Genomic DNA, 54,902 nt, shown 5'->3' on the forward strand with positions numbered 1-54,902 from the left:
TGGAGACGAACAAGGAGACGATTTAGGAACAACATAAATAAAGCAAGAGTATATTTATTAGATAATGTTAGGATTAAAACAAGAGAATATAACACACTAAAAACAAAAAATAATATATTTAAAGATTAATATTAATACATTTTTTTTATATAAAAATCAATACCGTCAAAACACGGTCTTAGTGTGTATGCTAATATGATCAATTTTAAAGGTTTTTGCACCGGGGTGGCACCGGGTAGTACCGTTCTGCCAGTTTTGCACTACCCACGACCACTGTTGCTCGCTCGTGCGGTGAATGCCCCGAAGGGAACAGAAACGTCTAGAGAGCGCTGGATTATCCGGGATCATCTTTATATGTGAAAAAACTCGCGCTCGGTGGTCTCTCTTTCGATTGCTTCAGGAAGCAACGCAATCGCTACTATTATCCTGTAAATCGTATAAGCACCCTTGGAGAAAAAGAGATCACAGAGGAGAAGATGAGGTAACTTTTCTCTTAACACTCTTCTCTTTTAGTTCCTCCCCCCTTATGCATCTCTAATCTGATAAAAAAACTTGCTGCTCTTGTCTTCCACTGCCCTTTATACATCGCGTTGGTTGTCATAATTTTTTGTTTTCAAGTCTCAGTAATAGTATTCGATTCTGGGTGTTCTCTGCTCTTCTTTTTTGTTTTTTGTTTTTTGCTGTTGAGAACTGTAGGAGTAAAGCAAGCAGCTGGTTGAAGGATGATTTGTATTTCCTTCCTTTTCCTTTGTGGAGAACTGTTTGAGTGTGTATATTTTGCAAAATTAATCTTGTTTTTTTTGGGGGGGGGGGGGCGGTTGGGTTTACCTTGGTCGATATAAGATTGCTGTGGTGCGGTATTGGCTTGGGATTTTCCTTCTGGGTTTCCCGTTCTGTTATGTCCGAGCTTGCCGCTTCAGAATCGCATTTGTCAATTACTGGGTTGGCCTGTGTACACAACCAATCAAGTGGCATGTTGCATTTGTGTAACGATCTGTTTGAAGAAGAAAGCAGTCAGTCGATGGTTTACCTTTTTCTGGTATCGAACTTCCTCGAAGTTGGAAGAGTTGGGAATTCGGCTGAACTATGTTTGTATGTGTTTTTCGTTGCAGCCGTCACCCTCTAGTGAAGTGGGCACAGAGGACTGACAAGGTCTTCATCACCATCGAATTACCGGATGCCAAGGATGTAAAGCTCAAACTAGAACCAGAGGGGAAATTCTTCTTCTCTGCCACGGCTGGGTCTGATAACACCCCTTACGAAATCGACCTTGATTTGTATGATACAGTTAATGTAGAGGTAAGAAATCTTTCCAATGATGCCGCTTCATCTGCCTATCTGAAACTCAATCAAAATCTTTATTAACGAGAACATTTGCAGGAGAGCAAGAGTAGCGTCGGGCTGAGGAGTATACGTTATATAGTTAAAAAAGCAGAAGAGAAGTGGTGGAGCAGGTTGATGAAGCAACAAGGGAAGCCCCCCGTGTTTGTGAAGGTTGATTGGGATAAGTGGGTTGATGAAGATGAAGAGGAACAGAAATGTGAGTGAGTTTGCAACTCGAATTTATTCTATGGTTTGCTTCTTGTATTCCGCTTTTTTTTTTTTAATTTACTGGTTTGCTTGTGTTCTGCATTTGCTTGTACAGTTGGAGGAGACATGGACTTTGGTGATATGGATTTCTCGGTATGTAGCTGATGTTTCCGATCTAATAAGAGCAGTCGAATTGATATGTTCTGATATTTTCCATGTTTTGGACTTGCAGAAGTTGAACATGGGTGGGATGGACGATTTTGATGCTGGTGCAGCTGGTGACAAGGACGAAGGTTAGTTTTCTGTTCCAGGTGCTGTAAATTTGTCACTGCAATGTAGTAAGTTAGATCTATTTGGCTGGTTAGGAATGGCAACGAAGTGTGTTTAGTTGCAACCTCCTCTCCTCTACTGCTCTGTGACCACCTTATTCCTGCAATCAACTCGTGGGGTTCGCAGGGATGAGGCAGGGATGAAACCTGACCTGATCCTCCCTACTAATGGAGTTGAATTTCCCACCCATCTTTGCGAACCCTACCTTTATTTGGGAAAAACTGAAATGACTTGTTCCTATACCTATTACAGTTTGGAGAGTAAGGTGAGGATGGACTTAGAAATTCAATTCCAGCAGGGTGGAGTAGGTTTCTACCATCCCAATTCCTGGTTGTAATTGAAACCAACGAGGTTTTACTGTTTGGCAGATGAGAGTGACACGGAGGAAGATGGAGGAGCACAACGCCAGTCAGGAGAAGGCACTTCTGACACTTCTGGAGGAAAACCAGAGTCTGAATCGCACTAAGAATTACCATTCACAAACAAATGTTCATTTCGGATCTGCATTCCTTCTCACTGTCATCTTCATTAACCATATAAAAACAGAATATGACCGATCTTTCGGTTGGAAATTGATGTAACAGAACCCTTTAATTTCTAAGTTTTGCTTCCCTGTAAGAACTGACAATGAAAGCCTAGTGTTTTGCTCGTCTATTAATGCCTTACTAACAAGTAACATACTAGCTTGACAAATTGATCAAGTACCTATGTTAACTCATTCATCACAAGTAAACTTCAAACACAGGGTTTTAGCAGTCGGGCAGTTTCATTTGGACTCCCTCAGGCGGTGGTCTTAAAGTGAAAACCATTTCCCTCGTTTTCCCAAAGTATACCTGTTGCACAGAAGTTCAGTAAGGCAAAAAGCTCGTCCAGAGATGAGAAAGATTGACATAGATAAACCGTTAAAGTCGTATCACCTGGTCTAGCGAGTTCCGGAGTTTACTCTCCATCTCTTCGATCATTCTTCCCATGTTACAGAGGTGACCCTCGTCGGTCGACAGATGCATGCTCAGCTGCAGCACAATATTCAACTTACATGGTGGCCAGATGAACCAAAACTCTAAAAAGCTTGATAATTATTGCGTCATGGTTTGTACTTCAAATGGTAATTTGCTGAGATTATTTCATATAGCAGACTCTTAACGTGTTAAAATCTGTAACTGCTCAATTCAAACAAGACAAATTGATTCATTTGCCAAGATCTAATTCCAAGAATTCATGCTTCAAAAACCACAAGAATTAAGTCCCAGTTATACTAGGGTGTTTCTGAAGCACCTTGTGAGTAATCTTAGTCTTTCTTAATTTCACCATTTTGTAGTAAACCCATTGTAAAACTTGGCTGTCATCGTAAAATCTGATGACCAACATGTTAGAGGCATTCGTAAGTCTACAAGCAGTCCCAGAACTTGGTATGGAGCATGGGGATGGTGGTAGGAGGGGCAGGGAGCAAAAGAGGGCTGGAGGGACTGGTAAGAAGTGGAATAGGAAGAATAAATATTGCCAATATCATCAGCTAAGATCCTAAACTACTGTAAGTCACAGAAGTACAGGAATGTGTGACATGCGAACAGCTCTCATCTTGAAAAGAAGAATAAATTCATAAAGCATTGACAAAAGGTATGGCAGGCTGCAATTCATTATAAGTCTACTGTTTAGCTCAAATCGGGATATCAATATTGTAATGAAAGATAAGAAATTGAAGCTTACTTGTCTTCTTATTGAGCCTGATAAGTTGAAAGTGTCAGATGACTTCCCATTAGCTGTTAATGATAACATAATTGTGCTGGTTAAACAGTAATTTGCCATTCCCTCTTCTTCTACCCCCACCTGTTTAAAGAACAGAGTAGTTCAAATTTCTGTAGGTTACATCATAAAGAAATGCTAGAGAGTACTCCTAGAAAGTAGTTGACTACCTCAATAATATGAATAGCATCCCATACGCCTTCCTCCAAATATCCTCTTCTACCATGTGCTGTCTTTGACCCATCTTCATCCACAAACCAAAGCACACTAAAGTAATTAGTATGAAGCATCTTCTGACAGTATTTTTCTGCTTATAGTGGAATTTTTTACCTTTCTTTATCAGAAAACAGGCTATAAAACCTCCATTTTCATCCTCCCACATGTATACAGACGAAATCCCACCCTCATAATACCTATCAAGTCAGATCAAAATTGCTATCACTCCCTCCGTTTCATCAATTGTTAAAAGCTAATTTCTGTAAGCACACATAATCTGCATCAAGGAAAGAGAAAGACCAAGGAATAGGACCTTACTGGTCACGATATACAGCAAAGACTTCATTTGCTTCAATTTCGAGTTTCCTCAGAGCAGCAGATGGAAGGGACCCATCTTCCAAAGGAGGAGAATATTTATTTGACCAAGGCGACCTACAAAAGCAGTTTTCCTATTAGAGTTTCACTTTTTCCTGTTGAACAAAATAATGAATATAACAATTAACATGAATCGATTCTTTGGAATTAGAATAGAGATTTTCAACATCTTAGCATCTAAGGCACTACTCTCCTTAAGGAACATCATCTTTGCAGTGTTTTATTTGTCGACTGTTTACCTGTATGAATCAGCATCCCTGTTGTAATCACACAACAAAAACTCCTTTCCAGACTCAACATCACGCAAAACCTGCTCACATATTTAAAATTCAACTTGAATAAATTTTTAATCATAGTCATAAATTTTCTCTATCAAAAGCCTGGCAAGAAGTGACAAACATAAATAGATTATGAAGAATATCACTGAACCACAAAATGTCAAATTAATCCTGCCAATTCAGCTTCAGTACACCAAATAGCAGTTCATTATAGGTACAATATTGAATGTATAAATCAAGAGGACTCAAAGCTAGCCCCACATAAGTTGCTTATGATGTGCCAGTTATGAGGTTAAAGTTCATATCAAGCGTCGTCGTTCAAAAGATCTCACATTTTCCTAGGGCACTCTGCAGTGGCTCTAAAGATACAATGTCATCGGAGCTCCGTTGGTTCATTATGTATAAAGTCCAGGTGACAAATCTCAGCTGGGATTACATATTAACTCGTCAAACGTATTTCTAGATACATTTTTAAATTGAGGCCCTGTTTTGGAATTATATTTCACAGCATGTTATACAAACGAGATGCATCCAAGGCAGTGGCGAAATTATTATGGAGAGGAGAAAAGGTAGAAGATTTGAACCGCCATAGCCTAACCCACCTCGGCATATAGCAGAAGTAACAACGACTACAGTGAAACGATGTAAAATTTCCATACCCGATATTTAAAAATGTCTTTTACAATTCAAGAATCAACAACCCATAATTTGCATATTTAAGAAAAACTAGTCTCAAATCAAAGAAAGAAAAAAGCTAACAAACCCAAATATTCCAGACACAACTTACAATTACACAATCAAATCGTGTTGCTATAAGACCAAACTAAACAACAAGACCCTGGCAGCAACGAGATTGACCGAATAACAAGCATGAGAAGAGAGGCACCAGAATACAATTAAGCAATGCCGCGAACCTCGTTAGCACCAGATAATCAGCAATAAAAAGCAAGAAATCAGCGAACCTGGAGGGGCTGATCAACTTGAGAGAGTAGATCGGCTGAATGGTGGGGGAGGAGGGAAAGGAGAGCGGACAGCGCAGACTCGGAGTCGTTGGGTGAGATTCGTCTCATAAGATCCATCGCTGCCTCCATTTCTCGCACGGGACACGCGTAAACAGAGTACGAGAGAAAGAGAGAGGAGACCTCTGTGAAGTGCGATCAGAGAGCAAAAGTGACAGGGGAGCGTAGGATAAGGGTGCTTCTTCCTTACTGGTTTTTTCTTGATTAATTTTTTGAGGGGGAAATCTGTGGAGCGGTTTGCAGGGCGCCTCGTTTGATCCGAGTTCCTCTCGCGGGAAGGATTTGGATTTAGCCATCTGTGTTTTTCTTGGAGGTGGAGTGGCGGGAGGAGAACATCTTGATCGGTAGTTCCACGAGTTACGGTAAACCAGTCAGAACTAAAGAGACATCCGGCTGGTTTGAGGGGTATAATTGTCATATTGGTGTCGCTCTCTGACATCCAAGTACAAGATGAATAACAGAAAGTCAGGAGAATTGGTCGTGTTTTTCCAATTCTAAGTTAGGACCTTGTGGGTATTTCCTTTTTGCTAAGAGAGAAAATCGACAAAGCACAAAAGAGGGACGATCAATTTTTGGGGACATTTGAACAGTCGATGGAGCACAATTAAGCACAAACGGATAATTATAATAATAAAATAATATTAGAAATAAGGAGATGCGAGTAATTTAAAACTTTTCAGGGTTTATGAGTAATAAAGAAAGAGATGATTTTCCACTTTTGCCCACATACCTTGCAAAGTGATGTTGAACTTTTCAAAAAGCGAATTGTGCTTTGAATGCAGTTCCTGGACGCTCATTGAACGAGGAGTTCGCATGTGCAGAAATGACTGAGAAAGGAGAATAAACTTCGCCTCAGAGACAGATCAGACGAAACTGCTCTACACGAGTAACCAATCTCAACGGCACACCTGTCAGGTTGATATAAACTGACAGCCATATAATATTTGATTATTATAGCAGTGGGCCCACACATTAATCATTGGATATCATTGCCTTATGCTGGGAACAAAGTAGTGGGCGTCTGATCAAGAGAGAGAACTACCACCGACGAGAAGGTGAGAAGGGCCTTGTGTGGGCCGAATCAGCTAGTGGGCTGCATCACAAATCTCAAATAAAATTTAAAATTAGATTTTATTATTATTTTAAATTTATTCTTTACATCGTACATTCATGATTGGTTTATATTGATTTAAAATTTTTTATTTTTTAACGATAAAATAAAGATAATAAAACATTGTTAGAAATATAATAAAATAAATATTTTTATAAATAATATGATTTCTCTAAGGATCAAAAAAATTGAGTACAAATAAAACTAAAGCTGTGTTTGGAACACAAAGAGTGGAGAGAAAAGAAAATGAAGATAATAGAGAGAAAGATTGGATGCCCATGGAAAATGAGAAAAAAAAATAGAAGAAAATTTATAATTTTTAAAAATTTTAATGAATAAATTTTTCTTTCAAGTTTCTATTTCTTTTCTTTTCTCCCCAGATTCCATAATTTTGTGAGAGAATTTATTAACTTTTCTTTCAATGATTCTTTGTTACCAAATAACAGAAAATATTTCTCTCCCCTTTTAATAATAAAAAATACTCAAGTTGGTCACTTGCCCTCAGCAATGTATCTTCTACAGATTTTATCGGTTCACCATAAGCATAACAACAATTACTTTAAAAACAATGTGATAGTTATTTGTAACCTAGGATTCAAGTACATACATTTGTAGATTCTGTTAGAAATTAGATGCCCTAATTCTAAACTAACGAGAGCAATAATAAATAATCACGGGAGAAAGGAAAAACAAATACGAAAAAATACAAGTTTTATACAGGTTCGCCTCAAGGTGAGAGTACGTCCTGTCTTCCGCTGTTGCAATAATATAATATGAAGATGAAATAGTATACAAGAGAAATCACACACGCTTACATGTGTTTTTCTTTAACCTCTCTCGAACCGCAATAAATGATTCCCCACGATGATGATAAAACCCTAATAGCGACGCCCACCACCCCTCCCAATTATAAAGAGAAAATTAAGACAACCGCAATATAAGAGTGAAATCCCCAAACTGTGCATAATGAAACAACAATCAATACATCGTAAACCTTTCGGGGGCTCCTGGCCCCTCTTCCAACGCAAAGGTTGATCTATACACCAACTCAGCGTAAGGCGTTGATTTGGCTCTACAACTTAACAGATTCAAGACCCTAAGCAATCATAATAGCACTGCAACCATGCAATTGACAAAGAAAAGCACCACCTTTGATAGTCATGGTCCCTACTTCATTGCTAGAATAATTGCACCTAGATTCAAATACATAACTTCAATACCATGAGATAAAGGACCGGAAGAAGTTGTCCCTATTAGTTTTTTTTTTTTTTTTTTGTACTACTTACCACTCAAACATACACAATTTTTTTTTATAGGAACAAAGAACTCTGCCAAATGTTGTCAGAATCAGACCAGCCACTGACCAGGAAACATGGACGGCTCAAGTTGAACCGCTTGACATTATAGTTAGAAAAAAAATGGATATCAAAACAGCAGGCCTCCACCGATTTTTTTGCATGTTAGGGACAAAGGAAAGAGTCCTCTCCATGATAGCAGGAGGCTAGGATCCCTCTCCCATGACAAAAAGTAAGGGGGAGAGGGGCCAGTCACACCATTCAGCAGTCAAGCCACACAAACTAGCAATTTTTTGCTCTTGCCCAAGGTCTTGGAATTTTAGAACAATAGAAGTAACCAAGCCTAGTTCAATTCAGTTCAACCAGCCAGGACCGACTACAGTGTTTCTGCTCATATCAGTTAGATTCACCCTCAAGGTTTGTAAGCACTTAGATAGTTTGCCTTTCATTACACAATGAGATTTTTCTCTTGTAATTGTGCATGTTAGCTACATCCATCTTACAAAAGTTCCTGAAGTCATGTTCACCAACAAACTTCTGAGCAGCCAAATCCATTTTATGCTATAGTAGTTAAATTGCATCCAAGAACATTTCATCAATGACACTTCAAGCTTAAGATTGAGCAAATGATGGATTTTGACATCTTGATTCAACTGTTAATACCAATACATGTGTTGTGTGAGGAAGACAATGAAGAACGAAGAAATAAAGAAATTTACGGTGGTTCGACAGTGTGCCCACGTCCATCGGAGCAACGATCGAAAAGTCCACTAATAATAATCAGGGTTACGTAATCCATATTTATATTAAACCCTAGAGGTATTTGTGTAGGAAAGACACAAGTACCCTTGTACAATAATACCCCCCAACCTTATGTATGAGCCATATACTCAACAATCTCCACCTTGGCGAATATTCACTCTTTAAGAAAAAGAAAGCATAACTTAGGACTTCGCCTGGGACAATAAGTTAGGGTCGTCTTTCATCTAGCAACTGGAGACATTTATCAAGTCCAAGGAATGCTTGAACTTATCTGTAGTAACAGGCTTTGTCAACATGTCTGCTATTTCTCAAAAGTGTGAATTTTTTCAAGCAATAGTTCACTTGATGAAACCAATTCCCAGATTCTGTGAAACCTCACATCGATATGTTTGGTCCTCGTATGATACACCAGGTCTTGCCAAATAATTGGCCCTCTGATTGTCACAATGCAACTGCACTCCACTTTACTGGACACCCAGCTCCTTGACTAACCCTGTAAGCCACAAAGCCTCCTTGGCAGGCTCAGCTACTGCCATATACTCTGACTCAGTAGTAGATAGTGCAACTATAGATTTTACCATGGACTTCAAACAAATAGGTCCTCCCACAAGAGTAAATACATAACCTGTGGTAGACCTCTTGTAATCTAAGTCCCCTGCATAGTTTACATCCACATGTCCAATGAAGGAACACTTTGCTGTCTGATGAACATGATGCCATAGTCTGTAGTACCCCTCAAGTATCTAAAAATCCACTTCACTGCATCCCATGCTGGCGACCCGGATTTGAAAGAAACTTGCTAACCATGCTGACAACTTGTGCCAAATCTGGTCTAGTACAAACCATACCATACATCAAACACCCCATTACACTGTCATATGGGACCTTTGACATGTCATTAACTTCATCATTTGTGTTTGGACACTTAGCTTTAGACAATCTAAAATTATTCGCAAAAGGTGTACTTATTAGTTTTGCATTACCCATGTTGAACTTGTCCAACACCTTCTCAACATAGTTATGCTGAGATTGCCATAATCTCCTGGAAACTCTGTCCCTACGAATCTCCATCCCAAGAATCTTCTTGGCCGCACCCAAATCCTTCATGTCAAATTCTCTGTTCAACAAAGTCTTCAACTTGTTGACATCACTCATACTCTTTGTAGCAATTAACATATCATCCACATAAAGTAGTAGAAAAATAAAAGAATCACCATCAAGGCTTTTCACATAAACACAACAATCATACTCACATCTTTTGTTGCCAATCTGGATCATGTAAGAATCAAATCGCTTGTACCACTGATTTGGAGACTGCTTTAGCCCATAAAGTGATTTCTTCAAATTACAGACAAAATATTCCTGTCCAGGGTGACTAAACCCTTTTGGTTGTACCCTGTAAATTTGCTCATCCAAGTCACCATGAAGGAAAGTTGTCTTTACATCCATCTGCTCCAACTGTCCGAATGTGCTACTAACGCCAACACTGCCCTGATGGAGGTGTGTCTGACCATAGGGGAGAAGACCTCATCATAGTCAACCCCTTTCCTTTGTGAGTAACTCTTTGCTACTAGACGAGCAATGAATTTCCCACCCCCCTCTTTTTCTGATACTGCTTCTTTTATTCTTATACACCCACTTGCACCCTATCGCTCTCTTCCCCTTGGGAAGCTCCACCAACTCCCATGTTTGGTTTTTATGCAGAGACTCCATCTCCTCCACCATAGCACTCATCCATCTACTTTTCTCTTAGCTTTGTACAGCCTCCTGAAAAGTAGTAGGATCTCAGCTACTAGTCATAAGCGCATAAGAAACCAAATCTTCAAAACCATACCTAGTAAGTGGCTTGATAGTGCGTTTGGGTCTATCTGTGGCTATATGGTGATGCGACTGATCACCTGAGCTAAAAATTTTTTTGCATGCTGAGTATTCTTTTCTCTACCATGGTTCTCTAGCTCCACTTGCATCACATGCTCATTGGTGTTGTAATTTTTTTTCACTTGTTTCTCTTCTTCCTGAGTATGCTACAACATAGCTTTTTCATCAAAAATCACATCTCTACTAATCATCATCTTGTTTGCCTTCAGATCCTAGAGGTTGAAGCCTTTCACCCCTTTCTGATATCTCAGAAAGATAATTGTCTAGACTTCGCATCAAGCTTCGACTTCTCCTCACTAAAAACATGTACATAGGCTGGACAACCAAACACTCTCAAGCCGGAGTAATTTACCTCATTGTCTGTCCACATCTCCTCTGATATTTTCCCATCTAGTGTTGCTTTTGGTAATTTCTTAATCAAGAAACATGCCATATTCACTGCTTCTGCCCAGAAGTTTTTTGCAGGCCCTGCATTCAACCTAAGAAATTTAGCTCTTTCGGCTATTGTTTTGTTCATCCTTTCCACCACATTGTTCTGTTGTGGTGTCTTGTGTGTTGTGAATTGTCTCACACAAATCCTTGAACTTTGAATCTATGTACTCAATATTATTGTCTGACCTGAGGCATTTTATCTTCCTCCCTGTCAGGTTTTCTACTTCATCATTCCACAACTTGAACTTGGCAAGCGTTTCTGACTTGTGTTGCATGAAGTACACCCAAAATTTTCGTGAGTAGTCATCACTAAATGTCATGAAATACTTGTATCCTCCTTGGGATGTTACTCTTACTGGCGCCCACACATCTGAGTGAACATAGTCAAGAATCCCCTTCGTCTTGTGTGTGGTTGCCTTGAACTACACCTTATTCTGTTTCCCAAGGACACAAAACTTGCGGAAATTAAGCTTGCATGTTTTGACACCCTTCAATAGATTTCTTTTATGAAGCTTCATCATCCCACACACTCCCATATGACCTAACCGTATATGTCATAAGACTGTACAGTCTGACTTAGATTCTATAACTGTAACTCCACCTACAATCGTGGTACCTTGCAGTGTATAGATATTGCCAAATATTTTTTACCCCTTCATCGTTGTTAAGACACCTTTACTAACTTTCATTATTCCATTTGCAGACTTGTAACTATATCCATTACAATCTAAAGTGCCCAATGAAATCAGATTCTTTCTTAAATCAGGTATGTGTTTAACATCACACAACGTTCTAACCAATCCATCAAACATTTTAATTTATATATTCCCTATTCCAACAACTTTGCATGAAGCATCATTTTCCATCAGAACAGAACCAGAGTTTACTAACCTGTAGGTGTAAAACTAATCTTTATTTTGTGTCATGTGATAAGAGCATACCAAATCCAGAATCCAAGAATCTCTGAGATGATCTAAATTGGATGAGACTGAAAGCATATCCTCGTCACCGCTCTCTGAGTCTTCTTCTTCCCCTACATTTGCAAACTTTGATGGACCATCTTTGTTCTCTGCATTCCCTTTCTTTTCTCTTGACAATCCCGTTTTATGTGCCCCTTTTTCTCGCACTTAAAACACATGATGTCCTTCCTCTTCTTGGATTTAGACCAAGATTTCTTGTTACGCAATCTACTCTGATACTTGTTTCTTCCACGTTCCTGGTTACCCTTCACCTCAAGTCCTTCACCTTGTGAAGTCTCATCACTGGCTTTCTTCCTCTGATGGAAGCCTAATAAAGCACTTGTGGTTTCCTCCAATTCGAGAGTTTCTTTTCCCCATATCAGAGTCGTAACCAAATTTTCGTACGTAGGAGATCTCAGTAGGGAATTTAGTAACATTAACATCTTGTCTTCGTCTTCATACTTCACATCAACCCGCCTTAAATCACTAATGAACTGATTGAAAATGTATATATGCTAGCTCAGATCCGAGCCCTCTATCATCTTAAGACCATACAATTTCTACTTAAGATAGAGTTTGTTCGGCAACAACTTTATACCGACTTTTAAGTTTCAATCAAACTTCCGTTGGTGATTCCTCATCCATGACATGATACATCACATCATCAGCCAGACAAAGCTTAATAGTTGCACGTCATCAGCCAGACAAAGCTTAATAGTCGCACAACCTTTGCTTACATTTCTTTCCAATCTATGTCGTCCATTCCGATCGGTTGTTTTCCGTATAGAACCTTCAACATGCCCTGCTGCACTAATAGGTTTTTCACCCTCATCTGCCCTAATCCGAAATTCTTTGTTTGGTTGAATTTTATTTGGCAAATCCCTCCGTCATCGTAGCCTAAGTTGGGTTTTTCGTAGGAAAAATCTGGATTTCGAAAATCCTCGGCGTTGTGCAGAAAAAAACCTCCTCGGATGTGCACCTGCAGCCCTCTGCACCAGTAGAAAATTAGACACGTCAGTCGTCTCCCTCGCAACGCAAGTTTCGAAAAAAAATAATCTTCTTCGTCCTGGCAACGTTCTCTTTTCCGGTTTCGTTGTCCTCCTGCATGGCTTCAGATGAAAACTCATGGTGGCCCCGCGATTTTCGTCGCCTCCCGTGGTCTCCGCCGTCGTCCCCGATAGCGGCGGCATAGGGTTATCATCGCCGAACTCAAAAATCCGGGTTTCCTATGTCTCGGGTTTTTCTTCTCGGGACCTCGACGGCTTCGTCTTCGGTAAAACGTCGCCGACCCTGCGACGTTGCCGAACGCCGAAAACCTTCTCTCTGTTTCTGGAGTTCCAGAAGCAGAAACCTTTGTTCGAAAAATCCTCCTCTTGCAACTCTGATACCACTTGTTATGTGAGGAAGATAATGAAAAATGAAGAAACAAAGAAATTTATGGTGGTTTGGCAGTGTGCATACAACCACCGGAGGGGCGGCCGAAAAGTTAACTAATTATAATCAGGGTTACATAATCCATATTTATACTAAACCCTAGAAGTATTTGGGTAAGAAAGACATAAATACCCCTATACAATAATACCCCAAACTTATGTATGAGCCATATACTCAACAACATTTAAAACCTTCCATCTAGAAAAAGGTATTTGTACTCCCTCCTAACACAACTAAAACTGAAATTTCAAGAAAGTAAATACTAAAATTGTTAGAAAGATATAAGACAATGTCTCATTCTTCTCAAGTTCAAAATTACCTACCTGTTATCTGTCCTACCACACCTTGAGTAGCATAAATTGTCTTTATCACATACGAAAAGCTTTGTTCTCCCGTGCCTCAAAACAATTCAGACTAGAGAAAAATATAGAACAAGATGCACCATAATACTCAGTTACCAACATGGTTGCAATAATACCACACAGACCCTCACATTGTCTTGAACAAAAGGATATTCATTATTTCCCTAAAATATAATTATCAAAAATTATATGGAAAATCATTAAACCTGAATTTAATCTTCTTTTTTCTTACTGGTTTGGCAAAATACTCATTTCCAGCAGAAATATTTTCAGAGTATGGAAATTACTTTGCAACAAAATCAATGTTATGCTCTTGGTTTCAGTGGTTTCTTATGATAAATTGGTAGCAAAATCATTTCAGCAGAATAGAATTTGGTAGATAGAATGGAATATAGGGTTGAAACTCAAAGCTGGTATTTCAGCCCTTCTCAGAACGTAGAGACTTTCTCTTACTCTTGAACCAACAGAGAGAACATAAATTTCAAAATTTTAAACGAGTGTCCTCTTGGATTTTATATTTGTATTAGGCTTATTAGACAAGCATTCAACTGTCAACCATCATCAAACAATGGAAGAACAGAACCGGCACCTCTATTCTTTTATGGAGAGATTGGAGCTGAGCTGCAGCTGGAGGAGGGAATTTGCACCATCAATTGCGGGCTTCATTCAAAAAACTATTTTTTTTGTGACAAAAAGAATCTTACATGACTCTCACACGTAAAGGTGTTTTAGGTGTAATTGGAGTATACTACTCTTAATAATATTGATTTCTAATCGAATTCTTCGTCAAGGAATGATGTCGAAGGAAAAAAGAAAAAAATCTCTACAGTAATTTCTTATTTCCACAAAACACGTACTCTTAATCTCAATTAATCAACAAAGTAAACCTAAACAGAGGCAAATCCAGTGCCTTCTTCTTCCTAAAAGGAGAACTTGTAATGCATGTAGTGACTGTAAACTTGCCCGGGTCGGACAATCTGCGCAGGGAAATTGGGGTGATTTACAGAATCCGGGTATCCTTGAGTCTCCAAGCACACTCCGTCATACTCCCCGTAGACGAACCCACCTTTGCCGCTGACGTCCTTAAGCTTGTTGCTGGTGTAGAACTGCAAGCCGGGCATGTTCGTCCACAGCTCCATCTGCCTCCCGCTCTTGTTGTCCTTCAACACGGAGACCTTCCTGACTGCGAGGGTGTCGGTCGTAGAAGAATCGAGGAGGTAGTTGACGTCGTACCCGGGTTTAATCTGGTTAATCCGGCTGCCGATGGTGTTGGGTTCCAGGAAGTCGTAGGCAGTGCCCTTGACGGGGACGATTTCGCCGGTGGGTATGAGGGATTCGTCGACGGGAGTGGTTTGGGAACCGAAGATCTGGATGGTGTTCGACAAGATGTCTCCGCTGTCGTGGCCAGCCAGGTTCCAGTATGAGTGCGAGGCGAGGTTGATGGGTGTTGGCTTGTTCAGAGGCTTTGCGAGCATGGAGATGCTCAGCTCGTAGTTGCCGGTGATGGTGTAGGTGACGGAGACGTCGACGTCGCCGGGAAATCCTGTATCAGAGAGAAATCAGTTGGGTCTTGAAATTCCTCGAGTAAAGCCAATCGATCCTCTTCGGAAGGTTACCTTGTTCGCCATCGAAGCTGTTGTAGGTGAAAGTGATGGATGGAATATCGCCACCCTTATGATTCGATGCAGTCCAGATGACCTTGCTGAAACCTCTGTGTCCGCCTGCAAGAGATAAAAAAGACGGTTCTAGTTGAAGAAAGAGCGATTGGAAGAAAATTAAAATTCGATAAGAAGAGCAGAGGAAAAAATACCATGAAGAGTGTTTTCGCCTTCGTTTTGGAAAATTTGGTACGCTTTGCCATCAATGCTGAATTTACCACCTCCAATTCTATTAGCCACGCGCCCAACAATGGCCCCGAAGTAGGTAGTATCGTTCTGTATCGAAACGAAAACTGGTTAGAAGATTAGAAAGCTTTAATGGCGCGCAATAACTTCAACAATTTGGACTTGGGTCTCCTGAAATAAATCTAAAGAAACCGATTTGGTACGGTAGATGCTAGAATAAACGAAACAAGATTTTACAAGAAAACATCACGTCGACGAAGCGGAAGCTTTCTTCATCAGCTGATTATTTTAATAACTCAATTGAAAAGAATCAATACTTCCTTCCCCAATTATTGAACGTGACGAAGAGGGGGCGACATCAACGATGACCAAAAAAGAATAAGAAAAACGAACGAATGAACTACCAGAACAGAGATGAGCTTCAGAGATGAGATCAGACAAGCCGGACTTACATAGTAAGGAGAAAGTGAATCAAATCCAAGAACAACATCAGCCAACTTTCCTGCAAAATCACGAAACGTCACACTCCAAATCGACAGAAAAACAAAGGAACCAAATCCTCAAACCACATTCACATTCCAAACCAATCTCCCACAACCCAGAAACGATCCAACACAAACCTTTCGAATCAGGCAAAACGACTGATACAACAGTGGCTCCCCAGTTAGTAATCTTCACCGAAAAATCGCCCTTCTTAATCTCGTACAATTTTATGGGCTTCCTGGTAGCGGCAGAAACATCGAACAGAGCGAATGTAGAGAGATACAGGACGAGAAGAAAAAAGGTCTTCGCCATCGGTGACGGAGGTATCAAAAAGCAGGCTTCTGAACGGATGTGATCGCATCCAAGTGAGTATTTATAGCGAAATTTTGAGGAGAGGGCTGAGTAAATTTCCAAAATTGAGATTTTTCGGGATAAAGATTGCATTTTCAATTAGAAAGAGGATAAGGCTGACTCGGTAAATAACCGACTGCTGTGGAAATCTGGAAATGATTCCAGTCACGGATGCGCTTGTCGTGTTTACAGTGGAAGCATCTGAACGGCTGCTCACGTAAAAAAAAAAATCTTTATAAAAATTATTTGTATTTATATTTATGTTATATATTCATTATTATTTTAGTTCAAGATCGTTATTAATGAAATGCATTTAGTATATATTGCAGCCCAACAAGCTCCAAAGGAAAATCGAACCGCCAAGAGCACGAAAACATAAAGAGGAGGCCTTGATGGTCAGGCAATGTCTAATTGATAGGAGAGAGAAAAGGCAATGGAAACATCCATTTTGTAAACCATCCAAATCGAAAGAAGTTGAATGTTCATCAGAAGAAAAAGAAGCATCTAATTAGACTCAGTCAAGATAGGTGGCTTGAATTGTGTTTCATTTTATATGACATGTACCTTCATTAATATTTACCCACTTCTCTCTCATGGAACTTGTTGACACTTAAAAGCTTAATTTTATACAGCCAAACAAGAAATCTGTGCCTGCTCTCTTCCCTGAACATCTCAACTAAAACTCCAGAAAGTAAAGGATTACCTGAAGAAGCATTCTCTTACTTGTATCTGATGAAACTGGGTTGGTTCCCGGGTGATTTCATGAACTTCCTCATCTTATGGTACTATGTCTGTATAGTGTCTCCCCACTGATGCAGTTGTAATTCTTTTCTCCCGAGTCAGACTAGTACAGGCAGAACAAGTTAGTGTTGGAAGGTTGCTAGTTCAACAAAACTATAAGCAGAATCCGTTTTTGCAACTCTGGCACTTGACATTTCTTCTCTTATTCTCTTGACTTCGTCCCATTCACCTGTGGCTGCAAACAGATTTGATGCAAGCACATAATTTCCACTATACTGAGGCTCCAAGTCTAGTAAACGGATGATCAACTTCCTTGCCACAACAAAATCACCTTTCTCCTTACATGCTCTGAGCAAAGCTCGCCATATTCTTTCATCAGGCTCGGAGTTCATACGCTCTACAAACTGGAAGGCTTTGTCTACTTGCTGAGCTCTACATAGAAGATCCACCAAGGATCCGTAGTGATCCATCCATGGCACTATACTGTAATCTTCTGTCATGGATCTGAAACAATTTATCCCTTCATCCACCAACCCTGCATGACTACAAGCACATAATGTGCAAAGAAACAAAACTGCATCTGGTTTAAATCCCTCTCTCTGCATCTGAGAGAATCGAACAAGTGCCTCAATCCCGTGTCCATGAACTCCTAGTCCTTGTATCATAGTTGTCCATGTTACCAGTGTTCTATTCACTGTTCTGTCGAAAATTCGACATGCCTTTTCAATGTTGCCACATTTTGCATGCATGTCAATGAGAGCATTTGTGATATGTATCGTCGGCTCACATCCCCTTTTTTGTATGTATTCATCAGCCCATTGTGCTTTCTCAAAGCTTCCCAGCTTGGAACAGATTGAAACCAAGCCTAACAAGGTCACTTCATCAGGTTCCACTAGTTTAGACTCCATTTCCTTGAATACAGACAATGCCTCAAATGGACTGTCATTGTAATTATACCCATCAATTAAAGAAGTCCAAGAGATCACATTTTTACTCGGCATTGTCTCAAAAACCTGGCGAGCATGATACACACTCCTGCAGCTCATGTACATGTCAATTAAAGCATTAGAAACGAACATGTCAAAATCTGTGCAGCACTTGATTAAATAGCCATGGACAAGTTTTCCTACCTGAAGAAGACCAAGGGAAGAACAAGCAGATAAAGTACCAACAGCAGTCATCCCGTTGGGTCTCACCTGCTCTCTTATCATCGTACATGATATCTGAAGAACCTGAAAAGGGCGGTTCCATCGGGCATATGTACTGATAATAGCGTTCCACTGTGCCAAATCTCTTTCAGGAGTTTCATCAAACACTCTCTGCGCATGCTCAAGGCTGCCTAACAGACCATACATTTGCTGAACCGCTGTCTGAAGGACAACCTGTGAACGATAACCCATTTTGAATATCTGCCCATGTACTTGTTTCCCAGCAAAAGCGCTTGATATAAGCCCAGATGCTTTGAGAAGAAAGAGAAATGTATGACTGTCTACTCCCACTCCTTTCCTTCTTATTTCGTTATAAACCATATATGCTTGCTCTGGTTTCTTTCCCTCCAGAAAGCCTCTCATGATGGTATTCCATTTGTATGCATCTGGCCAGATTCGACAGGGAGAAGCCAACACGCCCAACCTCATCACTGGCATCGACCTTTCTTCAGTGCTCACCTCTTGAGTAAGAAATAATATTACGTCAAGCTCAGGAGGGCAGGACGGAAGATCACGAATTCCAGATTATTTATTAGGAGATTCTACATTTTTAATACGTAAAGCTTGGGATTGTGCTTGAAGGATTCCTGAAAAATTACTCAATTCTGTTCCGCCATCGTGAAGCTCGTCTAAAACTAATATCACTCAACCGGCAATATGAAACGACAAGCTTACAAGTATTTCAAAAGCAAGCAACTTAAATCCAATTTTATGAGTAAATAGCACCAAAAGTACTACAGAAAAGTTCACTATCGAGTCAGCTATTGGCTACAAGATGAGATTCGCCAATGTGAAAACCGCCAAAATTGAACACAATTCGCAAAAACCAAATTAAAACGTGATATTTTTTTCACTTCTCCTTCCTAGTACTTAATTGGTTCAAGAATTTGAAGTTGGGAGCCTAGTCGCTCTTCAGCAGCTGCCTCTGCCTTCTTCCTGAGCTTGGCAAGCTGCTTCTTCCTTTCGTAAGTAACCTGAGACCTCTGTTTCCTCTTTTCCTCCAACTCCTGATATTAAAAAAAACAATACTTCCATTAGACTCTGAAAAACATTCTCTACCTAAACAATATCATTCAAAATATAGAAAACAGAGAAGGAACAAAAAACAGAGAATATGGGTAATAATAACAACAGCAAGTATGCTCTAGAAAATGAGAAACTGATGGCGTCACAAGCAACTGAACTTTGGGGGAAACTACACCGGTTACCAAAGAAGCTTAGAGCTAACATGTACACTAGTAAACATAAGTCATCAATGGTATCCCAAGAACTCACAAAGAAACGAACAGATGTCAAGCAACTCTGATAATAACACATAAGAAAAACATGGAATAACATAGTAATCACAAGGGATATAAATCTATGAAGTATCAAAGAAGAAATCATCAATTCGTTGAAGGCAAAAGGACAACATAACAAATTCACACTAACTTTAGAATGTCTATAAACATGGATAACCATAGATAATTAAGATAAGATAACAAAAAGAGGAGAGAGAAACTGATAAAACAGGACTACACAATACAAAGGTGACTGCATTTGCTTGAAAAGCTAGCTAGATTCCAGCATCAACTGATGCTGTGTACATGTCTTAACTCCATTCTGTATTTTCTATTAGAGAGCTACACTGGAGTGAGGGGCAAAGAGAGGTTTTAGGTTCCCACAAGGCAACGAGCCACTCCACAACTAACCACAGTTGTACCAAAAATGTTGAGCATGATTTGTTTCATTCAGAAGGTTAGCTTGGGTATTATCTACAAGCCTACAGCCCAAGTAAGATGAAGTTCGTTTTCTTACAGAAAAACATGCGTAGTATTTTAATCGATGCATACTCCATGAATCAATTTGTTTGTCGATTCAAGCAATAACATTTCTTTTAAATGAATTAAAACAATAAAAAATTGATAATGAATTAAAAAAAACATGAATACAGTTATTTAAGTAATAGCCTAATTGGAGTCGCACAACTAAACTCAGGACAAATAACGAGCAGCTTAATTTGACCATAAAACCACCCACTAAGTAACCTCAAAGTGCTGCATTAATCGAACTAAAATTATAACATGTACGGGAAGGAATGAGCATTTAGTAAATGAACGAAAAATCACCCAGAACGGTTAAGGAGAACATAACATTTGAATAGTGCAAACAGAGTGGTAAATGAAGCTAACCTTGATCGTATCGTAGTGATTCCATCCAACTTCAGAGGAGAGCCTACCCAACAAACAATACTTGTGACCGGCTTGAAGCCTCAAAACCCTGTTAATAACATCACACATCCATCAGCAATCATAAGCAGAAGGCAAAAAGATTAGCAAGCATAAAAAAAAATTACTCACTTCAGCGCGTCGGGAATAACCATCCTCTTCATCTTATCGTACGGAGGAGGAACACCCTCGTAAGCCTTGAAACGAGCAAGCGCAGCAGCACCACGCTTTGTCTTGTGCGGAATCATACTAGAGGACAAATAAAACAAAATTGTTCAGAGAATGGAAAATCCATGACAAGCCACATGTATAGACGATGAGAAACGCTACCCTCTAATAGTCCTCCAGAGAATCTTTGACGGAGCACGGAAGTGAATGGGACCGTGGGATGGCTTGGTGTTCATGCGCTTGCGGAGGAAACGATGGTACTTCATCTTCTGCCGGACAAGACCGCCGGAAAGGCAGATCTCCTCGCAGCGGACCACAACAACTCTCTGGCCGTTGAGAAGCTCTTTGGCCAGGATCGAAGCCAGACGGCCGAGCATGTGGTGGCGAGCGTCCACCACCACTCGGTGGGTGCAGATTCCGGAGCCGGACACCATTTTTCTCCTGTCTCGGTCTCTCCTCCGGTGACGGCCTTGCAGAAGCACTTAGCAGAGGTAGGGGAGCGGCTTTTAGGGTTTCTCTTCGCTGAAGTATAGGGTTTTTATATAAGATAGATGTTACTCATTTTTTAGTTTTTTCACCAGATTCCGGGCTTTCAGGTCGAGGCTCATCCACATGGCCCAGATCGATTTATAAGCGGAAGGCCCATGAGTGTGTGACATCAACTCACCATAAACAGAGGCCAGCGTTGGCCATCCCACACCAGTTAAATGCGGGTAGGGTGGCATTGAACTGAGCCGGTTCTCGAGCGGCTTAATTCGATTCAATTTATTTGGAGTTTGAGATCCAGATAAAACTCGTTTGTATTAACGAGCCGAGCTCGACCGAACCATGGTTTGGTTCGAAAACTCACGAGCTGGCTCATTAATTGGCTCGAGAGTCAGGACTCAGGAGAGCGGGGGGGGGGGGGGGGGGGGGGGCTCCCCTCGTCACCACCGAGCTCCTCCGTCCTTTGTTGTCGCCGTCTACAGTTGCTCGCTGGCCGCCTTCGCCATTGCTTGGTTCCATTTTTTCCCTTCGATTTCTTCCTCCCCTCGTCTGCCTTCGCCTCTGTTTTCGTCGCCGCCGTCATCCTTAATGACATATCCTCTCCGGCATCGCTAGACCCCTTCCTCATGGCTCTTGAAGAAATTGAAAAAACATTTTAGTAGAAATACGTTTCTAGGGATTATTAGTGTGTCATGTTTTTTTAAAACATGTTTCTAATTGAAAATTCTTATTAAAAAATCATATAATTTTCTGAGTAAGATTTTCCTGCCAAGATGGGCTAGAAAACCGTATAGAAATTTTTTGAATAAGTATTTGACAATTGATATTGTAATACTTTTAGCATGAGGCAATTTTCATAGCAATTTTGTGTTTGACATTTTATTTGATTAAAAATTTATCAATAAGTATAGTAATATATTAGATTGATTATTAATTTTTATTTATTTTACTAGAAGAGGCAATAAGAGGTCCATTTAATTTTCTTAAAAAAATTAAAATATTTCTTGTAATTTTCTAGTAAGTCATTAATAGTAATAGGATTTTATTTAAATGACTTTTTGGAAATATGTATTATAAAGAAAACATGACGGAGTAGGGACAAAGTTGAAAATCCGACCTTTTTCATGAGGAAAGACGAGGGTAAAACCATGTTAAAATCTTTGAGACATCTCAAATGAATCGACTATGACATTGCCAATGTAGTGTTATATAATGCGATTAATCTTGGGATCTAAGGATCGATATGGATTATGGAGCATTTTAAGATAAATTTTAATTAATTAGAATATATACCTTTTGGTGTTTAAAGAGGGCAATCTGGTTCAAATTCGGATGATACATACTTGACTCAGGGTTCAAACTCGTTTTTTTTCCCAACTCACCTATAAGTTTCTTCAGAACTTCTAGGGCACCTGTGAATTACACATATTGACTTATCCTTTGGAGTTTAGGAGTCTCGATCAGATATCCAATTCCTAGACAGTAAACGGGTTGCAGGTCTGAACCCAGAGACAGGACTCTAGCAACCTCTGTAATTTCTTCCCACAATGTGCTGAAAGCTACCACCCACCAGAGCCTTACTCATGGAATCATGACTCAAACGCGGCCACAATAAAATCTGAGTCGAGTAGGTTTTCCTGGGTCAAGAAACTCGATTTGGGGAAGGATGGCGGATGTCTTCCACTGAAACCAGTTGGCTCAAATGCACAAAGCAAAGACTGAATGAGATCAGAAACATAGGATGATACCTGCCCTTCACAATAAACTAGACAAAGAAAACCATAATCTGTAATCATACAAAGCCATATTGAACGGAAGTGATAGTCTACTAATGCAAGCAGCTATAATAACTCGACAAACATATGAAGTAAAGCCCCCCCACCTCCTACCACTAAACAAAGAGGGCCAAAAAAATATGATGCAAAATGCATAGCCAAGTATAATGTGGAAAAGATTTGAACTTCATGTGGCAATGTTTGTTTTGTAGCTTAATGCACTCGCGGCGATTGCCTGTAGGTCGGTAACGGAGACCGTAGTGGGGATGCAACCGGTGTGATGTGCAATGGTGAAGGGAGGGGTCTTGCTGGGAACTTCCGGACTGGATTAGAAGCCGGTTGATGTCGCACTTGGGAAGCTTTTGAGGAAGTTTTTGCAGTTTGAAGCTGCTCTAATGTGGCTAAGACTTCGGCCATCCGTGGTCTCATTTTGGCTTCTGAGTAAAGGCACTGCACTGCAAGAGTGGCGACTTGGTGTGCCGCTTTTTGAGGGTACTGACCTTCCAACTTGGAGTCCATTACACGGAATAGCTTTCGCTTGTCACTCAGAAATGGTTTTGCCCAGTCAACCAACTTTTGTTCTATTCCTAATTTGCCTTTATCAAGGGCCCTACGCCCAGTCAATAGCTCCAATAACACAACACCAAAGCTGTAAACATCACTCTTAGAAGATAAACGACCTGTTAATCAGTCACTGAAATGTTAGCATCATTTTTTAGCTTTCTTCATGTTAGTTAAAAACTAAATGATTGACTGTAGGAAGCATCTAATACAATCAATATTAACTTAAAGACTTTAATTCCTATTTGAAGCAGCAAATATAGAAACAAACCTGTGGCAATGTATTCGGGTGCTGCATAGCCTTGAGTTCCCATTACTTGTGTGGAGACATGGGTATTATCTCCAGTTGGCCCAGCCTTCGCCAATCCAAAATCGGAAAGCTTAGCATTAAAATCCTGCATCGGCAAATAGAACCAAGTAAATTCTTGAGACTCCGATGGTTCAATCATGATTTACTTGTATTATTGTATCTGCAGATTCAGAGCAACTGATCTGTCCATGGCAAAGAAGAGCTTAATGTCAAGTCAGGGAGATTCCATCCTCCCATCAACTCAAACGAGACCATCCTAATGGTCTTTCTACTAAAAGCTCTTATTCAATCATCAAATAAAAATAAAGGTAGAGCGATGGACAAGTCCATTTGTTAGTAGATAGAGGGATAGACTAGAGCATACTGCATCGAGAAGGATATTTGAGGCTTTAAAGTCTCTATATATAACTTGAGATTCAGCATCATGCAAAAATAAAAGTCCCCGTGCAGCATCAATTGCAACTTTGATCCTTATTGCCCAAGAAAGAGGCCGAGCCCCTCCTGCAAAAAGACAAAACAGTGTGAGAGAGACCAAGATGCAAAAGAGTAAAAGTATCCGCTCCATGTTCTTAAAGATATATTCCATACTACAGGCGAGACTATCAGAGCTAAACCATAAAGCATTAAAAACATTAGAATTTTGTCCAGCCCATCATAAAACCTCAAGTGGACAAAGCCAACAGATACATAAAACTAGAAATTTTTTATCATAGTAATTAAAAACTAATGATGAATAGATAAGCAGATTACTTCTAAACAGGTGATTCTCCAAACTGCCCTTAGCCATGTACTCATAGACCAATAGATGATTTTCGCCCTCTGAACAGTATCCAATGAGTCTAACAAGATTTGGATGGTGAAGTTGGCCAAGATAATTAACCTCTGTCTGCACAAACCAATGCAACCTAATTAATATATTAAAATAAATAACAAAAAAAAAAGAAGGCAAATTCACTTACCAACCACTCCTTGTGACCTTGGAAACTCTCTGGTTTAAGCTTTTTGACAGCAACAACCATTCCAGCCCCAGGCCTTGAAGCAGCATATGTTTGCTCATCAATCCATCCTTTAAATACATACCCAAAGCCTCCTTCTCCAAGAAGACTATCTGACCGGAAATTTTTAGTTGCATTTCTTAGCTCGTTGAAGGAGAAGTTTTTCAAGTTTGAGGATGATAAAATCTGGCCTTCAGTTCGTGGAGTAGGTAGACCATTAGGGCTTCTACTACTATAGGATGGGGCAGTCAAGCTTGAGCCATTTGAAGACAAACCTGTTCTGCTGGTGGATTTTGACGCATCTGAATTTAAGGAGAAACAAGATAGTCACAAAATCTTTAGATACATTCCCAGATTCAAAGGAAAAGTATAACTTCAAAAGAAATGTAAACATCCACATGTATAAATAGTAGGAGACTATTAATTCCAAACAAATGATATCAGTACAGTAGACTCTAGACTTGCATTAGTTCAAGCCAGCAATGGCTAGCTTGTGTGTTGGGGATACAACATGGATAGCCATGTCATGGAATCTGTGAATGACCTTATAGTTTGAAACAAGTATATATGCATGGCAACTACATTGGCTGTTTCTATTAGTAATACAAACATACCTGAAGTAAACAAACCTAGACTATTGGTTTTTTCAAGAATGGACTTTCAAGTTCCATGAGTTATGAAAGCATGGAGGGAGGATTGCTAAAATTCCAACAAAATTTTCAGGGATTGTTAGTTTCAGCTATCTTGGCAAATGCATCTAAAGTTAACTGGTTATTGAAAAATCACCTTCCGAAAGTATGAATGTAAGAAATAAATAGAGAATCTTGAATTTGAAGAAGTGTCTTTAAGTTCTAAAGCAGCCGTCAAACAGCTCTTTTGCTGAAACTTCTCAAACAAAACCACAGACTGAGCTGGATAAAACATTCAAGACTACAGAAATTTTAATACTTGGACAGCTAACTGGGGGAAAAGAGCCTGTTCGTCACATCCATATCCTAACAAACAACTTCCACACTTGAAATAGTCAATAGTCATCCATCAAAGACCCAAGAGCATCCCATTTTCACAGTGAATTTGGACAGAAAGAAAGGTTGTTATACACATAAAAAAACAAACCCCAGGTGGAAATTAAACCAGGAAATGTAAAAAAAAGGTAGCAAGAAGGCTTTTTTTCTTTCTTCTCTTGATAGGGAAATGGAAAATAACAGGTAAAGTTAGCAACAACAATACAAGGGATATCCATGATAGAAGTATAGAAACATTTTAAGCATAACTGAAGCTACCGAAACAAAAAAAAGCTTAGTGAACTTATTCCATTCTGGAATAGTCAGTGACCCACATTCATAAAGTTAATTAAAATGAGAAACAACTTCGCAACAAAAATCGGCATTAAAAGCCTCAGCGAAGAAAAGAAAACAGAGAAAACTTCCGGTCCAAACCTGAAGAAGGACCTGATAGAGGAGAAACAAACTTAGAAGCAAAACTAAAGTCCTGCACTTCCAAAAATACCAGACCATGAGAGTGCACAGCTCAATTCGCATATCGAACACCAATACAACGATATGCCCCAGATTTCAAAGATGTAAAAGCCAATTCAAAATCCCAACACCGAATCAAATAGCAAAAGCCAGCTAAACTCTTCCATCTCCAACCTTAAACCCAGCCCACAAACTAGGATTTTTCCCAAATTCCACCGAATGAGCAGAGAACTATAAAATCACCCACCCCAACATAAAATTCCCATCACCATAACATGATAAACTCGGGAAAAACATGAATTCTCCCCTCCCCCCCAAAAGAAGACATATATCAACAATTCAAAGTAAACACGAAGAAACGAAGCGTGTCAGCTGTACCGGAAGTATTTTGAGAGCTCTGGGAGCTTTGAATTCCTGCTGAAGCATCCAAACAGTTGCCCATGGAACTCCAAAAAATGGGTCTTCCCCGTCAAGCTCCAACCATAGAAAACTTTTAACTGAAATTAGGCAGAAGAAACAAAACAGATAAGAACTTCCCCCTCTTACCCGTTTCCCTCTTCTCGAAACGGCGTACTCTAAAAAAGCTGAAAAACAAAAACAGTTGCTCCACGAATGGACTGCAGGAGTGAATAGAAGACGTAATTTGTCAAAAAAGTCATGGAAGCGACTCGCACGCGTTCTTCCCGGAAGGCGATAAACGAGTACATTCAAACTGGTCAATGACGAAAACATCCCACTTTCCCGGAAAAAAATTTAAATTATTTTTTCTTATAACAGCTTCAAAAAAATTTACTGGACCCACATGATCTCAACTCTTCAATGCTCTAAATCAAAAGGCTAATGTTGCTCGATTAAAGTGATCTTTAACTTTATGGATAGCTTAAAATGGGTCCCATCGAATGAAAGACGTGGATTATAAATAAACCATACGAATTAAACAATTTATTTTAATCACCTCTCCCATATTTAAAATTGAGAAAAGAGAAAATTAAAATCAGATAATTTTTAATTAGAAAAGTAGCAAGGACTAAGGCGGTGAGAGTGACTCAGCCGCGTTACATCACGTACACGGTGGGTGCTTGCGTGTAATAACGTGGGCCCCCCAAACTGAAATGCCATATTTACCATAAACTAGTAAAAAAATTAATATTTTAAACTATGTTATCCAATAATTAAGCGAGGGCGGCATTTGGTGATACATTATTAAGATTTCTCCTTAGGGATATGCCCGATACGGTATGGGTTTATGGACGGATACAAGGCGTGTATCGGCTCTTATATAACGGGTTTCGGTTGTCAATATATATATAAAAAAAAATCTATATACCTACTAGCAGAAGAGAGGGTGGCCCTCCCCCATGAGAATTCTATCGAATATATCCAACATCTTCACTAAAAAAAGAAAGTATATACGAAAAGAAAATAATAGGGGTATTTTGGTAAAGAAGGAAGCGGTTTCCACGTGGGAAACACAACGGCGGAAGAGTGTGTTGACTTTTTTACACACGTTCTGATCAGGAAGAGAGGTATTCACACGAAAAAATAAACAACCTGGCAACCACACGAGAATAATAAAAATAATATTCAATAAAATTTTAATACATTTTTATTTTAATAATATATTCTTCTTCAAATAAAAATGCTCCTAATCGTGGCATGGGGGACCTTACTTCCTAATTTTATCTGAATTTTTATCCAATTAGAATTATTTTTTTAATACTTAGATGAGACACGACTTAAACCCATATATTCATTATAGAAGTTGACAAGGGTGTATAAGTAATTAAAATTTTCCTAGTTAAATAAAAATTAATTAATTTTTTTAATTTGTATGAATGACATTGGTATGATGTCACGAGTATGTAATGCTGATGGTCATGCTTAATAAATAGGGATTTTTAGAATTTTCATATTTCAGAGAGTATAATCTCCTCTATTAGTCAAACTTTGTATCAATGTGCCTAAAGCGAAATCTGATACATATCGATAATATGCCCATTAGTCTTTGTTTTTTCCCCTCTTCTTAACTGACACTAAAAATATTATTAAGATTAAATATTTTATTAAAATAAAAATACGAGAACTACAAAAAGAAAGACAAACCTAAATTTCGATTTGTTGGTATGTTAGAATTGACAAACTTTCTTTCCCATTAAGTAAGTTGATAATATAAACGTGTTTACTTTACAAAAGTCGTTGTTAACATGAACAAGACTCATTCACGACGCATATTATAACGAGGCTCGACAAAGTCAAAGGTGAAACCTATGATTCAAACTTCAACTATTTTATATAATTACAAATTGGAACTCCTAACACGAAGGGGGCCTAGGTTCCTTCGCGAAATTTACCATAGTCTAGCATAGAACTCTTAAGTAAAAAAAACCATTTTTGGGGTTGGTTTTAAGAATTGACTCTAATCTATATAATAATTTCAATTGACAATTCCTAGTGCTAAGGAATTTTTTCAAGGTGTTCTTGGCCTATTAATAACAAGACCAAAGACATGTCAAGGGTAGAATATTCAGTGAAGCTACTAAAATCACAAACCGTCGGTGGAGTGAAGACCGGTGAAAAGATGCTGGACTAAGAAAAGTTGGGTAAGTTTGTGTGGGGCCTTTGATTAGATGTGTCAACTTTTTGAAGGCCTTTTGGAACGGATTAAACATAATGTCAAAGAGTCCAAAGAAGTTGTTCAGGATTTTACTCAAACGCGTTGAAGGGTCCTTAACAATGAAATGATTCCTTGACTCCTTGACTCCACTCTTTGAAAGAGTCGATGAAAGAGAATGACTCGATAGTTTTTGTTTACGCTTTTTAGGGCATAGCCGGTCCTCACCATGATTCCTCTTCCTTTTCAATACGTGTCGGCTGTTAGGCTTCCCTGCAGGGACCGATAGAAATGTATTAGTCAAGCTGAAATTTGATCCGTCTCAACCGATACACGATACATATCTGTAATACGTTATCTGCTTCGCGTTAACTCGAGTTGAGGTGGGAAACCGTTTCGAATCGAGATCTTTTGCAAACGGCTCATGCAACCTTTATTTCGTTTCGCCTTCCCTCGCTCTCTCTTCCGAACTACAAATAGCGCTTTCCACCGAAAAGTGAAGCTCGTCATAATTACGATGTCTTCCTCTCCCACTTTCTCCTCTCAAGTCTCCACCATATTTTACTGCCTTCCCTTCTCTTTCGCGCACAGTGTCACCTAGTGGCCAGAGAGCGAAGCCTCTCGCTTCCCGACAAGTGAAAGAAATAGGCAGGCAACAGACCAATTCAACTCTTATAATCTTGGTAAGTAAACTGCTTTCCTCACTTCTCTGACTTTCAGAATCACTGCTTCCTCTCCATCGTTCTTTCTCCTATACAAACTAGTTTTCTTTTTCTTCTCGTCTTCTTCTTCTTCTTCTTGGATCCTCATTTTTAATGTGGGGAAAGAAACAAGCAGAAATTAACTGAGAAACGTTCGTTCACACAAAACCAAAACCAGATTCTCACTTCCATTAGATTCCATGTTTAATACAACAACCCAATTACATTCACAAGGTTGAAAAAAACAAAAAACAAAACAAAAACCTCTTATTCTATGTAGTATGTACTCTTTCACACCAAAATACTTCATATTAGGATCTATTTCTAACTGGTTGATCCGTTTCTCCTTTCTACTGTATCTCTGTTTTTCCTTTTATTTTTTTCTTTTTTTTTCTCATATTTGCTTAGGTTTTACCTGAACAATAAATGACGCCGACAACACATACTTACACTCTGGGAAGACAAGACAAGATCTTATGTTGTTTTATGTACAACTGGTAAGTAATGACAGAAACCTGACGAATGGAGGGAAAGCAGATGAAAGAATAAATTGGTTTAGCAAACAAATACCCGAGTAAAAAACAGGTTCTGTGAAGCTACTCAAAGCATGGTATATAGAAGGACGCAGCATAGGCAAGCTCAGACTGGACACAAACAAGAATTACTAGGTTTTTGGGGCAAAAACTGCTGAAAATCAAGAAGATCTTCAACCAAAGAACAGAATAAATTTGTGTTGGAAAGACCTTCAAGCATGGGAAAATTTCTGGGAAGAAAGGATTAGGAAACAAGGCACACCTTACTAACATCAGTTACCGGTAGGATGTTCTATCAGCTTCTTAAACTGTCTTGAATATCGAGTTCAAGACAAATATGGGGCTTGTTGGTAGATCAGAGACTGTGGAGTAGTGCTCTTCGGCAAGATGGTGGTTGGCAGGGGCTGTTTGTAGTCGCAGATGGAGATGCCAATCCCAGTGTTCTTAGCAAGTACTGTCGCTCCTGAAATATGCCACAGCAATCCAATTGTTAGTTATAAACGGAAATTTTTGTAAATAGTGCTTACTTTTCTAAAATGGATTTCAATTACTTCTAGGAGAGATGTTGCATTTTAAGGCTTACAACTTGCACCAAGTACAATCATGTGTCTTATTAGCTGCAAGATAATATTCCGTGTTGATCTGAGAAAGGCCAAAACAACTTAGGTTTTTCCAGGTTCCAAGTGCATCATGCCATTCAATGGCCTGGCTGATCATTATGTTCCATAGTTTAAAATGGTTCTCAAAAAGCTTGCCATTTTTTTGGAACCGGACATTCAATTTCTGCTCCTTCGGCAAATCATGGTTTTCCAGTTTGGCTGCTTCCATGGAAACTGAGGTCGGAACAGGATCTCTTACAGAAAGATGTCACTTAACAGAATTTGACAAACAACCACATCCTCCATTTTTTCCATGTCAGGTTTGTTTGCAGCAGGGGAATTTTTTTTTTCAGTATCTGGTTACATTATCCGCTCCTTTCATGGTTGTAGGACCATGAACGGAGCACGTAGAAAGTGTTAGCTATATGGAATTTAAGTACATGTATCTGTTTGCTCAAGGAAACTATGAAATTCCTTCTTATTTCTGTACTACTCATGAAATTTAAGTACGTGTGTCTGTTTACTTCCTAGAAGTTAATGTGTAGAAGCAAACCTACTACCAGGCATATTATCAGGACTGTAGAATGAGGAGGAACTTACACTCTCTGAAAACTTAGGGCTTGGAATGCCCTCTTTGAAGGATTGGAATGGTGGAATCATTTGAACAGGGGAGCTGTACTCTCTTGTTGGCAGTACAGGAGCAATTCCATGACTATCTATGGCTTCTCCGCTTGGTTGCCCAGTTGCTAAAATCCAAAAAAATTGAAAGAAAGAACATTAAGGAAAACTGCTTATGCGAAGTTTTGATTAGGGTGCAGGAGGAAATAAACAAGCGATGGCTAGCCACATTTTTTACCTTCTGTAACACATGTCTTGGTACTAAACTGCTCTTTGTCACCTCCACCATCCTGTACTCCACTTTTCTCCATTCCATTGTCCATACTGTAATCTAATGAACATTCATCAGCTTGATTTGTTTCTATTTGATCATCTCCAGCATGTGATTGATTAGTTGAATAGGTGCTGTGTTCTGAACTTCCCTGAGATTCCTCTTGTAAATCAAGTTGCCTACAAATGTAGAATCCAATCTTAGGACAGCAGTCCAGTGCTGGAAAAGTGCTTAAAAAGTTTATGACATCCAATTACCTCCATGAAAGACGAGATGCTGGGCTTCCACTTTTAAAGTCTTCTATCAAGTCCTTGAAGTCATCAAGTAGAATGTCCATTTCTGCTATCTTGTTTCTCCACAGTTCACTTTCTTCGGTTTGAATCAAGAAATCTTGGAGTTCCTGTTTTTTATTCCACATGATTACTTAAGTTTCAGGTTTCAGGTTACTGATTCTGCCTCATGCAATGGGTAAAAGTCTCTTTTACTTTGAAAGAAAATAAGTTTGGTTAAGGCTATTATCACCTTCCAAGCAATCTCCAGACTCTGGTTGGAGTTGTCCGTGTTGACTCTTAGTGCAAGTGAGCTGAGGAGTTCTTCTTGCTGCATTAAGGCCATAATCTTTGGGTCATCCTTTCTGAGAAAGGTTCCTTGCAGCTTATTGCTCGCAACTGTTTTCAAAAGATGGAAAGGTTACATCAGTAAAATTAAGGTTTCTTATTTGCTTTTTGGTTTATCCTGTTTCAGCTAGGTTTCACTAAGATACAAAAGCTTACCTTCTCTCTGGGCTGCATCGATGTCCTTGGTGATGTGAGGATGAGATTGCAAGTTTTCTGTATTGCTGAAGTTCTGTTCAAGTACAGCAAGAGGAGGCCTCAAGAGCTGTGTTCCTGTTCCACATTCCCCTTGCAGTCTTTCTTTTGTGCTGCATTTTTCTGTTTCTTCAACAATATGGACCCTACATATGAAGAAATTGTCCTTAGATGCATTGAGACATACTATTTGTAAAATTGAAATGTTATTGGCTTGTTGTGAAGAGTTAAATCTCTTCTTCACCTGATCTTCTTAAGTGGGTTTGTTGATCCAGATATCCCATCTTGCAATATGACCCTTTTATTGTTATGGTTGATGTATAAATTGCTGTTCTCCTTTGATAATGCTTCAAGTTTTGCTCGTTTCTTGCAAAGAGTAGTGAACCGGTTCTTCACAGCATTGTCCGTTCTGCACTCAAATAGGAAAAGAAAGAGTTGGCAATCTATGGTTTTCAAGTAGCTATTTTTCCTATCAAATAGATTGGCAAGTTCTCGTGCAACAGATCCTTCTAGCTGTGATTTGAGTGCCTGTTTTTTTGTTAATTATCTAATATGATGAAGATTTATTCAAATAAGAAAAGTAGGCTGTATAAACTCTTACCTGCCTGAAACCACCTTTGCAATTTCAGTCCATCTATTACCAAACATCTTTTGAGCCTGCACATAATCCTTGCAAAGTCAGATTAGAGCTATAAATTTTTGTTCTCATATAGAAGCACCAAGTGACGTCTAAGTCAGCTTCCTTGTTACACAATGACATAGAAACAACAGCCTGAAATGTCAAATGAGCATAAGCCTTGGAAAAATTGTAAGATGCTGCAATGGGGAGCATCATTAGCCATATAAAAGAGAATAGCTTTTCCCTTTCTAGGGTATTTCTGGATTTATGGAGCAGAATAAACCATAGAACAATAAGTATCTTTTGGTTTTCTTGGGCTTTCCTGCATTTATGGAGCAGAACAAGCCATAAAACAATGAGTATCTTTTGGTTTTCTCTGCACTTGTGGAGCAGCGTAAGCCATAGAAAACTGTCAATCATTTGGCTAGGGTTAACGCATAAACAGAAACTGATACTAGCAGACACTGCCAATGTCACAAGTAGCAGTTTTATATACTCAGAACAACACGACCATGTTTAAGTGAAAATAAATGACAAAATATCAAAAACCTTCAGACAGAAAGTGATTCCTATAAGCTCATGTAACAACCAGAAGTCAAATTACACTTTAACACTGATACCTTCCAATACCGAGTGGCTGAAAACCATATAATGGGGAAAAAAAATGCAACTGTGGACAAGCACTCGAAGCAGTGAGAGCATCGATGACCACATAGAGTACCTCTAATAGTCAAAATGAAGTGAACCCACCTAGGCACTTATGCAGAAAGACGCTCAACATTGGTTGTGTGTAGAACATCCAACAGCGTCTCTTATGCAACTATGCTGCCTATCTAATTTTCAGGTCAAATTCATCTTAACCAAGCAAGCTATTGGCTGTTACCTCACATAAGAGCATGTCTTCCTCCGGTGACCAACCTCCCTTCTTGCACTCTGTACTCAAATATGTGTACCATCTGAAACAGTGTTGCACCTTCTTCATCATCATAAACAGAAAAAGAGATTTTTTTTATAAATTCCTTAATCTATAAATAAATAAAATAAACAACCCACCTTCTCCTGCACTGCCTGCTAGTTTTATCTTTGAATTTTGATGCAATAGCCGTCCAACTAGACAGATGAGCAAAGAGAAACTGTCACTTTTAGCAAATCTCCAATGAAGAGTCATCTCCTTGTTAAAAAAATGCACAAAAAAGACTCCGTACCTTTCAGTTCCAAGGATGCCTATCTGCTCTCGGAGAATGTCATCCTCCTGCAGTTCAAATTTCTTCATTAGAAGAGGGAGAGAGCGTCAGAAGCGTGAGAGTTGGTAAGAGAAAAAGGAACTCGACTATACCTGAGACGTCCACGTAACAATGTGCCGATCCTTCTGCTTGGGAGCTTCATTAAGCTTCATGGTCTTGGATTCTCTGTTTTCCTCCTCACGTTCCTCGTTGTCTACTTCTCTTATCAACTTCACTAGGCATATTAAAGCAGACACTTTCTACTCGATGATGAAGCGCTCCGAACCTTTTTCTAGTATAAGAAAAAGTAAAAAGCAGTACATACTTTTTTTCATAGAGAAATACTGTTTTCTCATGATCTCAATTTCTTCGAACTGAATTACCTAGGATTCGGGGCTCTTATCGACCTCTGAGCTGAAAACTATAGCAACAATACGAATCCGGCACCTCCAAACTAAGACCAGACAGATATTACTCTAAACAAAGCAATCAACCAGAAGACTAAATCCGATCCCCAAAAGACTCTCGTAATGATTTCCCGAACCTCCTGCCCAAACTCAAACCACAATCACCGGCACCGATTTATTTCTCTCTTTTGCTATATAAAAGTTTCAAATACCACAAACTAGTCCGATTCAAACTCCGTAGATCTATCCTCCTATCCTGGAACGCTACAGACTAAACGACCTACGAGTCCACCGGAAGCAGCCTAGATCTCTACCCAAACCGAACCAGTGCAATCAAATCACTCCAAATGCGCATCCAATTTCCAGATCAACAAAAGCAGAGACAAAAAACACATTCCAATCATGAACAAGCATCAACCACAAGTCTACAGATCACCAAATCCCTCTTTACAGTCGCGGATACGTAGACAGTACACGAGCGGCGGTGCTTTCGAGAGCAGAGAGCATGATCCGAAACCTTTGCGGCGAAAAATCTGTAAAAATTTAGGTTTTTATGCAATTTCTTTCCGGCAGTGGCTTTTGCGCGCGTTGGTTATGGTTTGAAAAAACGCTGAAATCCACGAGAGGATATTAATAGCGGAGCGACACCGCAGGGCCGCAAAGGTCTCTTTCTGGAGGGAAAAAAAATAATAACAGAAAAGAAATCTGAACTGTTTTTGTTTTGGTTTTAACTGGAGATTGGGCAATCTTCGTGAATCACTTTTACTGTGGCGAATGAATGAAATGAAGACGAAAGACTGCCTTTTCAGCTTTCTCTCGCGGAGGAGCGCCCCCTGGCCGGGCCGTTCACGAGGTGTCTCCAGATGCTACTCGATGATGGTAGTAATCGATTTTCTTACACGCTCCCTCTTATCGGGGCTTTGTTTTTATATCGTGTTTGAGTTTCTGCAAGATGACACCGTGGGGATCCGTAACTACGGGATTGCCACTGTCGGTCTGGTCTTGGTTTTTGAACGACTACCAACGGCCTAACGGAAATGCCGACTTTTTCCGACGGTTGTTTGCGCTAACGGAGTAAGGTTAACGGCTTTTAAATTGTTTTTTTTAATTTTCAACGACTATTAAGTAAAAATAATTTAAAATTTTTAGGTTATGAAAAAAACCCTATTAGATCAAAGATATTAAAAAAATTCATTAATTCTTTGTTCTTTTTAGAGGTTCAAAAGAAGTTGCAAATACCTATATCTATAATTAAACTTTATTTAACTAAATATTTTAAAATATAAAAATATATTATGGGAGTAGATTTCTTTAATTGAAGGTTCCAAAATAATTGATTAATCGGTGCAAGTAATATTTACCCATATTAATTTCACATAACAAGTGTTATGGGTACTTAAGATTTACTTAAACCCTTACAGGTAAGGAGTTTTTGGTATATTTATTTATGCATGAGAACAAAGAGTCATCGGAAAAAATTAATAACCTAAATTTATTTAATAAAATTTAATTTATATTTAATTTATGAAAATGTTATTATTTTATATTTAATTTATCAAAAAATACCTTAAATTTGATTTATTACTTAAACTCTACAAAAAACATATTTATACCATCTAAAATATTTTATTTTATAATTATACCATTTTTTAATATAATATAAATTTTAATATGAAAATATTTTTTTCTTAATTATATTGATTTTAAAAATTCAAAAAATTCTAAACACAAGGTCACTTGAACGGCGAGATAACGATAACGGAGAAAAGTACATATTGAACCGTCCATTGTCTCGTTCGCTGTCACTGGCGAGGGAAGATAGTACATAAATGACATCAGTTTAAATTCGAATTACGGTGCATGCCACTGTTTTGAAAATCAAACAGATGCATGGGTTATTTTTCCAAATTTGTACCTGAATCTAGTTAAGTGGCTGACACAGACCCACGACGATACGGTCAGAAAAGTACATATTGAACCGTCCATTGACACAAACAGTTCGTGGGAGGGCACGGACCACATTCCGTATGTGGTGCAACATATCTAGCGGATAAGTTTGACAAATCGAGACCCCTAAAATTCGAATTAATTCATTGGTATGCTTCTTAGATTTGGTTGCCTACTAGATTTGTATAAAGTAAGTTAGATATTAAAAAATTAGACTATGGTACATAATTGTATTAATTAGAAGTCTAATACATGATATGTACATTTATAAAATTGAAGAATTAGCAATTTTGATAAGTGTTAAATGCTTTATTAATCTATAATTAATATTTTTAATGTTATTAAATAATACATGATATTTCATTTGTTATTATTTAAAATAAAAATATATGTGGATTTTATTTATGATTATTGTAAGTGTATATAAAGACAAGGGTATTTTTCAAATAGTGGGTATATTCTATAGTATAATATATTGACAAAATGATGAGGTTAGAAAAGGGGAAGGGGATTACTTTGAGGGTTGTCTTAGAAAGAGCCTTGAGAAAGGGATAGGGGTGGGGTGTCCCATAAGGGCCGACCCGGAGAGAACCCTAGGTAAAAGTTCTCATGATTTTCAAAAAGAAAATCCTTCAACTATGACTAAACTTTGTCATCTTCTCTCATATATCAAATTGAGGTCTCACCTAATTTTATTTTTTGTTTTGTCTCTATCAACCAAAGTTGGTTAATTAATCAAATTTATTACAATTAATTGAATATCAAGGAGGGGCCACAATATGAACAATTTATGACATTATACTCCATTAAAATGGCCCAAACTCAAGTGCAAATTGAGTGGTGGTGTCATAAGAGGGTCCTCTTGTGAGGGTTTCTCACATAATAGTGTCCCCTATTTAGCTTTTGCTTTTAGGGCTTCAAATTATTTTTTTAAAAGAGAAATAATAGTATCCTTTGCTTTTGAGTGATGGGAGGACCCTCACTCTAGAGAGAGAGAGAGAACGAGGCCCAAGTTCCAAAAGGGATCACCATCGAAGGAGTGGATGGTGGGCCTCCCAACCAATAGGAGCTTGACATGTGGCAAACTCTTGAAAATGGACACGTGGGCCTTTTGTGGGTTAGGTTAAAGAGCACAAGAAAAAGGTAGACACATGATTAAATGAAGGGAAATTCAAATAAGACTTTCTATGCCATGGGAGAAATTTAATCCAAGTAGTCACTACACGTTGGGCTCAAGACTACTTAGATTATTTTTCTAGGGTTACTTAATGGTCCTCTATTAGTCTATTTTCTTATCAATGTGACCTCCTTTCTTTATATAATTTAAATCATATCTTTTAATTACCAAGACGTCTTAGCTGATCCGCCCGAGTTGGGTATCGGACCGAGTTTTGCATGATATTGAAGGTGTACAAGTCTTGATGGTATAACAAGACCTTAATTATATTAATTAGGTTTTAATTTGTATTTCAACAATTGAACTGATCGATAAAAATAGGGATTTAAAGAGGTAATAAGTAAATAAACACAATTATATGAATAAAACTACTTATTTACTTATACCAATATTGATTTTTGCCTTTTGTACTGTGTTATGTAGTAATTTTATAGAAACATTATTGGGTAAAATTAATTAATAAGTCGGAGTTTCTTAAGCTGTTCTGATTATGATGAGATAGAATCAAGACTGTTCATTTTTATGGGTCCCATGTAAATTAATAAACAAAATTAACCCATTTCATGTTTCAATGATATTATAAAAAATTAATATTCTTAATACAAAAGTTGGACTGGTTGTTTTTACAATTTTGACACTAAGTCACTAAAGGATTTAAAAAACTAATTTTTTTCTTAAAGAAATGATCCAATGTCTCGTCCTTTTTAGTCTCTTTTCCTAGACAAATTTCTTGGGTCTTGGTTTGATCAGTCATCTCATGCCTGCGAAGGACGACGACGGATACAAGGTCAAGGTCAGTCTTCAAAAGGCCAGTCCAATCGCTTCTCTGTGCCATTCATGAGCAGAAACTGTTCTGTCGATTCGTCTGCTCACAGTAACACAGAGAAGCATCCGACGAAGCTTGTTTGTCTTCAATGTAGGTGTACTTAATCCACGTTTCTTGTAGCGTAAAAGGAAAACGTTCCAAGGAGAGGGCCAAAAAAGAAAAGTTTTACCGCAGAAAAGAGTATTTTAAGAAAGCTTAGATGTAAACCAAAGCAAAATCAAAAGCTACCATTGCTTTATCTTTTCTTCTTCTTGTTCTCCTTCCTCCCCTCCTCTTTCCCTTTTTTCAAACGGGAAAGCTAAATTTTTCTGGGTTTTTTGGACCCAGAAATAAACAGAGTTTTGGACCCACGAGCAGGCAAAAATGGGATCCGCATCTCGTACTTTATTGAACTCGTTCGCTTGATCCTATCTGTCTGTTGGGCTTTCGCACTGCTTGGGATTCCTGCATCCGTGTGTGAGAACTGGTTTTGATATCTGAGCCAGCTTTTCTTCAATCTCTTTTACCCATACACGCTCTTGCGGAAAAGCGAAAGGGGTTTGGAATCCTATGCTCTCTGTGCCGCTGCCGCTGCATCTGCTTGGCTCTTTGAGATGACTGGGATTCCGATTTCCATCATCATTTCATTTGAAGAAACTTCCCTGTAGTGTAGTCTCTATGTTTATTTTACCGATGTGAAGCTAATCAAGATCAAATGACACGTTAATCAAGGCTTGTCTTGGATCCGGGGTTAGCCATTATCATGCATGGTTTTGCATGGGTTGATGATCTCCACGTTGAACTTGAAACATTCCTGTTTCAGAGCCAGAAACGAACCCTATGTGAGATGAGTGATCATCAATTGAATTCAAACCCTAGAAAATCTCCTGTAAACTTGTTCGGGTTTCTCAGAAAAGGAAGATTTGTTGTAAAAGGCTGAAAATTTCAAACCCATCAAAGGCTTTTGCACGTCCAGGCTCCACCTGAAACGCTTGATTCCACTGTGGGTCTGTTGAGATTGATCAAATCACAGAAAAAGAAGAGTGAAAGGAGAAGAAAAAAATCAAACAGGTCCACAGGAGCGGCTGTTTAATCAATCGATCAATTGAATCTGCACTCTCTAGCATTGTTTAGTATTCTTCCCAGTGTTTTTTTCATCAGTCAAGACTCTAGACTGCCGAAAGTTTTTCATCCATGGATTATGATTAAGACCTCCGCTCCCCTTTGAAAACATACTAATTGGCGGGCAAACTAAACCGAACAAATTAAAAAGAAAAACATTTTTTATCCTCCATTGATTAAGCCAGTAGCCTCTGTTCATATTTCTTTTCGTGGATGTAGACCAAAGCTGATGAACACATTCTCTCCCTTTTTAAGCTCTTTCAGGGGCCCTTACTGGTGCAAAACCTGCAAAAAATGAATGAAGAACAGTCGCAGTCCACACCCCTTTACCATTCTTTTGAGAAAGGGGTCCGGGGCAAGGCTGAGTGAAGAAACGAAATGGAGTGCCTGGCCATTCTCTGACCTGGTTTTGGCCATGGACGAGACAGCAAACCGCTTTGCCAACCCAGAAGGAGAAGCCCTTTCGGCAGAAAAAATAAGCACAGATAGGAAATATGGTCAAAAGTCTGGGAATTGATAAAATCAGTCCCTTTAAATGTGGGGTAACTGGGCACTGAAGCAGACAAGGGGGCTGATTGAAAGGCTCGTGCCAATCTGCCATGCAAGCTTTAGTGAATAGGGACTGGACTAGACTTGAGATCAGTTGAGTCGAGTAGAAGAGAGGTTCAGATTTTTTGAGAGAGGGGAGGGAGGCCTGTACCTTTTGACTGAAACTCTGTTAAGGGTTCAATTCAAGAAGAGAATCCAATGCAGGGAAAGGGAGGTGGTTGTGAGTCTTGTGACTCTCTTAAGGGCATATTAACCTATATTGAATGCTACATATCAAATGAATATCTATTTCGAATTTATTCCACTCAAATTGGATTAATCTTTCTGTGTGTCTGCTAGTGGGAGGGAGAGGCACTTACCTGCCCCCCTTTTGTCCATTTTCTTGTCATCTTCTTAGGATATGAGGTTTTTGATTCAAGCCTCAGTTTCGTATAGAATTAAAATTGTTCATTCATGTGGGTCCCAAATGGATATATGAAGATCAAGTTCATGTCCAACATGAAGATCAAGTTCATGTCCAACATGAAGATCATGTCAGTCATGTACATCAAGATCATCTTTGCACTCGGTGTTAGTATTGATGACTTCATGTGCACTGGAAAACAGTTTCCAGTGTTAGTGCCCTAACATGAGAAAAACATAAAAAACAAGAGAATCTCTAAACCTTTACAGTACACTTAATTACAACATAATCCTTAAACCCCAAATTAGGTAAAACAACCATTATTACTACACGAATAAGTTATTTAATGTATAATTAAATATATTAATATATTTATTAATTGAATTATATATTTTATTGTGCATTAATATAGTAATTACATGAGCCAATGAAAGATTCACATGATTAATTACAAATAATAAATAAATAACGTTATAAATAACAAAAACGAAAGTAATACGTTGAGTTATTAATTTATTAATAACATATGATATACTTTAACCTAAAAATGAATAATTTAAGAGAAAAAATTGATCTAATCATAAATTTAACACACTATATATTTGTACATAATATATTTTATGTATTATTAATTAATAATATATTATCACAAAATTTAAAACCATTGGTTTAATTAACTATAGCAATAGGATAATTATGCCAAAATAATTTATCAAATATTTATTTTAACAATATTTTAATTATGACTATTAAATCACTATTTTAATATAGTAATTATAAAATAAATATATTAAATAAAAAAATATTTTATAAATAAATTTTATAAATTAATGATTTTGATGACGATAGTTTAATTTTTTCTACCATCGCCGTCTTCCTTAGCGGGCAACAACGACAGCGACGAGCCAGTGGGCAACGGCGACGGTGGCACTTCGACAGTAAGCAAAGAGGGAGAAGAGAGGGAGGCCGAAAAGGAGAAATTAAGAAATCGAAGCCCAAATGTCAAAATCGAAGAAAACTGAAACTGAAACAGGGAAAATCGCAAGAAATTAGAAGGTCTTTTGGGGGGAAAGATAATAGCGTGAGGGAGAAGGGAATGAGCTGTCGAAAGGGAGAAGAGAGGGAGAAGAGACAGAGAGATAAGAGAGAGGGAGAAGAGAGCAGGAGGTTCAGAGGGAGAGCGAGTCCGAGAAGGAGAGAAGGACGTCGTAGAGAGGGAGACAGGAGAGAGAGAGAGAGAGACCGGAGAGGGACAATGGAGACAAGAGAGGGAGCAGAGAACGAGAGATGGTTGCGGAACGAAAGAGAGATGCGGGAACCAGAGAGGGTTGCGGGAACCAGAGAGCGAAAATGAGAGCGACGATGTGCGAGAGACAGAGGCCCGAGAGAGCGTCCCGCGAGTATCATGTACATGATTCTCAAAATCGGGCGGAAAATGTTTTCCGTTGTTTACTCTTGGGACATGAACTCCTGAGTCATGGATAATCATGTACATGACATGATCTTTGGTGCTCCCTAACGACATCAGGACATGAGCTTAGTAATGCGCTTGATCTTTGGTGCTCCCTAACGACATCAGGACATGAACTTAGTAATGCGCTTGATCTTCATATCTTGAGTCATGTTACTCAATCTTTTCACAACTAGATTTCGGCTCTAGTGGGCACTTGTATATTTAACTTAAATTTCCTAAATTTAACTTGGGTATATTTATTGTATTTCTTCCATTAATGTGATTAATAGATTTCAGGTCGGTTGGTGTTTTTATTGTTTGATTTATTTGAAATTAACAAACAAAAGTATTAACTATAAAATAATGAGCAACACACACAAAGTAAAGTTAATTGGTTTATATGGCAGTATATATTCTTTAATGATAAACTATCAAAATTATTTTTAAAATAAAAGGCATATAAATTTAAACAAAAATAACAAATCAATAATTATTACCCAAAAAATAGCTAATAATAATAATTTAACTATAATAATAATAATTTAAAAAATGAGACCAATGTAAATATTATTTTATTGTTAGTAATAATAACACCTTTATTGAGAAATTCTCTCGACCTAATCTAGCCTTAATTTTTTGCAATGTATAATATTTATTAAAATAAAAATACATCAATAAAAATTAAGCAAAAAAATTCTTGTCTCCGAGTCAATGGCATAAACTTCAAATAACTCACCAGAAGTATCTTGAAAGCACAACACAATAGAATGGTAAGAGATAAAAACATAAAAATCAACAATAAGGGAGAATGAGATTACCTTTGAAAAATAAGTAGGAAGGATATCCTAAAACAACATCAGCATGAGGCATTTGTCCGATCGAAGATAAATAATGGAATATAGAAGATAAAAATAAAAAATAAATCAGTAAAAATCAAAATATCGGTAAAAATAAATAAAAAATGAAACTTATTTTTTTCAAAATTTAATATTTATTAAAATAAAAATAAATCAATAAAAATCAAGCAAAAAATAGTATCGGTAAAAAAAAATTATGATTAAAATGAAAGTTTAACTCATGATAAAAAAATTTATACTTTTTTGTTGGCACAAACACACCCTTAATAAATTGTGTTTTTCTAATTTTTTGAAATAACATTTACATAGGAACAAATAACCATGAGACCAAACCATTCTTGGTGAAGTTAAATATTACGACATCAAAGAGGATGTCTTTATAATTTAGCCGTCTTCTAAATTTACACTTAACCCTTAGGATATTAGACTTCTTTATACTTAGATATATTTGCAAATACGACATCTAAGCAAACTAAATTCAAAATATGACATCTAAGAGGCTGTGTTTAAAAATTACATGCAAAGAAAATAGTTTAACGGTAAGATGTTGGCTCTCTGATTGACTTACGTCTTCATTAATAGACGGCTGCGATTAGGGCGTTGATGCACAAGAGCCCATGCAACAGAAATGTCCAACCGGGTCATGGATTATTTGGTCCCAAATGTTGCCATATGTTGGGCTTCAACGGGCCTGTCCCTTTTGATTCTTGTAAAAGCCAATTGGATAGTCATGGCGGGATGTATTTGCTGCCAGCATCTAAAGAAGTGGACCCACATCCGATCTAAAGAAGAGACCCACATCCGATCTAAAGAAGTGGACCCACATCCAATCTAAAGAAGTAGACCCACATCCGATCAATAAAAACACGTTCCCTCTCTGTCTGGAATCAGGAAGCATCGACAACCTCTCTTCTCTTGTTTGATCCTCGTTATAAATACAAAAACCTTCCCGCGCTCAGAAAGGCTGGCTTGTGGGTTCTTCGGGGTTTTCTTCCTTCGCGCTAAACTACCTTCCGCAGACGTGAAGTCCATGAAAAGATCCGCCTCTGTTTCAGGGACATATCGTCTACTAGGACAACCATCGGAGCTTCCGTGGCGTCCAGCGACAAAGATCCTTTTCTTCACCGTCGGTTGTTGAAGATTAGGAAAGAAGAATCGCACCTAGGCGAGGATCTTGGAGAGAAGCTAGCCTTTATTAAAATGAATGCACGTTTCAATTTCTTCTCAAAGCGAATTTTGCCTTCTTCTCCCCTCAGTGGGCAAGAGATTCAAATAAGGTTGGTTGAACTCAGAATTTTTTTAATGATGTTTTTCTTGTTTTATTTTTGCTCATCTTTAGTCATTCTTGACCTCCCATCTTCTTTGTTAGGGTTTTTCTGAGTCGAGGAGATGACGGACCAGAGAGAGAATGGGGACGAGAGTGACCAGAGTGTTATGGACCCCATAGCATCAGGAGTGGCTAACTGGAGAAGAGAAGAGATGGAGTAAACTTGTATTTCAGTACCTTAGGAGTTTAATTGTAATTTGAAGTTCCATAAGGGTCTAATTATAATTATAGAACCTTTGATGTTTTCCTTGACCTATTTAGGGCATCAAGTGATTGAATGGAAGCAAACATTGATCATTAGTCTAAATGAGATCAGGTTCTCTCTCTAAAGAGGCCTAAGGTGGGAGCTCCTTCAAAGGCTCACGTCCCTTCATCATTGGGCGTTCCAAGAACCCCCAAATCTTTCCCTTCTTTGTCATTCAATCTGGAAGCTAGAGGAGATCGCCGGGTGACTCGATCCATGGCTAGAGAGCCTAACATCGTGGTATCAGACAGAACCACCCTTGGTGATTCCTCTTCCCTTGCAGAAATTCGAAATTTTGTGGAAGAGAACCATACTGATCTACAATCTCAAATCAATGGCCTGGAGGGAAAATTCCAGATGTTGTTGTCACGCATGGAGGAGGGCTTTACCCAGCTTTCAGTCCAGATGGCATCCTCCTCACGCCCAGCAGATCATCTCAACCCTCATCCAACGCCTCCACCTCCTCCCCTGCGCCAAACACCTCCACCTCGTGGGGGCCTCAATCCAGCACCCCCTACCGTGCCAAGGTACACAAAGCTTGATTTTCCAACGTATGATGGGTCCTCCAACCCTTTAATGTGGTTGCACAAGTGTGATCATTTCTTTTCCAATCAAGGAACTCTGCCCGAAGGCAAGGTTTAATTAGCTGCCTTCCACATGTTCGATGAAGCGCTTATGTGGTTTCATCAATTCAAAAACGAGTTTGTGGTATATGATTGGGAATTTTTCAAAGAAAATTGTATGCTACGGTTTTGTCCTCCGCTTCGCAGCAACCCAGTTGGGGATTTGGTCAATCTAAAACAACTTGGAACTATAGAACAATATCAGAAATTGTTCCAAGAAAAACTTGCTCGTGCAAGTCGCCATGAATTTGGCAAGAGCATTGGACACCAAACAGCGCCTCTTCCGAGAGTCATTAACCAAACGTCCCCCTTGGCCACTAACCCAAGGCCTCAACCCAACAACCCCTATCCACCACCACCACCAGCCTTTACACCACCACCGGGATTTATCAAACGTCTCACAAAAGCAAAAATTGATCAGAGAAGGGCTCAGGGCCTATGTTTCAATTGTGATGAAAAATTCGTCAAGGGCCATCAATGCAAAAGACTATTTTGGATAGAAATAGAAGACCCCTCAGAGGATGACTTTCAGGAGGATATGGACCAATCCGAGGAGGAAACACCAGAAATCTCCCTCCATGCCATGACAGGCCTGCATAGCACAAATACCATGCAGGTCCATGCCACCATGAACCATCATATTCTGCTAGCACTCATGGACTCAGGCAACACACATAATTTTATAAGCAACCAAGCAGCACAACAGTTGGGGTTATCACTACAGCAGAAATCAGGAATATCAGTCTCAGTGGCTAACGGTGACAAGGTCACCACTGTGGGTTTCGGTTCAGCAGTGCCCTTTACTATTGAAGGTCACTCCTTTGTAGCAGATTTTTTGGTCATACCGCTGGCTGGGTTTGACCTCGTATTGGGCATTAAATGGCTACAGCGATTGGGTTCGATCTTATGGGACTTCCAATCCCTTACCATGAGTTTTAAACAAGACACCCATCTGATCACCCTCCAGGGCAATAACGCCCACCGGCCATGCAGCCTCCAAACACTTTCGGTGGATCCTTCAAAAGGGGATAACTTAGCTTCATTGTTGGCAGAATATGCTAATTTATTTCAGGAACCTGCCGACTTTCCTCCTATACGAGCTTGTGATCACAAAATTTGTTTGAAGATGGGCACCGAACCAATGGTAGTGCGTCCCTACCGCTATCCCCATGTGCAAAAAGATGAGATAGAAAGACAATGTCAACAAATGCTCCAACAAGGTATTATTCTACCTAGTCATTCTCCTTTTTCATCCCCGGTATTGCTGGTAAAGAAATCAGATAAATCTTGGCGCTTTTGTGTGGATTACCGTGAAGTCAATGCTCGCACCATCAAAGATAAATTTCCAATTCCAGTGGTCGATGAATTATTGGATGAGCTACACGGCTCCCAATTATTTACAAAGTTGGACTTGAAATTTGGCAACCATCAGATTCGGGTTTATTCGGAGGATATCGAAAAAACTACCTTCCGCACCCACCATGGTCACTACGAGTTCTTGGTGATGCCATTTGGGCTATCCAATGCCCCATCCACCTTTCAAGCGCTTATGAACCAGGTATTTCGCCCTTTCTTACAGAAGCATGTCTTAGTTTTCTTTGACGATATACTGGTCTATAGCAAAACTTGGGAAGCACATTTGCACCAATTGAGACAGGTTTTCACAATTCTTCGAGCACACCATTTATTTCTCAATCGTGCCAAATGTGACTTTGCCACATCCGAAGTAGCTTATTTGGGGCATGTGATCTCGACATCTAGGGTGAAACCAGACTTCAGCAAGATACAATCGGTTATGGATTGGCCCACACTCACTTCGTTACAACTTTGAAAGGGTTCCTTGGTCTCGTAGGGTATTATAGAAAATTTATCAAAGAATATGGTCACCTGGCAGCGCCATTGCACAATTTACTGAAGAAGCATGCCTTTCAGTGGTCTCAGTTGGCATACTCCTCGTTTAACAACTTAAAACAAGCATTAGCGTCAGCACCAGTTCTCCAATTGCCCAACTTTGCCGAAAATTTCATCATCGAATGCGATGCATCCGGGGGAGGGATAGGTGCCGTCTTGCAACAACAGGGTCACCCCATTGCCTATTTCAGCCGCCATCTCGCTCCTCACCATCACAAGTTAGCCACTTATGAAAGGGAACTCATCGATTTGGCCAAAGTCGTGTAGCATTGGAGGTCGTATCTGTGGGGCAGACCTTTTGTGATCCGGACAAACCACTGTAGCCTCAAATACTTATTGGAGCAGCGCCTTACTATATCCCCACAACAACATTGGCTCAGCAAATTAATGGGATTCGATTTTTAGGTGGAATACAAACCGGGTTATCTCAACCGGGCAACAAATGCTTTGTCCCGCAGAGAACTAGGGGATTCACACTTGCACGCACTGAGCCACCCCAAGTCCCCTTTGCTGGACACAATCCGTCAGGATACTAGCCATCATCTAGATCTCCTTGCATTACAAGCTCAAATCGAAAACCATTCCAAGGACAAGAACTGGACACTACAGGACGGTCTCATTCTGTATAAAGGACGCATATATCTTCATTCTTCGTTGGTACTCTTTCCTGCCATTATTGCCTCCTTTCATGATAGTACACATGAGGGCCAGCAGAAGACATACTTCCGCCTCAGTCGGGAGTTTTATTGGAAGGGTATGAAGCGGGTCATTGCTGAGTATGTTGCAGCGTGCCAGGTCTGTCAGAGGAATAAGTCTTAATCCTTACAACCCGCCGACTTGCTCCAACCACTTCAACTTCCTTCATAGGTATGGGCAGATCTCTCAATGGATTTTATCGATGGTCTTCCTCCTTCTGCAGGGAAATCTGTTATTCTTGTTGTGGTAGACCGGTTCTTGAAATATGCCCACTTTATGGCCCTCAACCATCCGTATACAGCAACACAAGTCTCTCAACTCTTCATGGATAATATTGTCCGTCTCCATGGCCTTCCGGAGACCATCACCAGCGATTGTGATGCTATCTTCACCAGTGAATTCTGGGGGGAACTATTTAAGCTCCATGGCTCTAAGTTAGCTTTTTCTTCAGCATACCACCCTCAAACAGACGGCCAGACAGAGGTGGTTAACCGCACATTGGCGATGTATTTGCGGTGCTTTGTGGGGGACACGCCCTGACAGTGGGTTCATTGGTTAGCATGGGCGGAGTATTGTTATAATACCTCATACCACACCGCACTGGGTACTACCCCTTTTCGAGTTGTTTATGGACCCGACCCTCCGCGCCTACTTTTTTATGAACCGGGGTCTTCTCGGGTAGCGACATTGGACCAAGCATTAGCCGAAAAAGATGCAATGCTTGCTCAAGTCCGCTTTCAGTTACAACGTTCTCAAGCCACTATGAAGCATACTTATGACAAAGGACATCGTCCCCTTTCCTTTGCACCTGGAGAATTTGTTTGGCTCAAACTTCAGCCATACCGCCAACTATCTCTTGCAACCATCAAACGCCATAAGCTCTCTCCAAAATTTTATGGGCCATTCCAGGTCATGCACCGTATTGGCAGTGTGGCGTATCATTTGAAACTACCACCAGACGCCAAGCTCCATGACGTCTTCCACGTCTCCCTTCTCAAGCCGTTCAAAGGAGACTCACCACTGCTGCATACCCCTCTACCTCCTCTCAAAGATGGCAGGTCCATGCCCACGCCTGCTCAGATCCTTCAAGCTAGGCGAGTTAACAATGCTTGGGAAGTGCTTGTTCGGTGGACTGACAAGGAATTGATAGAAGCCTCTTGGGAGACACTCGAGTCCTTCCAGACTCTTTTCCCCACTTTCGAGCTTGAGGACAAGCTCTTTCTTCAGGAGGGGGGTGATGTTATGGACTCCATAGCATCAGAAGTGGCTAACCGGAGAAGAGAAGAGATAGAGTAAACTTGTATTTCAGTACCTTAGGGGTTTAATTGTAATTTGAAGTTCCATAAGGGTCTAATTATAATTATAGAACCTTTGATGTTTTCCTTGACCTATTTAGGGCGTGAATGAAAGCAAGTATTGATCATTAGTCTAAATGAGATCATGTTCTCTCTCTAAAGAGGCCTAAGGTGGGAGCTCCTTCAAAGGCTCACGTCCCTTCATCATTGGGCATTCCAAGAACCCCAAATCCTTCCCTTCTTCGTCATTCAATCTGGAAGCTAGAGGAGATCACCGGGTGACTCGATCCATGACTAGAGAGCCTAACACAGAGTTTTCAATTTTTCTGATTATTTCTTAAACTTAGGTTACATAACTTAAATAGTTCAAGTAAAAATTACAAAAAGGTCAAAACAAAAACTGTATTTATAATTAAGTCCTAATACAAATCGGGACCCAACAAAACTCCTCCCAATTCATGAGGTAGAACCCTCAACCAAACCCGCTTTGTCATGACAAGCTTCAAGCTTCAAAGGTGGTAAGGACTTTGTCAACATGTGGGAGCCATTCTCACTCATGTGAACTTTCTCCAACATCAATTCTTTCTTTTCAAGCACATCACATATCCAATGATGACGTAACTCAATGTGCTTTGATCTCGAATGGAATGTGGGATTCTTGGTCAAATGGATTGCACTTTGACTATCACAAAGTAACATATACCTCTCTTGCTGAATGTCCAATTCATGAAAGAACTTCTTTATCCACAATAGTTCTTTGCATTCTTCGGTGATTGCAATATATTCAACTTCGGTTGTGGAGAATGCAACACATTTCTGTTGTCTCGATTGCCATGAGACAACACCATTCGCAAAACAAACCAAATAACCGGATGTTGACTTCCTCGAGTTAACATCTCCGGCCCAATCGGCATCTGTATATGCCTCCAAAACTGGTTTGCTAGCCCCGTAACAGAGGCAATAACCAGTGGTACCACGAATGTACCGAAGAATCCATTTCGCAACATCCCAATGAGTTTTTCCAGGGATTGAGAGATAACGACTTACCACTCCAACAACATGAGCAATATCGGGCCTTGTACACATTATTGCGTACATCAATGAACTGACCCTGGATGCATACGACATCTTCTTCATTTCTACTTTCTCCTTTCCATCATTTGGACAATCATCAAGTGTCAACTTGAGATGACTACCAAGCGGAGAAGAACTCGGTTTGCATTTGCTCATATTGAACTGTTCAAACACCTTTTCCAAATACCTTTCTTGTGACAACCAAAGTTTGCACCTTTCACGATCTCTAGTGATTCTCATACCAATAATTTGCTTTGCGGGACCCAAATCCTTCATCGCAAATTTATTCCCAAACTCCTATCTCCTTTGTATCATTTCCGACAACTAACATGTCATCGACATAAAGTAAAAGAATAATGAAATTACCACTAGAGTACCTTTTCATGAAGACGCAATTGTCGAAAATGGTCTTGCTGAAATTGTTGTCACACATAAAAGATTCAATTTTTTTATACCAGTTTCGCAGTGCTTGTTTCAAGCCATAAAGACTCCTCCTCAATTTGCACACTATGTTCTCTTTGCCTTTTTTAGCAAATCCCTCGGGTTGCTCCATGTAGAACTCCTCCTCCAAATCACCATGGAGAAAAACGGTTTTTTCATCAAACTGCTCAATATCCAAATTCAAATTAGCAGCCAAACTGAGTCTAACCCAAATAGAGGACATCTTGACCACGGGCGAGAATATCTCCTCAAAATCAATCCCCTTATTTTGATCAAATCTCTTCACAACTAATCGAACCTTGTACCTCGGCTTTGAGACTGTGCCATCAGATTTCAAACGAAACACCCACTTGTTCCTGAGTACCTTTTTACCCTTAGGCAATTCAACTAACTCAAATGTGTGATTTTTATGTAAAGAATTCATCTCATCTTGCATAACTTCAATTCACTCACCTTTTTGCTCATGATACATAGCTTCTTCAAAGTTTTCAAGTTCAACATCGTTAGTGAGCAAAACATACTCATGTGGGGGATATCTTGAAATAGGCCTTCGTTGACGATTTGATCTTCTCAACTCTTGTAAAGGTGGACCTTGATTATGCTTAATAGCACTTTCAGATTGCTCACCTTGGTCTTCAGTTTGCGAATCTTGGTTGGTTTCGGTATTCTGGTTGCTTTCAACTCCTTGGTTACTCGAGATTGGTGTAAGATCAACAAAGGAACTAGAAGAGGTTTTCACATTTTCGGGATTTCCCAAATTCTCAACAGTTTCTTCTTCAAAGAAAACTACATCCCGACTCCGTAACACCTTCTTCTCAATCGGATCCCACACTCTATAATCGAATTCACCAATTTTGTAACCCAAGAAGATACACTCCTTCGTCTTCTATCAAGCTTAGCTCTTTCATCTCTAGGAATGTGCACAAATGCTCAATAACTAAATACCCGCAAGTGTCCATAAGACACATCTTTGCCGGTCCAAACCCGCTCGGGAACATCACCATCTAGTGTATGAGAAGGTGAGAGATTAATCAAATGGATAGCGGTATTCATCGCTTCACCCCAAAATACTTTTGAAAGTTTCGAATGGGAGAGCATACACCGTATTCTCTAACAAATTGTGCGATTCATTCTCTCGGCTACTCCATTCTGTTGCGGGGTTTTTGACACCGTTTTTTCAAGTTTGATTCCATTAACCTTGAAAAAGGTTTCAAATGGCCCGCGGTACTCACCATAATTATCAAATCAAATGCATTTCAATTTTCGACCTGTTTCTCTTTCAACTTCAGCAAGGAAATGTTTGAACACTTCCAAAACTTGATTCTTTGTCTTTAAGGCATAAGCCTACAACTTTTTAGAATGATCATCCACGAAAGTGACAAAGTAAAAAGCTCCTCCAAGGCTTCGATCACCCATAGAACAAAGATCGGTATGAACCAAATCCAAAACATTCGACTTCTTAGTGGTAGGACTTCTCTTGAAAGCAATTCGATGTTGCTTACCTGCCAAACAATGCGTACATGATGTCAGAGATGTACCATCACTCGGCACACAATCCTTTCTAGCAAGAATTTGAAACCCTTTCTCACTCATGTGACCTAACCACAAGTGCCATAGATCGGTTGAGTTACCTTCTACCGCATTCACCTCGCCACACAATTTAACCCGCGTTGTATAAAACGAGTTTGATTTCTCACCCCAGGCAACAACAAGAGAGCCCTTAGACAACTTCCACTTCCCTTCACCAAAGTCGCTATGGTACCCTTCATCATCAAAAGCAGCAACAAAAATCAGATGAAGCCTGATATCCAACACATGCCGAACATTCTTGAGAAGTAACCTACACCCCACATTAGTCTCCACACACACATCTCCAATGCCGAAGATGTTGCATATTCTATCATTTTCTATTCTTACCTTGCCAAAATCACACGTCGAGAAGTGACATGAAATGAAGCTGCTGAGTCTATCACCCAAGTGGGGTCTTGACTTGTGTAATTGACAAAGCCGTCATCACAAGCAATGATCACTTCACCGTCATATGCAGCGGCAGCGGTGCTTGCCTTCTCATTCTCATCAGATCTAGGTCTAGACTAATCCCTCTTAGTTTTTTCCTTCAACTTTTTGCACTCAGACTTTATGTGTCCCGGTTTGTGGTAATAGTAACAAACAATGCCCTTGCGAGATATTGATCTACCTTTCGACTTATCGTTGTTGTCATGACCGTGAGAGTTTCTATTTCTACTCCTTCCACGATTCTCAGTAACAAGAGAAGTTAACTCGTTTGTAATGTCCAACTTTCTACGCCTCAACTCCTCATTGAGCATGCTATCTTTCACCATGGCAAGAGTCACAGTACCATTCGGTGCCGAATTGCTCAATGACACTACAAGAGTCTCCCAACTATCCGGTAAGGAACTCAAAAGAATCAAGGCTTATAGCTCTTCATCCAAAATAAATTTCATAGTAGCCAATCGATTCACACAATCCTAGAACCAACTCAAATGCTCAGTTACTGATGAGCCCTCGTGATACTTCATGTTCACAAGTTTTCGAATGAAAATACCTTGTTTTGGGCTGTTTTGCGCTCATACAAACTCTCAAGTTTCTCCCACAACTTCTTGGGATCGGTTTCGGTTGAGACATGATGAAATACCGAATCATCAACCCACTATCTGATCAAGGCTACAGTTTAATGGTTGGATGTGGTCCAACCAGCATCAGTCGTATCCCCTGGTTTCATACCCGTTACAGGTTCATAGGCATCCTTACAGAACAAGATATCTTCCATTCTGGACTTCCAGATGGAGTAATTAGACGATGACAACTTAATCATAGTACCCTGATTTTCCTCCTCCATTCCAGTAATTTACTGATAAATTCAAAATAATTTATTTTTTACCAGAACAGAATTACCAAACTGAGTGCACGAAGATGCAGTGTGGTCTTCACGCGGTGGACGACAAAGCTCCTCTCCTCCTTCTACCGGCAACAGCGACGACGTCACAAGGTTACGGCAACAACGAGAGTCCCACGAACTCTCCCTTCTCCGAAAAACGGCAGAAAAACAAAGCTTCGGTTGAGGGTTTCATCCAATAGCTCTGGCAACGACGAGTATCTGCAGCAAAGGCGAGCAACAACAATGGCAACGACATCATCTTTCTTGAGCTCAACAGCGGAAATAGAACCCTAGAATCACCGATTGGATTGACGGTGACGATGGCGGCTCTGATACCAGATGTTAGGGCTTTTCTGAGTTGAGGAGATGACGGACCAGAGAGAGAACAGGGACGAGAGCGACCAGAGTTTTCAAATTTTTTGATTATTTCTTAAACTTAGGTTAGAGGAACTTAAATAGTTCAATCAAAAATTACAAAAAGGTCAAAACAAAAACCTGTATTTACAATTAAGTCCTAAAACAAATCGGGACCCAACATTCTTCCGAATTGATTTTAAGTTTGCAAATGACTTCGACTAGGATTTTATTTTCTTCTTTTTTTTATTGTTATTCTTGGCAAAATTTCGAAGAACTACAACAGATTATACGTTTCATGCAACCTAAGAATTCACTGGTTAAATTGAATTATGTTTTATTGTAACGGTAGCAATGGTTGTTTCTTGAAATTAAATGACATATTGTTCTAAAAGCGTGATCCGTCGCAGCTCCGGACGAAGGAGTCTCAGTAGATAGAGGGTCTCAGTAGATAGAGGGCTGGATCTGCAGGTTCTTTCAAGGTCCTTAGTTCTGCGAGAGAGGTTTGAGAAACGCTGAAACAGGAAGCATTTTTCAGCGGGAAACTCTCATCAAGCCTTTTTTTCTTTCTTTCTTTTCGCCAAAAATTAATTTCCCTCAAAGAAAGGAAAACTAATTTTCTGTATTTCTTGGATTTTGTAATTTACATGAACAGTGATGCTGAGGTCGGGAATTAAGATAGTAGAAGTGTGCCGAAGCAGAATGAAGGGTAATGGATCCTTAGCACAAATTCAAATATTCTTGTCAGCTTTCTCATGTACAGGGCAGATAATTTTATTTGTTGATCGATCTTTAGTAGTTTTCATACAGTGTACACAATCGTATTCTTTTATGAAATATATAAAATAGCTCTTTATTTTTCCCAGTTTCCTACCAACTGTACACTATTTCCTATACAGCGTCAGACGTCTGGGTCTGACGGGAATTATCAATGTAATCAACAGCTGCCAGTCCATTGCAAGTTTCAGATGTATAGGGTTTTCAATTCGGATTGAAGTTTGCT

At 39.3% G+C, this 54,902-nt stretch overlaps 7 protein-coding genes across 8 annotated transcripts; 1 reads left to right on the forward strand and 6 right to left on the reverse strand.

The window, feature by feature from the left end:
• The first annotated feature begins 337 nt into the window (after positions 1-337).
• LOC137936115 (co-chaperone protein p23-1-like) lies at positions 338-2,514 on the forward strand. The gene is made up of 6 exons (XM_068780665.1): positions 338-481; positions 1,113-1,299; positions 1,381-1,540; positions 1,646-1,683; positions 1,763-1,823; positions 2,229-2,514. The coding sequence occupies exons 1-6, from the start codon at positions 477-479 to the stop codon at positions 2,324-2,326; spliced, it is 549 nt and encodes a 182-aa protein (XP_068636766.1). The 5' UTR covers positions 338-476; the 3' UTR covers positions 2,327-2,514.
• Positions 2,515-2,596: 82 nt separating this feature from the next.
• LOC137936114 (F-actin-capping protein subunit beta-like) lies at positions 2,597-6,280 on the reverse strand. 2 transcript variants are annotated; one of them, XM_068780664.1, is made up of 8 exons: positions 6,222-6,280; positions 4,434-4,504; positions 4,138-4,251; positions 3,934-4,016; positions 3,774-3,847; positions 3,568-3,687; positions 2,778-2,873; positions 2,597-2,693 (listed from the first exon to the last, which is right to left on the reverse strand). In XM_068780664.1, the coding sequence occupies exons 4-8, from the start codon at positions 3,983-3,985 to the stop codon at positions 2,610-2,612; spliced, it is 426 nt and encodes a 141-aa protein (XP_068636765.1). In that variant the 5' UTR covers positions 3,986-4,016; positions 4,138-4,251; positions 4,434-4,504; positions 6,222-6,280; the 3' UTR covers positions 2,597-2,609. The 2 variants fall into 2 exon arrangements, with proteins under 2 accessions (XP_068636765.1, XP_068636764.1); XM_068780663.1 differs by lacking the exon at positions 6,222-6,280 and adding an exon at positions 5,435-5,792.
• Positions 6,281-14,529: 8,249 nt separating this feature from the next.
• LOC137937025 (uncharacterized) lies at positions 14,530-16,434 on the reverse strand. The gene is made up of 5 exons (XM_068782041.1): positions 16,189-16,434; positions 16,021-16,070; positions 15,535-15,658; positions 15,341-15,445; positions 14,530-15,267 (listed from the first exon to the last, which is right to left on the reverse strand). Exons 1-5 carry the CDS (start codon positions 16,361-16,363, stop codon positions 14,645-14,647), a joined length of 1,077 nt encoding a protein of 358 aa, XP_068638142.1. The 5' UTR covers positions 16,364-16,434; the 3' UTR covers positions 14,530-14,644.
• Positions 16,435-16,950: 516 nt separating this feature from the next.
• Positions 16,951-18,320, reverse strand: LOC137937886 (pentatricopeptide repeat-containing protein At4g21065-like). Its single transcript, XM_068783072.1, has 2 exons — positions 18,274-18,320; positions 16,951-18,178 (listed from the first exon to the last, which is right to left on the reverse strand). The coding sequence occupies exon 2, from the start codon at positions 18,142-18,144 to the stop codon at positions 17,266-17,268; it is 879 nt and encodes a 292-aa protein (XP_068639173.1). The 5' UTR covers positions 18,145-18,178; positions 18,274-18,320; the 3' UTR covers positions 16,951-17,265.
• Positions 18,321-19,031: 711 nt separating this feature from the next.
• On the reverse strand, positions 19,032-21,242 carry LOC137936073 (large ribosomal subunit protein uL13y-like). The gene is made up of 4 exons (XM_068780604.1): positions 20,889-21,242; positions 20,691-20,807; positions 20,523-20,610; positions 19,032-19,358 (listed from the first exon to the last, which is right to left on the reverse strand). The coding sequence occupies exons 1-4, from the start codon at positions 21,158-21,160 to the stop codon at positions 19,215-19,217; spliced, it is 621 nt and encodes a 206-aa protein (XP_068636705.1). The 5' UTR covers positions 21,161-21,242; the 3' UTR covers positions 19,032-19,214.
• Positions 21,243-22,935: 1,693 nt separating this feature from the next.
• On the reverse strand, positions 22,936-26,961 carry LOC137937604 (probable serine/threonine-protein kinase PBL3). The gene is made up of 6 exons (XM_068782702.1): positions 26,710-26,961; positions 24,818-25,155; positions 24,609-24,744; positions 24,223-24,359; positions 23,820-23,943; positions 22,936-23,667 (listed from the first exon to the last, which is right to left on the reverse strand). Exons 1-6 carry the CDS (start codon positions 26,771-26,773, stop codon positions 23,201-23,203), a joined length of 1,266 nt encoding a protein of 421 aa, XP_068638803.1. The 5' UTR covers positions 26,774-26,961; the 3' UTR covers positions 22,936-23,200.
• A 2,839-nt stretch (positions 26,962-29,800) lies between these two features.
• LOC137936709 (transcription factor MYB124-like) lies at positions 29,801-35,596 on the reverse strand. Its single transcript, XM_068781546.1, has 12 exons — positions 34,429-35,596; positions 34,298-34,344; positions 34,146-34,202; positions 33,976-34,048; positions 33,075-33,130; positions 32,718-32,882; positions 32,438-32,619; positions 32,187-32,332; positions 31,922-32,064; positions 31,632-31,843; positions 31,376-31,521; positions 29,801-30,639 (listed from the first exon to the last, which is right to left on the reverse strand). Exons 1-12 carry the CDS (start codon positions 34,486-34,488, stop codon positions 30,532-30,534), a joined length of 1,395 nt encoding a protein of 464 aa, XP_068637647.1. The 5' UTR covers positions 34,489-35,596; the 3' UTR covers positions 29,801-30,531.
• Positions 35,597-54,902: the final 19,306 nt, after the last annotated feature.

The sequence above is a fragment of the Aristolochia californica genome, unplaced genomic scaffold (genome assembly GCF_029961685.1).
Source record: "Aristolochia californica isolate CCGP_79_NKW_82.1479 unplaced genomic scaffold, dmAriCali1.0.hap1 SCAF_7, whole genome shotgun sequence".
NCBI classification, from domain to species: Eukaryota; Viridiplantae; Streptophyta; class Magnoliopsida; order Piperales; family Aristolochiaceae; genus Aristolochia; species Aristolochia californica.

What these genes read in the sequence shown, in the direction of transcription:
- LOC137936709 (XM_068781546.1), bottom strand. Translation starts at nt 34,488, where the DNA reads ATGAAGCTTAATGAAGCTCCCAAGCAGAAGGATCGGCACATTGTTACG. An exon ending in GCAAAGGTGGTTTCAGGCAG is followed by an intron (nt 32,883 to 33,074) that starts GTAAGAGTTTAT and finishes ATTTGAGTGCAG; the next exon opens with AACGGACAATGCTGTGAAGA. An exon ending in GCATCTCGTCTTTCATGGAG is followed by an intron (nt 31,844 to 31,921) that starts GTAATTGGATGT and finishes CTACATTTGTAG; the next exon opens with GCAACTTGATTTACAAGAGG.
- LOC137937604 (XM_068782702.1), bottom strand. Translation starts at nt 26,773, where the DNA reads ATGGGCAACTGTTTGGATGCTTCAGCAGGAATTCAAAGCTCCCAGAGC. An exon ending in GAGCTCTCAAAATACTTCCG is followed by an intron (nt 25,156 to 26,709) that starts GTACAGCTGACA and finishes CCTTAAATTCAG; the next exon opens with ATGCGTCAAAATCCACCAGC. An exon ending in AAGGTCACAAGGAGTGGTTG is followed by an intron (nt 24,745 to 24,817) that starts GTAAGTGAATTT and finishes TGGTTTGTGCAG; the next exon opens with ACAGAGGTTAATTATCTTGG.
- LOC137936114 (XM_068780663.1), bottom strand. Translation starts at nt 5,563, where the DNA reads ATGGAGGCAGCGATGGATCTTATGAGACGAATCTCACCCAACGACTCC. An exon ending in AGGGATGCTGATTCATACAG is followed by an intron (nt 4,252 to 4,433) that starts GTAAACAGTCGA and finishes CTGCTTTTGTAG; the next exon opens with GTCGCCTTGGTCAAATAAAT. An exon ending in ATGCTATTCATATTATTGAG is followed by an intron (nt 3,688 to 3,773) that starts GTAGTCAACTAC and finishes TTCTTTAAACAG; the next exon opens with GTGGGGGTAGAAGAAGAGGG.
- LOC137936073 (XM_068780604.1), bottom strand. Translation starts at nt 21,160, where the DNA reads ATGGTGTCCGGCTCCGGAATCTGCACCCACCGAGTGGTGGTGGACGCT. An exon ending in CTCTGGAGGACTATTAGAGG is followed by an intron (nt 20,808 to 20,888) that starts GTAGCGTTTCTC and finishes TTTGTCCTCTAG; the next exon opens with TATGATTCCGCACAAGACAA. An exon ending in ATCACTACGATACGATCAAG is followed by an intron (nt 19,359 to 20,522) that starts GTTAGCTTCATT and finishes TTTTAATATCAG; the next exon opens with GAGTTGGAGGAAAAGAGGAA.
- LOC137936115 (XM_068780665.1), top strand. An exon ending in AGATGAAGAGGAACAGAAAT is followed by an intron (nt 1,541 to 1,645) that starts GTGAGTGAGTTT and finishes TTGCTTGTACAG; the next exon opens with TTGGAGGAGACATGGACTTT. An exon ending in AGCTGGTGACAAGGACGAAG is followed by an intron (nt 1,824 to 2,228) that starts GTTAGTTTTCTG and finishes ACTGTTTGGCAG; the next exon opens with ATGAGAGTGACACGGAGGAA.
- LOC137937886 (XM_068783072.1), bottom strand. Translation starts at nt 18,144, where the DNA reads ATGCCGAGTAAAAATGTGATCTCTTGGACTTCTTTAATTGATGGGTAT.
- LOC137937025 (XM_068782041.1), bottom strand. Translation starts at nt 16,363, where the DNA reads ATGGCGAAGACCTTTTTTCTTCTCGTCCTGTATCTCTCTACATTCGCT. An exon ending in CGTTTTGCCTGATTCGAAAG is followed by an intron (nt 16,071 to 16,188) that starts GTTTGTGTTGGA and finishes GTGATTTTGCAG; the next exon opens with GAAAGTTGGCTGATGTTGTT. An exon ending in ATTCACTTTCTCCTTACTAT is followed by an intron (nt 15,659 to 16,020) that starts GTAAGTCCGGCT and finishes GTTTCGATACAG; the next exon opens with AACGATACTACCTACTTCGG.